This window comes from Elephas maximus, chromosome 9 (assembly GCF_024166365.1).
Source record: "Elephas maximus indicus isolate mEleMax1 chromosome 9, mEleMax1 primary haplotype, whole genome shotgun sequence".
NCBI classification, from domain to species: Eukaryota; Metazoa; Chordata; class Mammalia; order Proboscidea; family Elephantidae; genus Elephas; species Elephas maximus.
The window spans coordinates 104,479,735-104,551,823 of record NC_064827.1 but is presented as its reverse complement, the minus strand read 5'-3'; the positions used below and the strand labels follow the sequence as shown (position 1 = coordinate 104,551,823).

The window sequence follows — 72,089 nt, the reverse complement described above, 5'->3', positions numbered from 1 at the left end:
AGGAGGTATACACTACACTCCAAAAGCACTGCTTGACTTTTCTAATATGTACAAACAGAAACCTGGGGAATACGTATGGAAATGGCTATTAAGGGTGTGGGATAATGGTACAAAGAACATAAAGTTGGATCAGTCTGAGTTTATTGATACGGGCAACTAAGCACAGATCCTTCATTCAGTGTTTCAGCTCAAGAAGTTAGAAAAGGAACTAATGGTTTATTTAGTTGGTTCTCTGAAGCATGTATTAAGCAGCGGCCTACACTAAATCAAGCTGAAGTACCAGACATGCCTTTGTTATTTGGTGAGAAGAAAGCAACCAAAGGCTAAGGGAGATTGGTATGTTAGAGTGGATTTATCAGGCTAAACCCACAGACTCACATATGGAGTGCCCAGGGAACACATCTTTTACCACAATGGTGAGGAACAAATTTGTGAAGGGAGTCCCAGCATCCTTGAAGACTTCTGTGGCTGCTGTTTTATGTAAATCAGATTTGACAATGGGAACTGCCCTAACTGAAATAAGACACCTAATTACAATGGGGCTGATTAGAACCCACGGTGGTAGGGGCCAAGTGGTGGCACTTAATTGACAAAGACAAAGTGGGAGTGGTTAACTTCATGGACAGCAAAATCAAAGCAGTAATCAGAATATTCTGACTCTTATGGACTTGTAGGATGGCTACTTACTCATGGTGTAATTAGGAGTGAAATAGATGGGAAATCTACTAAATATTTACTTGATCTGTACAAATAGAAAAATCTTAGGTCAAGGGAACAGCAGTCTAACTCAAATCACCAGAATAGAGTCATGGCCCCATGATCAATTCCCAGACATGAGCCAGTTTACAGACCCACAACCCCTTGAATGAAGAGGAGGCCCACTCCTTTTGAGGGTCCCAATACCCTGCCAAAATCTTATACTGTAGATCTTACTCCCAGCCTTCCCCAAAGGGATCTACAACCTTTTTTGAGAGTGATTGTTCATTGGGGAAAAGGAAATATTCATACCTTGCAGGGATTACTGGACACTGGTTCTGAACTGACGCTAATTCGTCAGTAACCCAAAATGTCACTGTGGCCCAACAGTCAAAGTAGGGGCAGATGGAGGTCAGGTTATTAATGGAGCCTTAGCTCAGGTTAATCTCACAGTGGGTTCAGTGGATTCCTGAACCTATCCTGTAGTGATTTCCCCATTTCCAGAATGCGTATTTGGAATAGACACTCAGCAACTGGCAGAACCCCCACATTGGATCCCTGACATGTTGAATGAAGGCTATCATGGTAGGAAACACCAAGTGAAGCCATTAGAACTGCACCTACCTAGAAAAATAGTGAACCAAAAACAATACCACATTCCTGGAGGGATTGCAGAGATTACTGCCACCATCAAGGACTCAAAGGATGCAGCGGTGGTGATTCCCACCACATCCCCATTTAACTCGTCTATTTGGCCTATGCAAAAAACAGATGAATCTTGGAGAATGATAGGAGATAAACTTAAACAGGTGATGACTCCAATTGCGGCTGCTGTTCCAGATGTGGTTTATTGCTTGAGCAAATTAATACATCTCCTGCTACCTGATATGCAGCCATTGAGCTGGCCAATGACTTTTTCTTGATTCTAGTTTCAAAGGATCACCAAAATCAGTTTGCCTTCAGCTGGCAAAGCCAGCAAAACACCTTTGCTGTCCTACCCCAGGGGTATATCAACTCTTCAGCCCTGCACATAATTTCGTCCACAGGGACCTTGATCACATTTCCCTTCCACAAGATGTCACACTGGTCCATTACATTGATGACATGCTGATTGGACCTAGTAAGGAAGAAGTGTCAATGACTCCAGACTTATTGGTAAGATATTTGTGTGCTACAGGATGGGAAATTAACCCAACAAAAATTCAGGCACCTTCCACCTCTGTGAAATTTCTAGGGATCCACTGGTATGGGGCATGTGGACATGTTCCCTCTAAAATGAAAAAAAAAAAGGATAAGTTATTACATCTGATACCTCCTACCTACAAATAAAAAAGAGGCACAATGCCTGCTAGGCCTCTTTGGATTTTGGAGACAACACATTCCTCATTTAGGTATGTTACTATGGCCTATTTATCAAATGACTCAAAAAGATGCTAGCTTTGGATGGGACTCAGAACAAGAGAAGGCTCTACAACAGGTTCAGACTGCTGTGCAAGCCACCCTGTCACTTGGGCCAAATGATCCAGCTGATTCAATGGTACTTGAAGTGTCAATGGCAGATAGAGATGCTGTTTGGAATCTTTGGCAAGCCTCTATTGATGAATCACAGCATTTTGGAGTAAAGCCCTGCCATCCTCTGCAGATAACTACTCTCCATTTGAGAAAGAGCTTTTGGCTTGCTACTGGGCCTAGTAGAGACTGAACGTCAAACCATGGGCCACCAAGTCACAAGGTGGCCTGAGCTGCCTATCATGAACTTGGTGTCATCTAACCCATGGAGTCATAAAGTTGGACGTGCATGGCAGCACTCCATCATACAATGGAAGTAGTATATATGAAATCAGGCTCAAGCAAGGCCTGAAGGCACAAGTAAGTTGCATGAGGAAGTCGCCCAAGTGCCCATGATCTCCACTCCTGTCACATTAGCTTCCCCTTCCCCGTCTGCACCTATGGCCTCATGGGGAGTTCCTTATGATCAGTTGACCGAGGAAGAGAAAACTCATGCCTGGTTTACAGACGGTTCTGCAAGATATGCAGGCACCACTTGAAAGTGGACAGTATCAGCACTGCAGCCCCTTCTGGGACCTCCCTGGAGGACAGTGGTAAGGGGAAATCCTTTGAGCACTGCACTTGGTCGTTCACTTTGCTTGGAAGAAGAAATGGCCAGATGTGCGACTGTATACTGACTCATGGGCTGTGGCCAATGGTTGGGCTGGATGGTTAGGGACTTGGAAGGGACATGATTACAAAATTGGAGACATGGAATTGTGGAGAAGAGGTGTGTGGATAGAACTCTCTGAATGGGCCAAAGAAATGAAAACATTCATGTCTCATGTGAGTACTTACCAAAAGATGACACAGCAGAGGAGGATTTTAAGAATCAAATTGATAGGATGACGTGATCTGTGGAAACCAGTCATCCTCTTAGCTCAGCCACTCCTGTCATTGCCCAATGGGCTTATGAACAAAGTTGCCATGGTGGCAGGGATGGAGATTATGCATGGGCTCAGTGGCATGGACTTCCACTCACCAAGGTCAATTTGGATACAGCCTCTGCTGAATGCCCAATCTGCCAGCAGCAGAGACCAACACTGAGTCCTCAATATGACACTATTCCTCGAAGTGATCACCCAGCAAACTGGTGGCATGTTGATTACACTGGACCACTTCTATTATGGAAAGGGCAGGGATAGACACTCTATATACGGATTTGTCTTCCCTACACACAATGCTTCTGTCCAAACTACCATCCGTGGACTCACAAAATGCTTTATCCACCATCATGGTATCCCACACAGTGTTGCCTCAGATCAAGGAGCTCACTTCACAGCAAATGAAGAATGGTAATGGGACCATGTTCATGGAACTCACTGGTCCTACCATGCTCCCCATCATCCTGAAATAGCTGGCTTGATAGAAAGATGGAATGCCCTTCTAAATACTCATTTATGGAACTACCCAGGTGGAAACACTTAAAGTGTTGGACAGTGTTCCCCAGCAGGCTGCATATGCTCTAAACCACTGTTCAATATATGGTGCTGTTTTTCTCTTAGCCAGAAATCACAGGTCCAGGAAGCAAGAGGTGGAAATAGGAGTATCACTACTTGCTGTTACCTCTAGTGACCCACTCAAAAGATTTTTGCTTCCAGTCCCCACAACTCTGTGCTCTGTGGGTCTAGAGGCCTTAGTTCCAAAGGGAAGAATGCACCCATCTGAAGACACAACACTGATTTCACTGAATTGGAAGTAAGAAATCCATCTGGCCACTTTGGGCTTCTCATGCCTCTGGGTCAATGGGTAAAGAAGGGAGTTACCTTACTGGCTGGTGTGATTGATTCAGATTATCATGGGGAAAATGATTGGTATTACATAATGGATTTAAAGAAGTGTGTGTCCAGAATACAGGAGATTCCTTAGGGTATCTCTTCGTACTACCATGCCCTGTGATTAAAGTCAATGGAAAACTACAGCAGCCCAATTCTGACATGACTACTAATTGTCATTCCACGTCTTAGTCATGTAGTTCGGCTATAACAGAAATACCACAAGTGAATGGCTTTAACAAAGAGAAATTTATTTTCTCACAGTCTTGTAGGTTACAAGTCCAAACTCTGGGTATCAGCTCCAGAGAATGGTGTTCTCTCTCTGTCGGCTCTGGAGGAAGATTCGTTGTCATCAGTCTTCCCCTGGTTGAGGAGCTTCTCAGGCACAGGGACCCCAGGTCCATAGAATGCACTCTGCTCCCCACCCCAGGTCCAAAGAATGCGCTCTGCTCCCGGTGCTGCTTTCTTGATGGTATGAGGTCTGCAACTGTCTGCTTGCTTCTCTTTTCTTTTTCTCTGGAGAGATAAAAGGCAGTGCGGGCCACATCCCAGGGAGACTCTCTTAAAGTTGGATCAGGAATGTAACCTGGGTAAGGGTGTTACAATCCCACCATAATCTTCTTTAACATAAAATTACAATCACAAAATGGAGGACAACCACGCAAAACCAGAAGTCATGGCCCAGCCAAATTGATACACACATTTTTGGAAGGACATAATTCAATCTATGACACTTGACTAGGAAAAGATCTACAACCAGCTGAGGTACTTGTTGTGGGCAAAGGGAACACGGAATGGTTGGTGGAAGAAGGTAGTTCTAAATACCAGTTATGACCATGTGAGTAGTTGCAGGACCAAAGACTGTAATTGTTATAAGTATTTCTTTCTTGTTTTAGTATACGTGATGTGTGCATATATATATAAAACCGGTTGCTGTTGAGTCAATTCTAACTCATAGTGACTTTATAGGACAGAGTAGAACTGTCCCATAAGGTTTCTAAGATGCACCTGGTGGCTTCAAATTGCCAATCTTTTGGTTGGCAGCTGAACTCTTAATCACTACACCACCAGGGTATATATATATGTAAAACTTGTTGCTGTCGAGTCAATTTCAACTCATAGTGACCTATAGGACAGAGTAGAACTGCCCCACAGGGTCTCCTAGGAGTGGCTGGTGGATTTGAACTGTTAACCTTTTGGTAGCTCTTAACCACTGTACCATCAGGGCTCCAATCTATCTAACCACCTACCTATCTATATACATGTATAGCAAATATTTTTGTTTTCTTCCATCCCTTATTCCATCAGTTAAAAAATATAAATGGGGTTATTGCATTTTCAGTTGTGCACAAGTTATTTGAATCATGCAGATGCAAGTATGAGCTTATAATTGCCTTTGTTTAAAGATTATGTATCATTTAAGAAGATGTGTAAAGGTGCCAAGTTGACAGGGGTGGAACGTGATGGTTAATATTGTGTGTCAACTTGGCTAGGCCATGATTCTCACTATTATATAATTATCCTCTATTTTGGGATCTGATGTAATTATCCTCCATTTTGTGATCTCCCATAAGTAATACAATGTAATTACCTTCATAATGTGATCCGATGTGATCGGCCATTTAGTTGTAATGGGAGTTTCCTCAGGGGTGTGGCCTGTACCCAACGTATATATGGATGTTCTGGCAAAGCACACGTGATTGCTCTAGATCCTGTTTCTGGCTCATCAACATCTGACCCCAGTTCTTAGGATATGAGCCAGCAGCTTGCCGACTAACCTGCCAACTTTGGTATTTGCCCGTTCTGCAGCCCTGTGAGCCAGCAGTCTGCTGACTGACCTACTGATTCTGAGTTCGTCAGCCCCTGCAACCATGCGAGTCATGAGAAACCTAAGGCTGATGCCTGATCCATGAACTTTGGAACTTGTCTGACTCTACAACCATGTGAGCCATTTCATTGAGATAAATCTCTCTCTACATATATATGCATATATATATATAAATAAATAACCAAACCCATTTCCATCAAGTCAATTCTGACTAATATCGGCCCTATAGGACAGAGTAGAACTGCCCAGAGGTTTTCCAAAGGAGAAGCTGTTGGGTTCGAACTGCTGACCTTTGCCACCAGGGCTTATATATGTATTAAAAAAAAACACACATATATACACACACATACACACACACACATGCTTCGCTAGTTTTGCTTCTCTGGAGAACGCAGCCTAAGACAAGCCCCTTCAAAGGCATTCCAGAAAGGGTCAATAAATATGTAGGAAGTCATTGGCAATACCCTTTCCACTTGCTTGACTTCAATCTTATTGAAAAACTACTACCTACTACCAGTTGCCATCAGATCAATTCCAACTCAAGGTGACCACGTGTGTCAGAGTAGAACTGTGTTCCACAGGGTTTTCAAAGGCTGATTTTTCAGAAGTAGATCACCAGATCTTCTGAGATGCCTCTGGGTAGACTCGAACCTCCAATCTTTTGGTTAGCAGCCAAATGCTTTAACCAGTTGAGAAAAACCAGCTGTAAATATTTTTCTCTTTGAGTGTGTAGATTGTACTTCACTGGCTCTAAATGACATTTGAGCACTAATATTTGCAGTAGTAAAAATTTGGGGACTCTGACTTTCAAAAGAGGTTAACATTTATGAATGCAACACTTTCTGTCTCTTAATTCTAAATATTGCCTTCCTCTGGCTCTCTTTAGCTTCGCTGCCCTTCTTACTATTGCTCTTTCTTCCCCTGTGCGTTCATTCAAATGCTTTCTCTGCTCATCATGAAACTAGACTCATTTAATTATTTGCAGCAAAGCATTCTACGGGCCATCTAAAAAATGTGATATGTATCCAAGTCATTATTTTAAGGGTTTGTTATTTCAAAATTGGAGAAATCTGCACCAAGAAGAGCTCAAAAACTAGGCAACTGCCTTTCTTTCAAGGGGTATGTTGACATATTCAGCAAATAATTTCCAAAACACTATGCGATGTTTGAAGTTATTTTTCTATCGAGACAATGTGTGTGGCTTGAAAATTCATATTGGTGCAGTATGTTTTCTTAGTTTGGCTTGCCAGGTGACCAGAAATAAAAGCATGCCCTTACATATCACCTCCTCCAATGCCTGCCTCCCCTAATAAGGGGGTTCAGTGCATCCCAGCTTTCTTTCTTTCTTTTTTTTTTTTTTTACTTTAACGCCCTGTGTGGCCTTGCTCAGTTTAGATTTGAACCCAGTTCAAAAAAGCAGAAGTCCAGGAAAGGATTGTGCAAGGGCTGTGTGTTTACGCTGCACTGTACATTCTTAACAATACTTGCCATCTGATCCATAAACATCAATCTAAATTTTAAGAGATTATAATCAACTTTTCAGCAAATATTACAAATTTAAGGTAAAAATGGAAAAAAATACTAAGGAAAGCAATGTTTTCCCCAAAGAAAAAAAAAAGTTTGTATAAGACAATGAATACAAGCACATTTATCAAATCGGTTCAGCAAACATTTATAGAGGCTCTGCACTGAGCATCATGTCGTTGCTAGGTGCTCCAAGGAACACCAAAGTGAGCAAGAACTGACGTTAGGCCCTCATTCAGAAAGCATGCTGTAGCGCTGTCTTGCTTTTGTAGGCTGCTTTGCTTTTCCTAGCTTTCAAGTTATCATTCAGTAAGGAAATCATGGTACAGGAATATACACAAGTCTCTGTCCAAGGGGGTAACAAAATTGATCTGAAGGAATACAATACAATTTATGAACTGGTGAATTCAGTTACAAATTACCATATTAAGTTTTAAGGGTGGGTAAGAGAAGAATAGGAACCTTGGTGGTGCAATGGTTAAGCACCCAGCTGCTAACCCAAGGTTGGCAGCTCCAACCCACCAGCTGCTCCACAGAAGAAAGATGTGCCAGGTTGCTTCCGTAGAGATTACAGCCTTGGAAACCCTATGCGGCAGTTCTTCTCTGTCCTATAGCATCACTATGAGTCAGAATAGGCTGGATGGCAGTAGGGTTAAGGGAAGAATAATACCTAGGTGGTGCAAACTGTTAACACATTTAGCTGCTAACTGAAAGGTTAGCAGTTCAAGTCCACCCAGAAGTGCCTCGGGAGAAAGGCCTGGTGATCTGCTTCCAAAAGGTCACAGCCTTGAAAACTCTATGGCGTATTTCTACTTGTGACGATGAGGTCACCATGAGTCAGAATCAACTCCACAGCAACTGGGTTTTTTAACTGGGTAAGAGAAGGGTATTTTTATTAAATAATTCCTCAAATTTCCTTATATTTATTAGTGGAACTTTTATGACATTTATCAGCAATGTGATAAAAGTTAACACTTATTGAGTATTTACCATGTGCCTGGTACTGGCATGGTTCCAAGGATTTTACATGTAAGTTTTCAGAACAGCCCTATGAGATGGAGCTCCGGCAGGAATGGATGACCCAGTAAGTAAGGGAAGCACGTGCTTAGGGCATCAACAACACGGGGGTACCAGTTGTCCAAAGCAAAGACCTGTAGATGCCAGCAGACAGGACACCAAGAAAAGCAAGCACACAACAATGATTCAAGAAAGACTAGATTCCTTATACTTATTACGTATGGAAGTACGTATTGTTCAGCAGCTGAATTGTGATGAAATCGTAGAAGAATTTGTAAGAGCAAAGAATAGAAAGAAGTGTTTTTAATTATAACATTCTAGAAATGAAAGATCTACCTAAAAATAAAATAATTTGCTGTAATATTTGTTTTCTGACCCTTAAATTTCTTTTATGACATTTTTTCATTTGTTCATTCGTAATTATAGCATTTATTACAAAACAAGCATCAAAACTGAAGTATGAGCCATTTAAAACAAAATTGGTGAAAGTCAGTTTTTCATTGTGGGAGATCAACAGAATTTTACAACGATTGTTGAAACAACTAAGGTCACTGACTCATTTCCTTTGTTGTAGAATATGTGGAAGATTCTTTTGTAGAAAATGTGGTATATATTAAAAACCTTAATACCCCACATCCACTAAAAATTTTATAATCCAGTTCATCTCATTCCTCTAAAATGGCATATGCCAGTTTTGTGTTTAATCTTTAATATTATAGTCACATTTAAAAAGAAGATGCATGATGGATAGCTAACACACACACACGTATATATCTAACTGGCATACCCGGTTGGAATACGTGAGTAAGCAGAGGAGCGGCACCACAGATTATCAGCGTTTAGGGCCCTCACATGCCTTAATCTGGCCCTGGGCTCCAATTATCTACTGCTGCATAACTAAGTAGCTTGAGCTTAGTGGCATAAAAGAAAGCCATTGTATTATTCTCATGGATTCTGTGAATTAGGAAATCAGACGAGCTACAGGAAATCATATAGGATGACATGTTTCTATTCCACAAGTTTGGAAGCCTAAACTGGAAGTGACGTGACCAACTGGTCTGGGGCTGGAATCATTTGGTTGCTCCTTTGCACACATCTGACACCTGGCCTGGAGTGATTGGAAGGCTGAACTCAGTTGGAACGCTAGATTGGAGCACCTACCCATGATGTCTTCATGGAGCTTGGGATTCCTCACAGCTTGGCAGCCTCAAAGTACTTGGACTTCTTACATTGCTGCTCCAGGCCCCAAGAACAAATGTTCCAGGAAGCAAGGTAGAAGCTATATCACTTGGATGCCCTAGCCTTAGAAACATTGCTTCCACAAAAGCAGCCACAAGCCTGTTCCAAGTCAAGGGAAGGGGAGACAGACCTTCCTCTTGATGGAAGGAGCGCAAAGCATTTATGGTCACACTTTACAATTACTACAGATGATTCTTATTATTACTTGCATTTCATAACCAGAAAATGTAGGCACAGAAATGTAAAATAACTTGTCCAAGATTAGGTGTTGAGTGAGAGGCAGAGGCAAGATATGAATTCCTTCCACCCACCTGGATCAGCAGTCCATATTATTTACCAGTAAGTTACATAGCAGTGGAGCTCATTCCAACTCATGGCAACCCCATGAGTTTTCAGAGTAGAACTGCTCCCTAGGATTTTCAAAGCTATGACCTTATGGAAGCAGGTCACCATTCCTGTCTTTAGCAGCATCTCTGGGGAGGTTCAAACCACCAACCTTTTGGCTAGTAGTTGAGCACTTAAGCATTTGTGTGACCCAGGGACTCCCTAAATGAACTATTATAGAAAAAAAAAAAAAACTGAGCCCATGGCTGACGAGTCGGTGTTGATTCACAGCAACCCTGTAGGACAGGGCAGAACTGTCCATAGGGTTTCCAAGGAGCAACTGGTGGATTCAAACTGCCTGCCTTTCTGTTAGCAGCTGAGCTCTTAACCACTGCGCTACTAGGGTTTTGATGCTGCCTCTAAACTCAGCTGCCTTCCAATTCATTCAACGAATGTTCGGGAGAGTTAAATATGTGCCAGTCTCTGTCTTAAGGCACTGGGAATACAGCTTTCAGCAAAGTAGACAAATGTTAATTCTACTTGTGGGAGACAGATAATAGACAAATAAACATGCAATATGTCAAACAATAAGGGTTACTAAAAAAAAAAAAGTTAAGCGTGGCAAGGAGGATAAAGAGTAGCGATTACGTTACTTCATGCAGGGAGGCCGCTGTGATGATGTGACAGCTGACCTGATTGAAATAAGAGAGAACACCACGTGGATTTCTGGAGGAAGCGCCTTTAAGGCAAGGTTGCTCTGCACCGTAAAGGCAAACCAAAACAAGGCAGCTGCCCGAAAATGGACACGTTTCCTTTTCAGGAGCACCTATGACTTCCCGTGGCACCTGGTGCATGCTGGTAGATATTAGATAAATCAATCTTCATCCCTGTCATTGACTTCATCTAGTCAGTAGGCTTACAATGGTAGAAGCCCAGGCTCTTTGGTTAATAATTTCATGCTCTGAACCCCCACTTCCCAATGTGCACTTCTCAGTGGGGCGACTGTGTTCCTTGACAGGCTGGCTGGTGAAACCCATGCAGAGGTCAGAGCTGTTTTTCAGGCAGGTGTGGAGGAAATCACTTAGTTTCTGCCCATTCCCCTTTCTACTGTAATATTTCTATCAAATTAAATTTAGTTAACTATTTTTTAATGTCTCTCTCTCTTTTTTTTTTTAACTTAGCACTACTTACAAGTCACAGTGTTAGATATTTAATGTTCCGCAAACTCTATATGGGAGCCCTGATGGCACAGTGGTTAACAGCTTGGCTGATAACCAAAAAGTTGCCAGTTCAAATCCACCGATGCTCCTTGGACATCCTATGGGGCAGTTCTACTCTGTCCTATAGGGTCGTTATGAATCAGAAGTGACCTGACAACAACGGGTAATGGAAACTCTGTATGAGGTGCCTTGGGTGGCATAAACAGTCAAGCACTTGGCTACTAACCAAAAGATTGGTGTTCTAATCCACCCAGAGGCACCTTGGAAGAAAGACCTAGTGCTCTACCATTGAAAACCCTGTGTAGCACAGTTTTACTCTGCACACATGGGATCTCCATGAGTTGGAATTGACTAGACAGCTATTGGTTTGGTTTGGTTTTTTTAAACTCTGTATTAGGTAATATTCATTATCTATATTTTATAGATTAAGAAACTTGAGTCTCAGAGAAGTTAATTAGCTTGTGTAAGGTCATATAAGGAAACCCTGGTGGTATAGTGGTTAAGAGCTACAGTGGCTAACCAAAAGGTCAGCAGTTTAAGTCCACCAGGTGCTCCTTGGAAACCCTATGGGGCAGTTCTACTCTGTCATATAGGGTCACTATGAGTAGGAATCGACTTGATGGCAATGAGTTTGTTTGTTTTTGTTTGTTTGTTTGTTTTAAGGTCATATAAAGAGCCCTAGTGGTGCAGTGGTCAAAAATGCTCAGCTGCTAACTGAAAGGTCAGTAGTTTGATCCCACCAGCCACTGCCGTGCAGGAGAAAGATGTGGCAGTCTGCTTTCATAAGGATTTACAGCCTTGGAAACTATGTGGCAGATCTACTCTGTCCTACAGGTTTGCTATGAGCTGGAATTGACTCAATGGCAGTGGGTTTGGTTTTGTTTTTTTCAGTAAGATCATATAATGAATCAGCAGAAATGCTGGAATTCAAACCCTGTCTGCCACCAGCACCTGTGCTGATAACCTTTGTATGTTCGCCTGAGGAAGTACAGACATGGTCAAGAGCAAGATCAGGTTTGAATCAGAAGAGAAGGCAGAACACAGCGTTGAGTAATCCAAAGGCAATGGGAGAGGGAAGAGGTTTAGGTTCACCAACATCATACTTTGCTGTGGACGAGGCATGACATGAACTGATGAGGCATAAATGGAACTGTAAGCATTTGTGAGGAGTCACTCCCACTAAGCACAAGTTCTCATCAAGCTTGTCATATTTTGCCCAGAAGACTTCTGTACACATAAGATGGATATTTTATTCAAAAGCATCTTTTTGAAACTGATTTCTTTGTCCTTATCATGCTCAGAAAAAAAAAAAAAAAAGGTAGGAATTGAAGAAAGGGAGGTGTCTTAGTTATCTACTGCTACTATAACAGAAATACTGCAGGTGGATGGCTTTAACAAACAGAAATTTATTCTTTCACAGGTTAGGAGGCTAGAAGTCCGAATTCGGGGCTCTGGCTCCAGGGGAAGGCTTTCTCTCTCTGTTGGCTCTAGAGGAAAATCCTTGTCATCAATCTCCCTTTGGGTCTAGGAACTTCTCAGCGCAGGGACCCCTGGTCCAAAGGACATGCTATTCTCCTGGCTTTTCTTTCTCGGTGGTGTAAAGTCCCTCTCTCTTTCTCTCTCCCCGCTTGATTCTTTTACATCTCAAAAGAGATTGACTCAAGATACAACCTAATCCTGTAGGTTGAGTCCTGCCTCATTAACATGGCTGCCTCTAATCCTGCCTCATTAACATTGTAGAGGCAGGATTTACAACACATAGGATAATCACATCAGATCACAAAATAGAGGACAGCCACACAATGCTGGTAATCATGGCCTAGCCAAGTTGACACACATTTTGAGGGGACACGATTCAACCCATAAAAGGCAAGATAACCCAGCTAAGTGAGCGCAGAGCCTGGTCTCGCCCTATTATCCACTGACACCTGGAATATGAGGAGAGAGCTTGAATCTCATGGACTTAGCAACTGAAATAGAGACAAGCCTCACAGGAAATAGAATGGGATCACCAACAGGAAGTGAAGACCCTCTCTCCTTCCCTCAGGGAAGTGTAGGGTTACCCCTGGCTGCACTTCTGGCTTCTGTGGACCGTGTGGTCTTCCTCAGCTCTGCTTCTTTCTACTCCTTTCTTCAGGTAAGTGTTCTCTATTTTTACATGGCTCTCCTATCAGCCAGCCTGCTTTCATTTAAGTCTAGTCTCTGTGTCTCTTGATTCAAATCCCAAAAAGAACAATCTGATGGGTCCCTAGACACCATGGATTGGCTGGCCCTGAGGCAGATGTCCGTGCTGAGTCTGGTCAGCTGTGGCCAGTGAGAGTGGGGCCATGTTTCTCAAACTTGGACATCTAGGCTAGCAAGATCCGTGAGCAGGGGCATTTCCCACTGGCAGAGGCTACCTTATAGTACGCTTGGACCGATTGTAGATATGCAATTGCAATTTAAAGAAAATTTCATATTTTTCTGATAAACGCTGCATGGGAATAAACTTTATAAGTAATGATTAGTGAACAATTAGGGAAAAAGGAATCAAATGCACTGGAAAGAAAGAAGTAGGGCAAAAAAGAAGAAATTCAGAGGAGGAATTAAATGAAAAGGAATAAGAGGAAAAAAAAGGTGAAAATCAAGAGGAAACGAACAGAGTCCATTAAATGAAACGTCTTCCTAAGTTTGTGCCTGTACATGAGACCAGTGGATCAGTAAAGAATGAATTGGCATTTTAGAGAAACGTAAATGCAAAAAGAAGGGGAAAAAAAAAAGGAAAATATTGGCTGGATTGTGGCCAGTTTTCCAGCTCCAGACATCTGGAGCCAAGACAAGGAAGGGAAAGGTGAGGAATGTCATTTGCTGCTGTGTTTTCCTCCTCCAGAGGCTGGTTACTCAGGATATTTACACTCAATTAACATGGCTGGCTATGGCTGTGTTCAGCACTTGGATACGCGGTTAAATAATCACTGTGGTTTGGCTGCTGGTTTCTTTACTGTGGTTAAATAATTGGTGTTGTCTTGGTTGCTGCTACTTTAGAAATGTATATGTGCACTTGTTTCTCCCTCTTTTTTCTCTCTCTTGAGAAATTTTGGCAAGTCCTTGGCAGAAAAGTGGCTGACCAACTCTGTGCTTTCTTTTCTCATCATTTATGTCCCACACCCCACCCCCACCCCCATGCTTTTCAAGGAATTGAGGCTCTTAGAGCCTTTTCTTCCAGGGACCTAGACCAAAGCCCTCTGTATTAGGAAGGAATTCAGTTCACTTTTGTTCATAAAGAGTGAACCTAAAGGTGTTTGTTGTTTTCCAGAAATGGGCTCCATTTTTCTAATGATGGAAACACTGGCAGTGTAGTGGTTAAGAGCTATGGCTGCTAACCAAATGGTTGGCATTTCCAATCCCAGGCACTCCTTGGAAACTCTATGGGGCAGTTCTACTCTGACCTGTAGGGTCACTATGAGTCGGAATCTACTGAATGGCAATGGAATGTGTTTTTTCTAACGATGAGTTGCTATGTTCTCAGATTCATCATGACAACGGGGAAGGTAAATTATGATGATCACTGGATAAAACACCCATAATGTGCAAGCATTTCCCCTCTTTTATTCATTACGGGACCTTTACAACCTAAAAGACACCCTAACACATAGTACCAAACCCAACCAAACCCACTGCCTTCAAGCTGATTCCAACCCATAGCGACCCCGGATTTCCTAGGCTGTAAATCTTCATGGAAGCAGACTGCCACATCTTTCTCCTGCAGGGCCACTTGTGGTTTAAAACCACAGACCTTTCCGTTAGTGGTCGATCGCTTTATCCACTGCCCCACCAGGGCTCCTTACACATAGTGCCAGTTCCCGTCTAACCCATTCCTACTTATGGCGACCCCATGTATGTCAGAGTAGAACTGTGCTCCACAGGATTTTCAATGGCTGATTTTTCGGAAGCAGATCACCAGGCTTTTCTTCTGAGATGCCTCTGGGTGGACTTAAACTGCCAGCATTTTGGTTAGCAGCCAAGCACGTTAACCATCTGCACCATGCAGGAATTCTTTAACGCATAGTAGGTGCTCAATATTTGTTGAATAAATAACAAATAATAACAGCAAAGATTCTTAATTTAGGATTGACAGGGCTTCTATTCCAGAAAGCTCTTTCATTTAGTCATTTTATTTGTTTGTTTAATAATCATCATATGACCACAAACTGTTTTGCCCTGAAACCATAGGAAACCCTCTCCTCTCCAGACTGCTCTAGCTCTTTGCACATGCCCAAATCCATTCCCCACCCAGAAAAAATTATAATCAGGCCAATTCATTCTTTCTCAGCAGCAAACTAACGGGGATGGTTAAGACAACAGACCACACAAGGTCCAGGGACAACCCTCAATTCCACCTATGGAACAAATGTGAATTACCTATGTGTACAAAGTATGAATGAAGGCAAATCTTCAACTGCTTCCCAGAAATCTCAATGTTCTCAGAGTTCCATAGGGTACAGGAACCCAATGCCTAAGTTTGAAGGTGGTTACAGGGAGGAAACTGGTGTTTCAGAATGGAAACCAAAACCAGCTGCTTCCAAGTTGACTTTGACTCATGGTGACCCCATGTGTGTCAGTGCTCCATAGGGTTGACTTTTTGGAAGTAGATCTCCAGGTCTTTCTTCTGGGGCACTTCCAGGTGGACTTGAACCTCCAACCTTTCAGTTAGCAGCCAAGCATGCTAACCATTTGTACCACCCAGGCACTCCTCAGAATAGGAAGCTGGTGAGAAAACAGCCAAGTTTTGTTTCTCAAATATGTCCCCTCAATAGCAGGATAACTTCCCTTCTAACAGAAGCCCACAACATACATTTCATATGAATCATTTCAGTGGTTACACAGATAAAGACTTTTGAGATGTTTTCCTGGTATATCTTTCTGCGTTTTCTTTCCTATGACCTTAAAGGGAATTTGGGAGGATTCTTCAGAACTGACTGTGCCATTTTAGTAAGAAATTTTATGTCCCTTATAAAATATCTTCAAATAACAAATTTTTGATAATTACTAATCAAGTGAACGAAGACTGGAGGGAAAGACAAACCTTTAACCAATCATCTCTGTTCTATGCTGGGTGCTATGGAAGGCAACATGGGTGACAGAGAAGAACAAGGAATTTGAGCTACCATTTGTTAGGTGCTCTCCCTCATTTTCCCTCATTAGGTGGGTGATGTTGTATCACTTTACCTCCCTGAACTTAAATGTCTTCATCTTTACCTTATTAATTTTCCAAAGACTTAAATAGTGATGTATGTCTTACACATAATAAGAGAAGTTACAACTAAAGCTACGGTGAGGTATAATTTTCACCAGATTGGCAAAAATCCAGACTTAATAACATGTTACATTGGTGATGATGTGAGGAAAGAAGCACTCCCGTATCTTGACACAACTCAACAGTGAACAACCAGCCTATCATAGATAGATGGAAGAAATGATCTACCAACATTTAAAATGTACCTGCTCTTTGATTCAATCATTCCACTTCTACAAGGGTATCCTCTAGCTATATTAAAACCCTTGTGAAATGACAAGTGTCCAAGTGTATTCATTGCTGCATTATCATAACCAAAGATCAGAGCTTAAATGTTCACCAGTAAGGGGCTAGTTAAACAATTTATGGAACATCTAAAAAATGGAATACTATGTGCTCATCCAAAAGGATAAACAAGTAATATGTGAACTATTTTTTTACAGAGCAAACTAGTTGCTCATTAAAAAATTAATACACATATTGTTTTGTGACATTGGTTGCCAACCCTACGAATATATTAACTTTTTGAAGTAATAGGGAACAATGCCCAAGATATGTTGTTAAGTGAAAAAAACAAAGATGCTTGTTTAAAAAAGATATTTGTATTTGTATGTACATAGAATATTCTAGAAGCCCATATAAGAAATTGACAACAATCGTTGTTTTTATGGAGAGGAAGTGAATGTCAGGTGTTAGGGGTGAGTGGAGGCTTTCTGGATACTATACACTTTTTTGTACCTTTTTGTCATTTTGCAGTGTATGCATATATCACCTATTCGAAAGTAAATAAATTTAAAATAAAATAAACTGGAAAGCAAGAAATTATGTCGAAGAGGCTTTGGGAACTAAACGTAAATCCATGCATGAGGCAAGGGTGTACAGCATAAAACCACAGATAGCAAGCTTCCCTAACCGGAAGAACAATGGAAGAGCGTGCATGGCACAGGGTAGACGCTCAATAAATATTTCTGGGATGGATAACAGAATCCCATGAATGATCATATCAACACATGCAGTATAATCATTTAGGAAAAGGGGTACAACGACAGGAGCAACTTTTGGGCTCGAATGGCACATACGGCCTCACTTTATTTTTTTAAGATAAAAAACAAATGCTAAATATGGTAGCTTTAAGCGATGTTGCTGTGAATTAGAAGATTGGATTTATTGTCCCTTAAAGGTTAAAACAGAATTCAGCTTCCTGGCACATATACAGTAAAACCTGCAAAAGCTGGAAGCTGTGTAAGGTGGACATCTGATTTTCCACTAAAATGAAGGACAGAAAAGTGGTAAGGGTCACCCTGTCAAAGGTGGAAAACTTGCGAGACTCGGAAAAACCAGGCCGTCCCGTCGACTTCCGGGTTTCACTGTAGTAGGAATTCAGTGAATATCTGTTGGTGTCAACTGAATCAAATTCAGCGAAAAATGAGCAAGTCAGTGTGAAAGCAATTTAAAATGTGTGGAGTATGAAATCACTAGTGATGTGTTTGGTAAGGTCGCTATACAGTTCTGGGATACACATCTCATTAAAAAGAATTACCTGGGTTGTAATCTTTATATGTCAATAAGATCATAGATCTTTTTCCAAGAGACTTTATAATTCTAGATCTTCAGCAATGAAGATGTAAGCAAGTCTAACGTATTTGCCCCCAAATTGTTTAAGAAGCATTAATCATTCACCAATTTTATATTAGCTTAATAGATTTTTGTTGTTGTTGTTGTTACTGATAGTTTTTCTTCTTTTTTTTAAAGCATATTCTTTTTATAGGCCCCTAGGTGTGCAAACAGTTTGTACTCGACTATTAACCTGGAGGTTGGCGGTTCAAACCCACCCAGCAGTACCACAGAAGAAAGGACTGGTGATCTGCTTTTGTAAAAATTATAGCCAAAAAACATCCTATGGAGCAGTTCTGCTCTGTAACACATGGGGTCTCCATTAGTCAGAATTGACTCAACTCCAACGGGTTTGGTTTTTGGTTTGTTTTTAACCATGACTAAGGAGTTGCTATAAGTCAGAATCCACTTGGCAGCACAGAACAACAACAACAAGGAATCCCTGGGTGGTGTAAACAGTTAAGCGCTTGGCTACTAACCAAAAGGTTGGTGGTTTGAATCCACCCAGAGGCACCTCAGGAAAAAGGCCTGGTGATCTGTGTCAAAAGATCACAGCCATTAAAAACCCCATGGAGCACAGTTCTCTGACACACATGGGGCTGCCACGAGTCATAATCCATTCGATGGCAGCTGGTAGTGGTGATGGTGGTTCTCTTTATAAAGATTCCTATATGATAAAAAAAAAAAGTATATGTTTAAGGAAATTGATAACTTCTCTTACAAAGTTTATTAATTTAGAGAACGGTTTGATTAGATTTATGAAATAGTTATTACAAAATTTCTTCTGTTAATAGCCTTGATTTTAGTAATGAGAAACTAGATTTTAAAACAAGGCCTACAGATCTATCAGATATGTGCTATTTAAAATATTCGATAACCCTTGTTGCAGAAGTGACCCTGGATATTGGAGAATTTAAAGTGTAATGTTCAAATGTTTACAAATTTTCATACAGGATAATTGCTCTTCGAAGAAAACTATACTGTTCACTGCAAGCCACTGTGGTTGAAACATGTTGTACTTCAAATGTTGTTCATTAAATCTCGCTACTGAGCTTTCAATCACCTTTTGGTTAATATCTTTTTCAGAAAATACAAAAGCAAAGTTTCCTGAGAATCAGCGCTTCCACTGATTTTGTGAGAGTTTTGTCTTTTTATTAGATGTTGAATTTAGAGTCCCAAAGTAATGGTATGAGGAGCTCATCTTATACTCCTTAGAGAGCAGGAGGTTGACCGTGATACACAGCTGCTCTGCCTGCATTTATGACTGTTATGGATCGAATAGTGTTGCCCAAAAATATGTGTTGAAATCTTAATCCCTGTACCTGTAAAGGAAACCCTGGTGGTGTAGTGGTTAAGTACTATGGCTGCTAACCAAGAGGTAGGCAGTTCAAATCTATCAGGTGCTCCTTGGAAACTCCATGGGGCAGTTCTACTCTGTCCTATAGGGTCACTATGAGTTGAAATCGACTTGATGGCAGTGGGTTTTTTGTTTTTTGTGGTACCTGTAAATGTGACCCAGCTTGGAAATAAGGGGGACTCTTCTGTTATGTTAATGAGGTTATTCCAGTGTAGGGTGGATCCTAAACCTTATCACTTCTGAGTTCTAAAAAGAGCAGATTAGACACAGAGACACACACGGGAAAGACACACACTTCAAGAATTGGACCCCAAGAATTGCTGGCCACTGGAAACTGATATACACAAAGAAAGGCCTCTGCTAGAACCACACCTTGCATTCAGGCTTCAGGCCTCCTGAACCATGAGGCAATAAATTTCTGTTCTTTAAAGCCACTGACTTACGGTATTTATGTTATGGCTTCCCTAGGAAACTAGGACAGTGAGCCTGTCAGTAAAAACATGATTGTACTGTCATTTTGCCTCCTGGAGATACTAATGACATTCTTTGAAGATTTAGGTGTTTTTTTCTTACATTTTTATTCATCTTCACACAGTGGGGAATCCTTAACCGCCTACACCCAACTATGTCTTTGCTCTTAAAACCAAAAAAGAAAAACCCACTAGTGTTGGTTTCTTTCTTGTTTTTGCTTCTCAGATTATCTGTGGTGACAGAACAGGGTTGTTTTGTTTTTTCCCATCTATCACAGATAGGTACTTTTGTAAAACAAAATAAAAAAGAAATTAGTAGAAAAATAAAATACAACATTTTCATGATCAGATCCAACAGACGTAAAATTACTCTTTCAAAATGCCATGGAAGTATCTAAGTACACACTCTCAATTCTCTACTCACTTCTTCTTCAGGGGCCGCTAAGAAACAGCTCATGGAACAGCACCAATCTGCAGACTGTTTGTGGAGTCTTGGTGTGGTGTTGTTGTCATTAGGTGCTGTCCAGTTGATTTCGATTCATAGTGACCCCACGTACTACAGAGTGGAACTGCTCCATAGGGTTTTCTTGGCTGTAATCTTTATGGAAGCAGATCTCCAGGTCTTTCTCCCCTGGAGCCACCAAGTGGTTTGAACTGCTAACTTTTCAATTAGCACTTAACTGTTGTGCCACCAGGGCTCCTTGGAGTCCTGGAGTAGTGAACACCTTTTTATCTGACTGGTTTTTCCCTAGGGGCTATCCCTTTACTCATTCACTAAGGTACTTGGGCACATGACCCAGACCTGCTAAATAAGACCAACCCACCTTTCAGGCCACGTTGACTGGTTCAGGGATAAGCAGATGCCCTAAACCAAAACAGTGGGGTTCCAGGACTTTTTTGCAACTTTTGGAAAAGAACATAATTGTTTTTAAGGGGATTGCTAGAATATATATAGTGTCTTTTCTTATCATTATTGTTATTATTGCTATTATTATTATTGAAAAGATTCCCAGGAGTGAGCTGAGCAAAATCGTACATGTACTTTACATTTTAAAGGAGTTGCTTGATCACCTTCCAAAAAGAATTTAACACAGCACATTTCCACCAGCAATGTTTGAAGGCACCCTTACAATAACTAACTGTTACGATGCTTTCACACCACCCCTCTGTCTGTTGCATTGTGCTGACTTGTGTGTTGTTGTGATGCTGGAAGCTATGTCATCAGTATTTCAGATACCAGCAGGGTTACTGGCGGCGGACCGGTTTCAGCAGAGCATCCACACTAAGACAGACTAGGAAGAAAGGCCTGGCAATCTACTTCTGAAAACCAGCCTATGAAAATCCTGTGAATCACAAAATATTGTCCAAGACTTTGACTTGTTTACTTTGAAGGTGTCATCAAGAGGGACCAATCACGAGAGAAAGACATGATGTTTGGTAAAGCAGAGAGCCAGCAAAGGCAAGGGGACCTTTGACACAATAGCTACAACAATGGACTCAAACATACCAAACATCATGAAGATGGTGCAGGACTAGGCAACGTTCTGTCCTGTTACACTCGGGGTTGCTGTGAGTCAGAGCCCACGCTAAGGCAACTAACAACGACACAGAGCTTTCAACTTTTTACCAGTCTAGTGAGTATTAGGAGCCCTGGTGGCACAGTGGTTAAGAGCTCGGCTACTAACCGAAAGATTAGCAGTTCAAATCCACCAGCCACTCCTCGGAAACCTTACCGGGCAGTTCCACTCTGTCCTCTAGGGTCACTGTGAGTTAGAATCTACTCGGAACCACGCAGCAACAACACTGACTGTTAAAATGATATCTTGTTGTTGTCTAATTTCCTTTCATATGACTGTTAGTGAATTTAAACATCTTTTTGGAGCCCTGGTGGGCAGTGGTTGAGGTGACTGACTGCTAACTGAGAAGTCAGCAGTTCGAAACCGTGAGTGGCTCCGCAGGAGAAAGACGGGGCAGTCTGCTCCGTAAAGATTCACAGCTTTAGGAACCCTAGGGCGTTGCTATGAGTCAGTGTTAAAATGACAGCTCGTTGTTATCTACTTTTCTTTCATATGACTACTCAAACAGCTTGTTACCTGTTTGTTTACTATTTGGATTTGCTCTTCTGTGAATTATTTACATCTTTTCTTCATTTTCTCTTAGACTGTCTTCTTTTGTTTATAAGAACTCTTTACTTACCAGAGGAATTCATCTTTTATCATCCATTTCATAAATATTCTTTTCTGATCGGTGATTTAGCTATTAGTGGCTCATAGCGTACTCATATACATATAGTCAAGTACGTATAGTTTCCATCCATAGCTTCTGATTTTCCTGGCTATAAGGGTTTTCCCAAATTCTAGGTTATATGTCATAGCTTAGATTTTCTTACCTGAATTTTATTATTGTATTATTTCAATTTTTAACTGGAATTTATTTTTACATTTCCTTCAAAATAGATGGTCAGTTTTGCCAGTATCGTTTATTTAAGAGACCACTTTCCTCACAGACTAAACCGTCACCTTTGTGAAGGTTATAGTTTATGTCATATAGGTCATACCTATATGACAAAGGTTATGGTTACATTGGTATCATATTGATTTAATAACTAAGACTGCATAGGATGTTCTGATACCTCATATTTCTGTTCCAAGTTTTTTTTTAATGTATTTTTAGTCATTAGTTTTTCCATATGAACTTGAATATAATTTCAAGAAAAATCCTGTTAGGATTTGAATTAGAATTGCTTTAAATTCATATATTAGTTGGAAGAATTAACATCATATTTTTTTAATATTTACCCCTTTCTGTGTATTCAGATCTTATTTTAGCTCTTATAATAATATTTTATAGTTTTACTCATATGGGTCCAAAATTCTTCCTTGTAAAGTTTATTCCCAAATACTTTATACCTTTTTTCACAATTATGCATGAAATATTTCTCCAAATTTCCTTTCTAGGTGCTTATATTATAGCTGAAGTATAGAAAAGGCTATTTTTTTGTATTCACCTAGCATTTGGGCATTTTACCAAATTTTCTCATTAAATCTAGAATTTTTTTTTATTAAATACCCCTTGGGTTTTCTAAGCATGCACCATTAGCAGTTTCAGCTGAGGATAGGCCAGGTTATGCTGTTGTAACAAATAGCACCAATATCTCAGTGGCTTATCACTGAGTAGAAGTTTGTTTTTACCTCTTGTAAAACTGCTGCAGGTCTGGGGCAGCTGTCCTCCAAGTGTTAAATTTGCATTGCAGATTGTTTTGACCTTAGGGCACGTCCATAACAACTCAACTCTTCTAGGTTCAGTGGAGCAGGGAAAGAGAGTCCTGGAAGATATTAACGCCAGCCATTAAACGCCTCACATCAGAAGTGATGAGTGTCACTTCCAATCCCAGCCCATTGGCTAGAACTGGTAATATTATCCCCCATACGTCTGTCAGTTTGTCATACTGTGGGGGCTTGTGTGTTGCTGTAATGCTGGAAGCTATGCCACCAGTATTCAAATACCAGCAAGGTCACCCATAGCGGACAGATTTCAGCTGAGCTTCCAGACTAAGACAGACTAGGAAGAAGAATCCAGTGGTCTACCTCTGAAAAAAATTAGAAAGTGAAAACCTTATGAATAGCAGCAGAACCTTGTCTGATATACTGCAGGAAGATAAGCCCCTCAGGTTGGAAGCCACTCAAACTTCGATCAGGGAAGAGATACCCCTTAGAGTCAACCTTAATGACGTGGATGGAGTCAAGCTTTGGGGACCCTCTCCGATAATTACTGGTGACTGGAATTCGAAAGTTGGAAACAAAGAAGAAGGATTGGTAGTTGGAAAATATGGCCTTGGCAATAGAAACGATGCCAGAAATAGAAAGACAGAATTTTGCAATACCAACGACTGCTTCATTGCAAATACCTTTTTCACTAACATAAACGGTGACTATACACATGGACCTCACCAGATGGAATGCACAGGAATCAAATCTATACATCTGTAGGAAGAGATAATGCAGAAGCTCAGTATCATCAGCCAGAAAAAGGCCAGGGTCTGACCGCTGATTAGACCATCAATTACTCATATGCAAATTCCAGTCAAAACTGAAGAAAATTAGAACAAGCCCATGAGAGCCAAAGTATGACCTTAAGTATATCCCACCTGAATTTAGAGACCATCTCAAGAATAGATTTGATGTGTTGAAAACTAATGACCGAAGACCAGACAATTTGTGGAATGACAACAAGGACATCATACAGGAAGAAAGCAAGAGGTCACTAAAAACACAAGAAATAAAGAAAAGACAAAAATGGGTGTCAGAAGAGACTCTTAAACTTGCTCCTGAACATTGAGCAGCTAAAGCAAAAGGAAAAAATGATGAAGTAAAGGAGCTGAACAGAAGATTTCAAAGGACAGCTCGAGAAGACAATATAAAATATTATGATGACATGTGCAAAGACCTGGAGATGGAAAACCAAACACATTCAGCATTTCTCAAGCTAAAAGAACTGAAGAAAAACTTCAAGCCTCAAGTTGCAATACTGAAGGATTCTATGGGGAATATATTAAACAACCCAGGAAGCATCAAAAGAAGATGGGAGAAATACACAGTCACTATACCAAAAAGAATTGGTTGACGTTCAACCATTTCAGGGGGTAACATATGTTCAGGAACCGATGGTACTTACGGAAGAAGTCCAAGTTGCACTGAAGGCATTGGAAAAAACAAGGCTCCAGGAATTGATAGAATACCCATTGAGATGTTTCAACAAATGGATGCAGCACTGGAACTATTCACTCGTCTATGCCAAGAAATTTGGAAGACAGATACCAGGCCAATTGACTGGAAGAGATCCATATTTATACTTATTCCCAATAAAGGTGATCCAACCGAATGCGGAAATTATCAAACAATATCTTTAATATCACATGCAAGCAAAATTTTGCTGAAGGTCATTCAAAAATGGCTGCAGTAGTATATCAACAAGGAACTGCCAGAAATTCAAGCCGGATTTAGAAAAGAACGTGGAACCAGGGATATCATTGCTGATGTCAGATGAATTCTGGCTGAAAGCAGAGAATACCAGAAAGAGGTTTGCCTGTGTTTTATTTATTATGTGAAGGCATTCAACTGTGTGGATCATAACGAATTACAGACAACATTGGGAAGAATGGGAATTCTGGAACACTTAATTGTGCTCATGAGGAATCTGTACCTGGATCAAGAGGCAGTCATTTAAACAGAATAAGGGGATACTGCATGGTTTAAAGTCAGGAAAGGTGTGTGTCAGGGCTGTATCATTTCACCATACTTATTCAATCTGTATACTGAGCAAATAATCCTAGAAGCTGGACTATAAGAAGAAGAATGGAGCATCAGGATTGGCGGAAGACTCATTAACAACCTGCATTATGCAGATAACACAACCTTGATTGCTGAAAGTGAAGAGGACTTGAAGCACTTACTAATGAAGATCAAAGACCACAGCATTCAGTATGGATTACACCTCAGCATAAAGAAAACAAAAATCCTCACAACTGGACCAAAAAGCAACATCATGATAAATGTTAAAAAGATTGAGGTTGTCAAAGATTTCATTTTACTTGGATCCACAATCAACACTCACGGAAGCAGCAGTCAAGAAATCAAAAGACGCATTGCATTGGGCAAATCTGCTGCAAAAGACATGTTTAAAGTGTTGAAAAGCAAAGATTTCACCTTGAAGTGCACCTGAGCCAAGCCATGATTTTTTTCAATCGTCTCATATGTATGCGAAAGCTGGACAATGAATAAGGAAGACAGAAGAATTGTCGCCTTTGAATTGTGGTGTTGACGCAGAACATTGAATACATCATGGACTGCCAAAAGAACAAAAAAATCTGTCTCAGAAGTACAACCAGAATGCTCCTTAGAAGCAAGGATGGCAAGACTATGTCTCATATACTTTGGACATGTTATCAGGGGGGATCAGTCCCTGGAGAAAAACATCATGCTTGGTAAAGTAGAGGGTCAGCAAAAAAGAAGAAGACCCTCAGTGACATGGATTGACACAGTGGCTGCAACGATGGCCTCAAGCATGGCAACAGTTGTGAGGATGGTGAAGGACCGGGCAGTGTTTTGTTCTGTTGTGCATAGGGTCACTATGAGTCGGAACCAACTCAACGGCACCTAACAACAACAACAGTCATATTATTGTTGTTAGCTGCCGTGAAGTCAGCTCCCGCCTCATGGCAATCCCATGCACAAAGGAACCAAACACTGACCAATCTCCATGACTGGTTTTGGATTGAACCATTTCGATCCATAGTTTTCAATAGCTGATTTTCAGAAGTAGATCACCAGGTCTCTCTTCCTAGTCTTAGTCTGGAAGCTCTGCTGGAACCTGTTCATTATCATAGCAACATGCAAGCCTCCCCTGAGAGACAGCATAAGGTGCACTAGCCGGGAACCAAACCTAGGTCTCTCATATGGAAAGTGAGGACTCTACCATCGAACCACCAATGCTCCCTTTGGGGGCCTAGTGGTCATTAATCAAAACTTACAGGTCCTGGTCAGAGGTGTGGACTTTATTCTGAGACGATGTAAAATCTTTGGAAGTTTCAAATAGAACTTGATCATCTATAGTTAGGAGAGAAACGATGGTAGCTTGGATCAAGGTGGTAGCAATGAAGGTGATGAGATTTGGGCTATATTTTACAGGCAGCACCCAATAGCACTAACTGATGAATTATATGTGGGACCAATGAAAACCCTAGGGACCACAATGGTCCAATTTGCCACTGAACATTTGAATGGCGCAGGACTGGGCAGTGTTATGTTCTACTGTGCATGGGGTTGCCATAAGTCAGAGACCAACTCAACAACAGCTAATAACAACAAACCAAAACCAAACCCATGGCCGTTGAGTTGATTCTGACCAGTAATGACCCTATAGGACGGAGTAGAACTGCCCCATAGGCTTTCCAAGGCTGTAAATCCTTATGGAAGCAGACTGCATATCTTTCCGCACGGAGCGGCTGGTGGACAACAACAGACCTCCAAACCATTCCTCATCACCCAGGCACTAATCCCCATATCACGCTGTACGTCTCTTAAACTGGCTTAATTCCCATCGCAACCTCTCCCTTCCGCTGTGTACCCTGTAGCTCCCAATCTGTTCTCAGAAAACTCTCCTCTACCCTCAGCCTCCTTTCTGAATTGTATCTTCACCTTCTTACTCTAACTAAAACCTAGCTGATCCTTGAAGGCATGACTTCCACTTTAGCCCTCTCAAGTCCTGGCTGTTTTTTCTCCCATGGCCCACATCCCATCAGACCTTAACGTAGGGGTTGGGTAGGTAGGCTTGTTGGCCCTTGTCTTAGTCATCTAGTGCTTCTATAACAGAAATACCACAAGTGGATGGCTTTTACAAAGAGAAGTCTATTCTCTCACAGTCTAGTAGGCTAGAAGTCCAAATTCAGGCCACCATCTCCAAGGAAGGCTTTCTAGAAAAAGGTCCTTGTCATCAGTCTTCCTTTTGTCTGGGAGCATCTCAGTGCAGGAACCTCAGGCCCAAAGGACATGCTCTGCTCCCAGCACTGCATTCTTGGTGGTACGAGGTTCCTGTCTCTCTGCTCGCTTCTCTCTTCTATATCTCAAAGTGATTGGCTTAAGACACTATCTAATCTTGTAGATCTCATCAAAATAACTGCAACTAGCCCATCTCATTTCATCATAGTGATAGAATTTACAACACAGAGGGAAATTACATAAAATGGTGGACAATCACGCAATACTGGAACTCACAGCCCAGCTAAGTTGACAGGTATTTTGGTGGGTAGGGGGGAGGGGGACACAATTCAATTCATGACCGCCCTCTTTTGTTTCACCTCCTCCTGCCTGCAAGTGTCTAGCTTCCTTGAATGGCTTGCTATCAGCTACTCCAACAGCACCTACTGACTTCCAGCCTTCCACCTACAGTGTTCTCAGTCAGGCTTGCTCATCTGAACCACCGAAGACAGAAAATGAATGACTATGTTCTTAATCCTCCCAAATCTGGTACATAATAGGTCACATTCTAGACACTTAGGAGAGAAGTTAATCCGTGACATACAGAGGATGCTGTATCAGTCAGAGCGGGATAGAAGAATTCTGTGAACACCACTGAATGATTTAATATAAAAACCCAAGACTTTCCACGGTTGTGGGATCTGGTATAGCAGTCCAGGCAGTCTGTTGATTCTTGTGTTGAGCTTGAATTCCATATAGGTCAGGCACACCAGCAGTTACAAAGTGAATCTGGATATAGACAAAACCAAGAACAAACGGACCTGTGAGAAAACTGGGACCAGCAAGGGCAAATTGGCCACAGTGTCTGCCTCACCAGTTCCAACTTCAATGTCATGGACCCACGGGACAATCCCAAGCCCTCTCCGTGGAACTGAACATGAACTTTGTCCAGGATTTACCGAGACTGAAGTAGGATTGCTGAAGGGCGCTGGTTGAAGAGCTGCCCATAACCAACCAAGGTGACTATGAGTGCAAGGTGTCATGGTGCTTGGGATCTGCATCTATCTTCAAAGAGTAAAAATAACATGGCTGCTACTTCACTTCCTCCTTTCAAATCAAGAGCAAACTTTGCTTTGTGGCCAACACTAACATGGAACCACATAGGGAAGGGAATTCTGGGAAACATCATTTCTGCTTAGGTTAAACTGACATTGCACAGAGTCACCACATAGTCTTTAGGGCATCCAGGCTTAGTTCTCTTAGGTGTTCATTTCTTCGCAGTTTTATCATCTGACTTGCTGTTTTTCTCTTCAGGCTACTCTTACCATTCATGACAATTCAAGTCTCTTAGTTTCTTGACTTCCGTACTTTGAACAATCTTTCCATCCTGCTCCCTCAGACACCACTCTCTATCTTATCCTAGACCTGGGCATTACCAATAACTACGCAGTCTCTAAAATCTTTAATTCGGAACCTCTAATTGGAAGGTCCCACTCACTGACAAATGCCTCCTTTCTTTCCAGCTCACCTGTTCTGGGTGCCATCACCTCTGCCCTACTCAGACTTTGCTTTTGTTTGCTTTCATGCCTGTCTCTGCTGCCTCATCCCCTTTTCTACTGTATCGTTCCTACTGGCCTATTAGGCTATAATTTCTCCAATCTAAAAAAAAAAAAAACTTCCTATACTACAAATCTCCACTCAGAAACTGTCCCATTTCTATGAAAACTCCATGAAAAAGTTACGTTTACTGGCCTTTCCCACTCTCCGTCATGTTCTCTCCTCAATCCACTATAATCAGGCCTTCATCCTGCCATTTTTCTTGCCGAGGTTACTGCTGATGGGAATCTTGCTCTATTCCATGGTTACTTCTCAGTCCTCATCTTATTTGACTTTTCAGCAGTATTGGACACAACTGATCACCCTCTTCTTTTCAAAGCACTTTTTTATTGGACTTCTGGGACTCCATACTCTCCTGTCTTCCGTATTACTTGTTGGCTACCCCCTTCTCTCTCCAAACTCACTCCTTCAGTGATCTCATCCAGTTCCCTGATTTTAAATTCCATTGCCTATTTTTATATTTTCAACCCCAATCTTTCTCCGATTTCCATTTTATATATATATATATATATAATTGACTCGTCAGCAACAGGTTTGGTTTAAGGAAACCCTGGTGGCGTCGTGACTAAGAGCTACAGCTGCTAACAAAAAGGTTGGCCATTCAAATCCATCAGGCACTTCTTGGAAACCCTATGGGGCAGTTCTACTCTGTCCTATAAGGTTGCTGTGAGCTAGAATCGACTTGACAGCAATGGATTTTTTGGTTTTGGAGCTATATATATATATACACACATATGGGTTTCTCAAAGATCTGAAACTCCACTTGCAGCAAAAGCATTTATGATTTCCCACCACCAAAACCTGTTTGTTGTCTGGTCTTTTTGTGGTAGTGTCCAAAATTTAAAAAAATATGTCCAAAATTAGCCGCCATCAATTCCCTCCCTCCCTTTACATCCATGATGCTCACATGAAGTGGTCGAGTCTAATTCTCCTCCCCTTGAATACTGGCTAGGCCTTATTGACCTTGACCAGTAGAATACAGTGGAAGTGACGTTTTGGGGCTTTCAAGGCCAGGTCACCAGAAGCCTTGCAGCTTCCACCTGGGTCTCTTAGAACCCTTGCACTTGGGAAGCCAGCCACCGTGTAAGAAGTATGTCCATCTTGAGACTATCATTCTATGAGGGAGCTCAAGCTAGCCACGTGGAGGGGATACATGGAGAGAGAAAGAGGGGCCTAGCAAGCTCCCAGCTGTTTTAACCATGTGAGTGAAGAAGGCACAGACTTGTGAGTGAAGAAGTTATCTTTAATGTCAAGCCCACTTTAACCTTCAGATGACTCTAGCTTCAGCAGCCATCTAACTGGAAGCACATGAAAGAGATCCCAAGCCACCAAAGTGGAAAATTTCGGAAGGCACGTACTCTCATAGGGGTGTTGCAGAGACCCCAAGGGTGAGCGCCTCTTTGAATTTTTACCCTAAGCGCTGCACTCACCTTATCCTAGTCCAACCCTGCCCCAAGCAAGAACAGCACAGCTCAGGCCAGTCAACTCAAAGAACTCTGAGACATAACTGAGAACGTTGTTTTAAGTCACTAAGTTTTGAGGTGGTTTGTTATGCAGCAACAGATAATCAGAACACATCCATCATAGCGTTTCTTAGGTCAAAGACACAAGTATCCACCTGGATGCTTCCCTTCTCTTCATGGTTTTTGGAAGTAGATCACCAGGCCTTTCTTCCTTGTCTTAGTCTGAAAGCTCCACTGAAACCTGCTCGACATCATAGCAACACGCAAGCCTCCACTGAACAGATGGGTGACTTTGTAGGAGGTGCATTAGCAGGGAACCAAACCCGGGCCTTTCATGGGGAAGGTAAGAATTCTACTACTGAACCACCACTGACCCTTTCGGAGGTCTAGGGTTCACTGATGAAAATCTAGACGTTAGGTACGATGAGATCGGTTCTCGTGGTCTCCTGGGCTTATGGGGGAGGGGTGATTAGTTCTCATATCTCCTTAGAGCCCCCTTTTCAGGCCTGGCCTATTAGGTCATTTACAGGCCCTCTGGCCTGCAATGACCTGAGCCTGGGGGTGGAGGCGTCCGCAGAGCATACAGAGTTCCTGGACCTCCCTCAAATCCCACTGAAAGCTATATCAAGGCCAGGGTGGGGTAAATTAAACACACACACACACGGCACCCTAGGGCAGCGATTCTAAAAGTGCAGCCCCCAGATATGAAGCAGCAGCAGCATCCCTTGAGAACATGCTAGAAACCCAGATTCTCAGGACCCCACTAGTCCTATTGAATCAGAAACTCCAGGGGCGGAGTCCAGCAACCTGGGTTTTAACAAGCCTCTCAGATGATTCTGATGGACACTAATGTTTGAGGCCCACTAGTACAAAGGAACTTAACAAACGTTTACTTCGAGATGAGAACGAACACTCACCTTGGTTCTTATGAGAACATGAGCATGGAGCTTTAAGATGAAAGGGACTTTGTCAAATATCTAATGTGGACCTAAGGTCCCTAGGTGGCACAAACGGTTTGCACTCCAGCACTAACCTAAAGGTGGTCAGTTTAAACCCACCCAGCAGTGCCACAGAAGGCCTGATAATCTGCTTCTATAAAGATCACAGCCAAGAAAACCCCACGGAGCACAGCTCTACTCTAACGTGTGAGGTCTCCAGGAGTCAGAATCCACTCCACCACAAAGGGTTTAGTTGTTGTTGTTTTAATCTGGCCATGAACTTTATACGTAAGGGACCCAAGTCGTAGAGAAGGCAAGTGACTTGTCTAAGCCCTCCTGGCAGAATGGAGATTACAACTCCAAATAACGCAAATAGTGTTGCTGCTGTTGTCATTGCTGCATGTCCTCCAGTGCATTCCAACTCCGAGTGACTCCATGGGACAGAGTACAACTGCACCATAGGGTTTTCTTGGCTGTAATCTTATAGGAAGCAGGTTGCCAGGACTTTCTTCCTGGGAATGCTGGGTGGGTTCCAACTGCCAACCACTCAACCGTTTGCACCACCAGACACGACACCTCAAATAATCATACTTGAAAAGCAAGGAAAACGGTTGTTTTGATGTGCCACGAAGATGAAGCCTTTCTGATTCTTTTAATATAACTTCATATTGCTGTTAGTGGGATTTCTACTACTCAAGCCACAGCAAGACAGCCTGCCTTACCCCCCACCCCCTCATTGTTCGTTTAAGGTTTGTTATTTGTTTTGTTTTGTTTTTAGGGTTGCAGAGGTGTAGCTTCTCAAGGCAGACCCAGTGCGTCTGAGGAATGCAGCAACCTCAGCATAAACAGGAGACATTTCTGCAGCCTGATAAATGTACATGTGCCGAGGCACTGCTCTGGCTGTTGCCATTTCAGCTCCACTTTGCCTCTGGGGAGAGGCAGACAGCCGAACTGCGCGCGCTGGAGCCCCAGCTCCCTCTGCTTCTGGAAAGGAGATTTAGCCTTAATTTTTGTGACAGATGGAGTTGATAGTCTCTCCACGAAAAGGGGAGGGAAAAAAAGCGCCAGTTTTTGACAGGCAGCAGACACCCGATGCCTCTGGTGGCCGAAGGCTGTGTTGCGCCACAGTTAAGGTAGCTCGTAAAACTCCCGCGTCAGGATTACAGCGGCTCTCTCCGGGCGCCTTCCCAAGGTTTCCTCTCGCAAAAACCTCAGCAGTTTAAAGTGTGTGAGGCATGGAAACGTACACTTTAACATAAACCTTAGCGCATGCCAATTTATCTCCCTCCTGTATGTTGTGACTGCGGCCAGATGGTACCGCTCAACGACCCTCGAGATTCGTAAAATCTACTATTATTTCTCATTACCGTCCGTGTTATAAATTTATATCCCTAAGAAATTAATTCAGTTGGTGGGATTTCTGGCTAGCAGTTGAGAACGATGCCTGGCACAAGTGCCCTACCTGCCAGCTCTGCGAGTTGGAATCGAGGGCTCGTGATATCAACATCTAACTAAAGCGTGCGCCTCTTTCTTGTGCGCTGTTTTGTTTTGTTTTTGAAGTTGCAGAAGTCCCACATTCGATTTTCTGAGTCCTCTTCCCCCTTCCAGGAAAGCTAAAACACAAACTAAACTCCGAACCCAGTCGAAGAAACAGATGGGGGCCAGGGAGAATTCATAAAACCATCAACAGGAAAGGAAAAAATAAAAGAAGGAAAGAAGAGAGAAAAAAAGAACAAAACAAAAAGCTCCGTGGCTGAGCCGGATGCAAACAGCCGCCGCTAAGCCCTGCACGCTGGTTCTGGGCGTGAGTTGGGGCTCCCACCCCGAGCCTCCTTAAGAGTGGGAGGAGCTCCCGGGCCTCAGTCACACTCCGTTCCTTTCAAGCCCTGAAAGCTTGAATGTGAGCTGCCCACCACCCTCCCGGCCCTCCCCCACTCCGCAACCCCACTCCAGCGGCTCGTAAAAAAAAAAAAAAAAAAGTTTCAACAACAACGGGCAGGACCAATAGTATCTCGAAAAGCCGGGCAAGGGGGCCGAGCAAAGGCGAAAGAGAGTGGAGAAAGGAGAAAGCGGGCAGGCTCGGAGCGCGCGGGGCCGGAGCCGGCGAGCCGGAGGAGCGTTGCTAATGTTTTTGTTTGTTTGCTTTTCCATGCATGCATAATGAGGGGGCACCGCGGCACCACGCGGGGGCTCCCGGCCCACTTTTGTATTTAAAGCCTCGCTGCGAGCAAGTCCGCAGCCGGGCTCAGCGGATCCGCTCCCCGGGCTCCTTGTCACCCGGGAAGCCGCAGCGGCCGCTGCCGAGGGAAACCCGGGAGCCGCTCTCCGGCCGCGCCGAGCTCGTTGTTCTCCCCGCGCCTCCCGGAAAAGGCTCCCCGGAGCCGGCCCAGGCCGGGGTCGCAGCGAGCGGAGGGGGAGGGGAGCGGCCGGGCCGCGGGAAGGCGGGCAGCGCACAGACGCCGGGCCAGGAAGCGGCGCGATGCGAGAGCCCGCGGCGGCGGCGGCGCGGCGCTGAGCCGGGAGGAAGGAGCCGCGGCGGCCGCAGCACGAGCAGCCGGCCCGGGCGCGTCGGCCGCACAACGGATCTGCAGGCGCGGAGCAAGATGCCCCCGCGGCGCCGCGCGGTCCTGCATCCCCGCCGCGGCCCCGCGCCCCGCAGCCCCCCGGCGCGGCTGTGAGCGCCTCCCGCCAGCGCCGGGGCCGAGTCGGAGGGTTCCCGGGTGGAGAGCAGAGCCCCTGGTAGCCGTGCATTTCTAGCAAGAGCTCGCAGGACTCGAGCCGACCTTCTGCAACCAGCGGGACACCAGGCAGCGGCGCGCATGGATTTATGAAGACACTCATGCAAGAAGTTAGCAGAACTTGGGCAAACTTTTCCACCGGCTCCACGTCCGCGGCTCCCCGCGCCTCGTCTCCTTTCCGCTCCTCGCCCGGCGGCCGCCGCTGCCCGCGATGGTGGCAGGGCTGCTGGGCGGCGGCGGCGGGGCCCGCGGGGGGACTGTGCCGGGCGCCTGGCTGTGCCTGATGGCGCTGCTGCAGCTGCTGGGCTCGGCGCCGCGGGGCTCGGGACTGGCGCACGGCCGCCGCCTCATCTGCTGGCAGGCGCTGCTGCAGTGCCAGGGGGAGCCGGAGTGCAGCTACGCCTACAACCAGTACGCCGAGGCGTGCGCGCCGGTGCTGGCGCAGCGCGGCGGGGGCGACGCGCCGGCAGCCGCCGCCGCCGCCTTCCCGGCCTCGGCCGCGTCCTTCTCGTCGCGCTGGCGCTGCCCGAGCCACTGCATCTCGGCCCTCATTCAGCTCAACCACACGCGCCGCGGGCCCGCCCTGGAAGACTGTGACTGCGCTCAGGACGAGAACTGCAAGTCCACCAAGCGCGCCATTGAGCCGTGCTTGCCCCGGACGAGCAGCGGCGGCGCGGGCGGCCCGGGCGCGGGCGGGGTCATGGGCTGTACCGAGGCCCGGCGGCGCTGCGACCGCGACAGCCGCTGCCACCTGGCGCTCAGCCGCTACCTGACCTACTGTGGCAAACTCTTCAACGGGCTGCGCTGCACCGACGAGTGCCGCAGCGTCATCGAGGACATGCTGGCCGTGCCCAAGGCGGCGCTTCTCAACGACTGCGTGTGCGACGGCCTCGAGCGGCCCATCTGCGAGTCGGTCAAGGAGAACATGGCCCGCCTGTGCTTCGGCACCGAGATGGGCAACGGCCAGGGCAGCAGCGGCTCGGACGGGGGCCTGGACGACTACTACGACGAGGACTACGACGACGAGCAGCGCGCCGGGGGCGCGGGCGGCGAGCAGCCGCTGGACGACGACGACGGTGTCCCGCATCCGCCGCGCCCAGGCGGCGGCGCTGTTGCGGCGGGTGGCCACGGCGACCTGCCCTACGGGCCCGGGCGCAGGAGCGGCGGCGGCGGCCGCTCGGCGCCCCGAGGCGCCTGGACACTGCTCGCCTCCATCTTGCTGCTGCTGCTGCTGCTCCGGCCGCTCTTCTAGCCCTCGCGCCCCTCGCAGTTGACTGCGGGAGGGCCCGGGCCATCCTGCCGCGCGCGCGCTCTAGCTCGCTCCCGCGCCCGGTCACCTGTGGTCGCTGCTCGCCACACGGCTTGGAAACAGATAGAGGGAACGGTTGAGAATAGCTTCAGGAACTTTTTCAAAGTAAACTCTGACCGGCTGGTTTCCCTGCCACGAATCTTGGCACTTCTCTCGTCTCCTTTGCCCAGCAGGGTTTCATGGATAGCCTCCCCGCCCCCATTGCAGGCTCCAGAAACTCCCAACGATTCTGTCCTGCAGAAACGGGTCTAGCTGTAGGTTTCAGGACGCCCGCGGTGAAGGGGGCGGAGGCGGGGAAGCGGAGAACCGTAGCCTTGAACTCAGAAGAGGGGGTGCTGACCATTGGGACCTTGAGAATTTCAGTTCTCAAGGGACTGGGCTTGGAACAGGGGATTTGAAGGAAGATTCATTTTGCAAAAGGGCTGTCTTATTAGCATTTTTCCTATGAGGAGGAAAAAAAAATGCCGGTATCAATTTTTATTATTGATTGACCAGAGGTGACCAGTGAGGACATTGCAATCGTAAGTAAACAGATACAAGTCCCACTTACGATTCTTTCGTAAATCTCAGTGACATTGGAGGGAGAGGGTGGTGCTTGCCTTAAGGGTGGGTGGCGAGGGGTTAATATTCCTGAATTAGTTTTGGGTAACTTTGAGCCCTTGACCTGAATTGCATTCCTACCACTCTGATCTCTTAGGACATTTTTTAGGATAAGGGTCAAAAAATGCTGACCTAAAGAGTTGAACAATGCAACTTTCTTATTTAAAAGAGCTCTGCACTGCCATCTATGAAAGCCTCTTTATGATGTTTGTTTTGTCATTTTTGTTCTCTACATCAAGAAATTGTAGGTACAAAATATGCAGAGAAATGAAGATGCCTCTGCTGCTATCAGGGTACTCAACCCTGGTAAATCGTATATAAAGCGTATTTAAAGCTGGGATTTATTACCAGTTGCTGTACTTTGTATATAGAATTTTTATAAATTGTATGCTTCAGAAATAATTTATTTTTAAAAAGACATTAAAAGTTTTAAATCCACATCCATGTTATACCTTCCCCCTCCCCCGCCCCAAAATGTATAGAATCCATTTGCCACCAGGGACCCGAACCACGGTCCATTTGAAGTGTGCCCTATCTCGAACAGTCTAAGTGTACAGTGTATTTTATAGATTTGAAGTTAACATTCTTATTTTTGAGAGAATTTATGGACATTGTAGAAATGTATGAATGCATTTCCAAACTGCCTTAAACATTGTATTTTTATAGACATCTTTTAAAAAAAAAAAAGTCCTATGTTTTAAATAACTATGGTTTTGTGTATTCTTTGGTTATTTGTTTTATTAAAATGTGTACATCAGTAAAGAGTTTTAAATAATGAATATGGTGTAGTTACTTCCCAGGCTTAACATTGTGGTTAACCCAATAATATGTGAGGAGGGGGGTGGAGGAGGCACTGGGAATCTATCAACCATCAACCGAAGTTAAAACACGGTACAAGACAAGAAATAAGGGCTATTATTTCTGCCTTTAATTTAATGAACAATTAGACATCTGTAAATGAGGCAGTTAAAAAGATATAATTGACTGGCCTCCATTGGCTTTTATATTTGTTGAGAGAAGTCACATAACTAGCGTCTCCTCTGCATAATTTGGATAACCCAGACATCTCACTTTCCCCTCCTGCTTCTCCAGGGTACCCTTACCACCCACACCCTCCACCCCGGGAGTGTCCTCTGTGGCTACTAGACATTCTCATAACAATCAAACATGCCAATAACATCTGTTACCAATAGGGCTTAGGAAACCTACAAGACTTAAGACTTCAAAGTCATTTTCACACTTTTGGTGAAAAAGTACAAAATTTTGTTACAAAACATTCAGGCGGGCAAAAGTAAACACGCTGGGGAGAGGCACAATTACCAGGACTTGTAATATTGTTGTGAGGCGTTGTTTAGCAGTGGGCTGAAGGCTGGGTCCCTGCCAGAGCTACTGATCTACACTCAAACGCCCTTAGATAAATAATTACACTCTTAAGCTGTGTCGAGTGCTGATACACTTGACCTTGTAAATAGAAATGTTTGCAGTAGGAATAAACTCCGGCATTGGAAAATCTTTTAAACATTAACACAAAAGAGAGCGCTCTGTCCTCTGGGGATTTGAGCTTGAACCTCGCCAAGCTAGGCACTTGCAAAGGGGAAAAAAAGTTTATTTATCTTCTATTCCTGGTGTTTATTTAAAGCTTTTCGTTTTAAACGCGGTGATTGGAAGGCAAGTCAGGAGTTTAAAAGTCACCACAAATAAACTTTGTCTGAGGGGTCGACAGATTAGCAAGATCTCTGTCTCTTTATTTGATATTAACATGTGCTGAGAAAACATAACCAGATTTCTCTGCTGCCTAAAGTAATTAACAAAGCTATGCCCCCTTCAACTTCCTCCACCCACTGGCACCCCCTACTCTCTAGGTTTCTTTAGCCTTTAACTCGCTCTTTCCCCAGCTTCTCTGGAGGGATTTGGAGGCACTTCGTCACGGACTTACAACCAAGATTGATATACGCATAACATCAGAAAGTCTAAGATAGTTGTAGTATCAAACAAGTGCTTACGAGGCTGGTGTGTGGCTGTAGTCTCCAGTCACCTGAATGGTTGAGTAAACATATTGTTAAAACAAAGCTGAAAGCGTTGTTTCTTTGAGAGGAGAACAAAGCCTATTGGGAGAGACTTGTAAATGAAATCAGCTTTCTTTACAAAATGACGAGTTAGCAATCCATCTGGCTTCATCCTTAAATATATTTAAATCATCTCCATCTCCTGTTATTTTAACACGTTCTTGACCGAAAGTTAAATCTTTGTCCCAGCGAAAGGCCCAGTTTTTCCCCAGTAAGAAGTGAAGGGCATTAGCACTCGAAAAGGCTTGATAATTAACTGCTACAATAAACTCACGACTTGATTTTACAGGGCCCTGTCAAAAGCATCTGCCTGGAATAAATCAACACGGCTCACTCTTGGGGAGAGAGGACATGAGGCTTTATGCTTGCTTCCTTGAACAACCTGAACATTGATCGGTGGTTCGTTTTAATTTAAACAATTATACACGGGACCCCGGGACCCCCCTCGCCCCACTATGAACCTAGTGGATTCTAGAATAGTAGGTTGGGATGTTAGGGCCAAAGGCTGTTGGTTATGGGATTGTATGTTGCCATCTGCTCCTAGGCGGAAAGGATTGTTGCAGATGTTGGCATCTGCAATATCTCACGCTCTCTGGAGAGCCTTTTGGAATTTGGAGCATTTGGTGGCCTCAAATGTCTCATGGAGAATGCCCGGAAGTACCATTAATGAGAGGAAAGGTATCTCTGGCTTCTCCCGGGGAATCTCAGAAAGTAGCCACCTTCTAACAGGAGTCTTACAGGGCAAAAGGAACTCCTTTTGGGTTTCAAGTAAAACCGTGTGTGCCTGCAGCCTTTTTCATTTCCCCAGTTAGCAGGTTTGAATTCTCAGTGACAGTTTATTTGTCTTTGGAGGCACTTCGGTGACAAATGTTTAAGGGAGTGTGGGACAATGGTCGAGAACAAGGAGGCAGTTCATTGAACTGACAGTGACCATACAGTAAATAGAAGGAGGTTCAAGCTTCACTGCCCGCCCGAGCACACAGCAAAGCTTTTGTATACAATCACAATGGACATAACATAAGGTCTCTGTTTATTTTTAACAATATATAGCCATGTATGTGAGCGATACACGTATGTGAAGTGGAAAAATAGCATAGGGAAGGAAATCCCTGCGCTAGGTAGCAGGCCCTCCCTGTGCTTGGGCAGAGCTCTTACACATGCCCGTAGGGAAGGAAGGAGCTCTTGGTCCAAGCACCACAAACTTCAGGAGTGACCACACTCTCGCACATCTGGGGCATGCTGGGGTCCATCCACGTGGGTGAAGACCCAGGTCTCTACCTTCAGGATTCAAGAGGAATCACATGGTTTCCTTTTTTCACCACCCTTCCACACCCTCAGCCATTCCATCCCAGAATGTTATGTTGTTATTGTTGGTAGGTGCCATCAAGTCAGTTCCTCGTGGAGATCCCATGTGATGGCGTAGAACTGCCCCATAGGGTTTTCTTGGCTATAATCTTTAGGGAAGCAGATCACCAGGTCTTTCTCCCGTGGAGCTGCTGGGTGGGTTTGAACTTCCAACCTTTCAGTTAGCAGCTGAGCGCCTGTTTGTGCCACCAGGACCCCTTTCAATGTTATGTCATATAGTCTGGAACTCATGGTGACTCATTGTATGCAGAGTGGAAATATTCCACAGGATTTTCAAGTTTGTGATCTTTCGGAAGCATATTGCCTGGCATCTCTGGTTGAAATCAAATCACCAACCAACCTTTTGGCTAGTACTTGAGTGCTTAACTCTTTGTGCCACCCAGAGTTGGAATCAACTCAATGGCAAGGTACAACATAGACTAAAAGGAAAAGATCGCCATAAGAACGTTCAGAAACATCAAATACTACATTTGAAACCTTCCTACTTCCAAGTTTTGGCTTTGCATCGTTGGCCTTTCAGTTCACTGAGGAAGTTCTCTAACCAAACTTCATGGATCCCTTCTGGAACCTGTAAAAGCGCACATCATTTGCTTTCAAAGCTCACACCAGGGAACATCAGAAACTTTGTCAATTGACTGTGTTTCCTCCAGCTACCCAAAGCAAGGTCGTTGGGGAACATCTTATTCCAAAATGCCTTATGACCAAAGAGGACTTCTAGCACGGTTGGGTTCCCAGTGGTTCTCACTGCCTCGTGCGTTAAGGAACGTGGGCTGTTACAGTATCTGGCTTGAGGGATTGCCTCTGGTAGACAGTTGAAAAGGGCCACCCTTGACTATCTGAATGACATAAGTAATGTGGTATTAGCATAAATACCTTCTAAGGCACCCATTTAATCAATTTCTTAAATAACAGAATGATCTACTACAAAATAGTGGACTGTATACACTATATTTTGGCACAAAGATGGTCATTCTCCCACTAGTAACCAGGGGCTCTAAATAAATGATTTCAACAATGTTTTATTAAAGGACGACAAGAGCCCTCGAGCTGCATTAATCGGGGAGAAGTCGAGTGGCACTTTTGTCATGGAAATGTTAAGCACATAATAGCACAGGCCAAACAATGTGCGGCCACTTCATTCTTTCAGCCATGCTGACACCTCTTGAAGAGGAACTGCAGGGAAGGATGTGGGAAAGATTTGCTTACGGAGGAAGCTTTCAGCTAATATTTTGGAGGGCTACCTCCAAACCCTGTGCAATATGCACTAAAGGAAGCTAGAAGGGCTGCTGAGGACCAGAGAATGTTTACTCCCCTTGTTTCGGAAGCATGAGATCCATGATAATATTAAATACATTTTTTGACATGACATTTGTCAAAATGATGTCCTGATGATTTTCTAGGGCCAAGAGCTCAACTTTATAAAGTTGTTTGGAGACATATTTACTCTCAACGGTGTTGGTATGTAGTATGGTAGCTAGGCCATGTTCTCCTTAAGCAAACGGGATGCTCCTTAAGGTCTACAAACAGGTGACTATAGACAACGTCACAGAGGACATCTTCAACCAGTAACAAAAAAATAAAATAATACCCTCTGTTTCCAGACTTTATGGATATCCTTCTGTGCTCTAGTTATAAGTATGCATTCTTACAAGCTTATTTCTATACTTAAATTTTAGAAGTTCTGTTTGATATTTGTGGGTTCTTGGGAAGAAAAGTGAGGCCATAATCGCAACTAAATCCTATTGTGTATTTAGTTACTGAGCGGATGTTAGTGAGCTCCAAAATGAGGAGCTTTTCACTCCATGAGGACTGAGGCATTTGCAGACATCTCTTTTTTGGGAAAATACCAGCCATCCAACTTTCAGTTTTAACCCACTTCATTTTCTTACCTGCCGGGTAGAAATTTGATGGGTATCAAACCTATTTGGAGGGTCCTTCTGTAACAAACATGGTGATAAGCTTTTATGATGATTATAACTTATGTCTGTAATCCTGAAAGTGGGGAAAGAGGCATAGGAAGAGTTCATTCTGGTTCCACAGCATTGACTGAGGGTCTAGTATGTGCAAGGGGTACAAATGTGAATATGACACGTTTGTCCCTTCATGAGTTTTGAGTCAGTCCTGTCTGGGCGATAGACACACTTAGACACTTTTAACATACACGGTGAGCACAGAAGATGACTTTGTTCAACCTTGAGTTTAAGAACAGATGCTTGGAGAAAGTGACAAGGAAGCTAAGTCTACAAACGAGAGTGGAAGTTAGCCAGGAGAAAGGTGAGAAAACATTGCCATTATAGGGAACAACATGTTCAAAGGCATAGTGTGTATGTGTGTGCTTGTATGTGTGTGTGTGCAAGTGTGTGTGTGTTACTGGCTGAACAATTGTTACCACCATCGTTTAAGGTAGGAAGTAGCAGGGATAGGCTGAAAGAAGGGTTAATACCAAGTCAGAGGTGTCTTGAATGTCATACACAGCATTGGCTTTACCCTGCGTGGCGGTGTTGATGGGCATGAGTTCCCAGCAGAAAGCTTCCACCTGAGGTTCCTCATCTTGAACAGAACACATGATGATGACCAGAGCCAGGGAGACCAGTTAGGAGACTACTACTGGGGACCAGTGGACAAGCCCCAGGGCCTGGGCTAGGAAGTGACAGAAGAGAGGAAGAAGTCAGACTCAAGGCACCGTGGCTCTTCAAATATAGGGTGTTCAGGGATGACAGAGGCCAATATGACTCAGAAAACTGGGTAGATGGTGTTATCTTTGGTCTGAGAGGAAGAGAAATGTTGGAGGGCAAATGGTGTTTGAGAACCTACAGGACATCCACGTGCTGGAGAACTAAAGGAAACCAACTATAAGACTGAAGCTCAGGGAGAAGTCAGACTGGTATAGTGGGCGCAGTTAAAACTCCAAGAGTGACATGCCAAGGGAGTGTGCAGAGAGAAAGAAGCACTGTGAACAGAAGAGCCCAGAAAAGCAATCCATGAAGGGAAGACACAAGGTCAGGGGGCCTGAGGAGAACAAGGAGCAAGGAATAACAAAGTTTTGGTGTGGACTACTACATATTAAATACTTAAGAGACCAATACTATGACTATCTTAAAAACCAAGATAAATTCACTGAATTTCTAGGAAACTATAAATGACCGAAATATCCTTCATTATAAGAATAGTCCTAATAATCATAACAATAATAATCACAGTGATAACTGACACTAGGAAAATAAAAATCACCAAAATTGCTCCATTACATTAAAGGAATAATAATTATAATAATCGTGGTAATAATAAATCATAGTTGCTAACTTTATGGAGTGGTTATTTTTATGCCAGGCACAGTGTTGAGCATGTAATGTGTATTCCATCATGTAATCACCACAACTGTATGAATAATGGTAATTATTATTATTATTATCACCATTTTACAGAAGAAAGAAATAACTGATGCATAAATAACTTGACCATGGTTATTCATTGATGAAGTTGGTGAATGCTCAGTCTAGGTCTCTCCGTGTCAAGAGATTGAGATCATCGGTGTGTGCCATATTCATTCTCAAAATGTAGAAAACCTGAATGGTCCAAGAACTTTTGAAATATTGAGCAAAATGCAAATGATTTTTTTTGAACTAGTCTTTTTTTTAATTGTTGTAAAAATATATATATTGCAACATTTGCCAGTGTTGTACACAACATTCAGGTATACAATTGAGCACAAACTCAGATGATTTTATCTAACCATCTCTTGATGGGAGGAAACGTGCCAACATGCTAGCAGTGGTGGTATTATGGGTAGTTATTATTTTCTTCCTTATATTTTCCTAAGTTTTCCATATTTTATCAAGGGATACATATGACTCTACTTTCATAATTAAAATGTTTTTTTCTTCAATAATGTTATGCAGAACCGTAAAGAAGAAACAAGATGGCATAGGGTTAGTACCTTGTGGCCCCAGTTACTTGTACTTCAGAGGGATGTGCCTTCCTTTCCCTTATTTGCTCATTATACTTCAAATTTTCCTGAGAAAAAAGTAATAATTTTTTGAAGCCTGATGAAAATTCGAGAAGTGTTCCATATTTTCTTGGAACCCTGGTGGCACAGTGGTTGAGAGCTATGGCTGCTAACAAAACGTTGGCAGTTAAAATCCACCAGCCACTCCTTAGAAACTCTGTGGTGCAGTTCTACTCTTTCCTATAGGGTCACTATGAGTCAGAAGTGACTCAATGTCAATGTCTTCTTTTTTTTTTTTTTTTAAATATGTTTTTAAAATAATATAAACTGTAAGATCCTGTTATTTGAAAAAGTATATGATTTAAAAAAGTAAATCATAACATAAATATGTTTGAGCTACAAGGGTCTTAGGAGAACTTTCATTTATTCATTCATTAGTTCATTTGTTAAGGAAATCTTTATTGAGTACTTTCTATAGGTCAAACACCATGCTAGTCACTAGGAATACAGCAATGAACTAAATAGTAAACCCTGCTGCCTGCAAGGGTGTGGGCCAATACTAGAAGCCCAGTTTGCTGAATCCCATTCCCCTAGGTTCTGTAACAAGACCGTACTTTCTCCATTAAAGAATGCTGCTGTTAGCTGCTGCTGAGTTGGCTCTGATTCATGGTGACCATGTGCCCAACAGATAGAAACGTTGCCTGATCCTATGCCTTCAGGACTGGTGATAAGCTTGAGTCCACTGTTTCAGTCACTGTGTATTTTGAGTGCCTTCCAGTCTAGGAGATTTAGCTTCTAGCAGCATATCAGACAGTATTCTGTTGTGATTCATAGGGTTTTCACTGGTTCATTTTCAGAAATAGATCACCAGGCCTGTCTTCCTAGTCTGTCTTAGTTTGGAAGGTCTACTGAATCTTGTCCACTATGCGTGACCCTGGTGGTATTTGAAATGCTGGTAGCATAGCTTCCAATATCATAGCAACACACCAATCACCCCAGTATGACAAACTGACAGACAGGTGGTGGATTTAAAAATGACCACGACTTTTTCTTTCTATCTGCTCTTTAAGGGTTTTGTTTATCTTTCCTGTCTCAAAATATGCTCATGCCTCAGGGATACGTGGAGGCAAATATAGGTGTTCATATACATGACTAATAATTTTGCTTTTCTATGTATTTCAGAAGTAGAAGAATTAAATTCCATAATTTTTCAGTTCATTATACAGTTGTCTAATTCTAGTGAAGTTCTGATAGAAAGGGTGAACCAAAAGTTGTTACGGCATTTTCAAGAGCTAAAATATGCCTGGAATCTTGATGTGTGCTAAAATGAAAAGGTATTTCATTCTGGAAGTCATTTTTGTTATGTACTTTAATTCAAAGAACAAATTATCTATAATGAATAAATTAACCATAAAATTGCATCAGGCGTACTACTTTTTAAGTAACCATCAGTAAGCTTGGAAATAAACAATGGACTCATGTTTCATTTGGATTGTCAAATATAGTCTTTGCTCACTATCACCTGATCTTTGTTTTGCAAAATTCAATTTATCGTAACCCATAGAATTTAAGAAAAACAAAAGAACTGCCAGTGTTTAGGGTAGAGGGGGGAAATTAATTCGTGACTTTATTATTTGGGCTCTGTTGCATAACAGGAGCCTGATGGTGCAGTGTTTAAGCATTTGGCTGCTAACCAAAGGTTCAGTTTGAATCTACCAGCCACTCCTTGGAAACCCTATGAGGCAGTTCTACTTTGACCTGTAGGATCACTATGAGTTGGAATTGACTCAACAGCAGCGGGTTTCAGTCTTTTTTTTTTTTTTTTGGTTCGTTGCATAGCAGACCATCCCAAAATTTACTGGTTTAAAAAAAAAAAATCCTTTATTAGCTCACAAGTCTGTGGACCAGGAATTTGGGTTGGGCTCAGCTGGGCAATTCTTCTGCTGGCATTTCCTGGGCTCACTTGGCTATAGTCAGCTGGCAGGTCAGGTAGGGGAGAGTTGATTCTGGATGGCCTCATTAGCATGACTGGCAGTTTGCTGGAGTGACAGGGGCAACTGGGCCATATGTCTCCAACATGCAGTAGGCTAGCCCAGGCTTCTCATGGCAGCTGGACTCCAAAAGCAGCAAGAGCAGAGAAGCCCCAATATGCAAGCACTTTTTAAGATTCTGCTTGCATCACATTTGCTAATGTCCCATAGGCCAAAGCAAGTGGAATGATCAAGCCCAGGGGTACAGAAATAGACTTCACTTTTTGATGGAAAGAGAGGCTAAGTCACATTGCAAAGTGATGTTCAGTCAGGGACAGGAAGAATTATGGCAGCCATGTTGCAAACAATTTTTCACAGTAATAAGTCACTTTCCTGGATTCTTGTCCCATTTTTCCTGCTGGCATGTTGGAGAGTATGTTTGTTTTCTAGTGCTGCTATAACAGAAATACCACAAGTGGATGGTTTTAACAATGAGAGATTTATTTCCTCACAGTAAAGTAGGCTAAAATTCCAAATTCAGGGTTTCAACTCCAGGGGAAGGCTTTCTCTCTCTATCGGCCTTCTCGTCAATGTTCCCCGGACTAGGAGCTTCTCCACACATGGACCCCGGTTCCAAAGGACACACTCTGCTCCTGGCACTACTTTCTTTGTAGTATGAGGTCCCTCTGTCTCTGCTCACTTCTCTCTTTTATATCTCAAGAGATTTCCTCAAGACACAACCCAATCTTGTAGATTGAGACCTGCCTCACTAACACAACTGCCACCCATCCTCCCTCATTAACATCATATAGGCAGGATTTACAACATACAGGAAAATCACACAATACTGGGAATTATGGCCCAGCCAAACTGATACACACATTTTTGGGGGGGACATAATTCAATCCATGACAGAGAGAAAGAAATTTAAGAGAATAGTTTACAGTTTTAGTTTTCAGAATTTATAAAATGCTAGAGCCTAAAAATCAGAAAGGACCTGAATTATTGTTATACTGTTTTATTTACTAAAGACACGAAATGTGATTGGATATCTAGTAGGACAATTTCCAAACTTTTTCTGCTTCAAATGTTTTACCTTACATAGTATTATAGTTTTTCTCTTGCAGAAGAATTTAGAATCAGTCCGTGAAGTTTTTTAAAAAGTTTTTTTCTGGGATTTTTATTGGTATTAGATGTAATTCATAAATTAATTTGGAGATAACTGTCAGCTTTCCAATTGTGAATCTTTCCATCTTTCCAGTTAGATAACTGCTGTATCAATGAATAAACAGGTCTTACTGAAAGTTTTCTTTCTTTTTTTTTTTTTTTCATTTAGGTCTTGCATATTTCTTAGGTTTATTCCAAAGTATTTTATAGTTTCTCTTGGTTTATTATCATTGTTGCTATTATCATTATTGTTATTACATTGACTATTTCATTGTTGCTGGTGTATAAGAAACTATTGCTCTTTGTACATTGATCTTGTATCCAAACACCTTGCTGAACTTTTATGGGGTCTAATTATGACTCATTAATTATTAACCAGTAGATTCTCTTTGATTTTCTAAGCAAAAAAAAAAATCATACAAGAGACATATTAAAGTTTCTCAAAAGTTTTGGTCTCAGAAACCTTGAAATTTTGTTTGCATGGCTTATGTATATCCATATTTACCATATTAGAAATTAAAGCAGAGTTTTTAAAAATATACTAATTAATTTAAAATAATAATAAATTCATTACACATTACACAAATATTTTACGAAATATATTTTCAAAAAAACAAAAAAAATAGTGAGAAGACTGTCATTGTTTTACTTTTTTGCAAAACTTTCGTGTCACAGAAATGCCACATACATTCTTCCCATTTCATCATATAGAATGATAAAAAAAAGTATACTCAAGGGTTGTGATGAAATAAAATGTTTACAGCTTCATTAAGGACATTCGTAGGTGAAACTGTCAAAAAAATTTAGCTCAAGTTCATAGCATTGAAGAATATGACAACTGGTACAGGGTAGTGCCGCTGCCTTGATTTGGACTGAATTGCCATCAGTTTTGCCTACCACTGCTTTTGCCCTGACGGTGCAAATGTCAACACAGTGCAAAAGGAAAATAATGTTCAGGGTTTATTCTGAAAATGGTTTTAACCTCAAGGCCTCCCTGAAAGAGCCTTGGAGATTTTCCAGGATATCTATACCACACTTTGAAAACTGCTCATATACTGTCTTAGGCTAGGTTCTCTAGAGAAGCAAAACCACTGAAGCACATAAATAGAGAGAGAGACAGAGATTTATCTCAAGAAAATTGCTTACACTGTTTTAGAGGCTGGCAAGTTCCAAGTCTGTAGGTCAGGCATCAGGCTGGAGGCTTCTCCTCACTCAAGCAGGGGCTGACAAACTCAAGGTGAGCAGGTCAGATGGCAGGCCACTGGTTCACGGGTTGCAGAGGCTGACAAATTCAAGTTAGGCAGGTAAGATGGCAAACCCCTGGTTGACAGGCTGTGGAGCCTGACAAACCCAACAACAGCAGGCTACTAGCTGAAGTCTCAAAAACTAGAGGTTGGATGATGATAAGCCAGATGCAGAATACAGAGCAAGCAAGCAGAATTTGCCAGCAAATCCATACACATATATTGCATACAAGCCACATTCCCAAGGAAACTCCCCTTACAACTGATTAGCTGATCACATCAGATCACATCATGGAGGATGACTACATCATTACATAACTGCTAAATTACATTACATAACTTCCAAACTACATCATTACATAACTGCCAAAACACTGAGAATCATGGCACAGCCAAGTTGATACACAACTCTAACCATGATAGTCCAGCTATGGCACCTGTGCACTTATCTAAATAAAGACAATTACAAAGTCACACTTGTGTCATACATGATACAACTAACGTGTGTACAATGGAGAACACATTAGCATCATTTACATCTTATACTTATGGGCTCAAACAGCTGACACAAGACTGGGCAGTTCTTTCTGTTGCACATAGGGCCACTATGAGTCTGAAGTGACTCGATGGCACCTAACAACAACATTTTATAAATTAAGGGAAAAAAATATTTGATGCACACATACAAGAAAGAAATACTCAAAACAATTACAGTCCTCACTTCTGCAACTGGCCACGTGGTCATAACTGGCATTTAGAACTACATCCTTCCACCACTTATTCTGTATTCCCTTTGCCCTCACAAGCACCTCAGCTGGTCGTGGTTCTTTGCCTGGTGGAGTTACCCAAACCTTCATTCCTGAAATTTCTAGGCCATTAGTAATAATGTCGGTATTGGTTGATGTAGTTTTGCATTGACTTTCATCACAGGGGTTAGTAGTATTAAGAGACATCTGAAGGGATCACCTGTATTCCAGATGTACTCTTTATTTACTTCCATTATATTACATCAATCCAATTTCTCCTTGGTAGTCAGGGTCAATCACACCAGGAAGTATGGTAACTTCATTCTTTGCCTATTGATCCAGAGGCATGAGAAGCTCAAAGTGGCCAGATGGCATTCTTAACTTCCAGTTCAATGGAATTACTGTTTTGTTTCCAGGTTGGGAACATTCCTCCCTTTGGAACAAAGACCTCTAGACCTGAGGAGCATAGGGTCATGGGGACAGGAAACCAAACTTTTTCAAGTGGATCACTATGGATAATAGTGAGTGGTGCCACTCCCATCTCTACCTCTTGACTCCTGGAACTGTGAATCCTGTTTATGGGAGAAATAGCCATACATTGGAAGCCAGTTTAGAGCATATATAGCCTCCTGGAGAACATTGCCCCAACCCTACAAAGCATTGTCATCTAGCTGGCACCATAATTGTGTCTTTAGAAGACCATCCCATCATTCTCTCAAGCCAGCTGCTTCAGGATAATGGGGAACATGGTAAGATCAGTGAATTCAATGAGATGGACTCGTTGCTGCACTTTATTTGCTGTGAAGTGTGTCCCTTGATCCAAGGCAATACTGTGTGGGATACCATTATGGTAGGTAAAGCATTCTGTGAGACGACAGGTGGCAGTTTTGGCAGAAGCATTACGTGAATGGAAGGCAAGCCATATCCAGAGTGTCTATCCCAGTAAGAATGAAACACAGCCCTTTCCATGATGGAAGCTGTCCAATGTAATCAACATGCCACCAAGTTGCTGGCTAATCCACCAGAGGAATGGTGCCATACTGGGGACTCAGTGTTGATCTCCGCTCTTGACAGATTGAGCATTCAGCAGTGGCTGTAGCCAAGTCAACCTTGGTGAGTGGAAATCCATGTTTCTGAGCCCATGCACAACCTCCATTCCTGACACTATGGTCACTTTGTTCATGAGCCCATTCGGCAATGACAGGAGTGGTTGGGCTAAGAGGATGACTTGTTTCCCAGGACGCGTCATCCTATCCACTTGATCGTTAATATCTTCCTCTGCTGAGATTGCCATTTGCTGAACATTCACATGAGACACAACTATCTTCACTTCTTTGGCCCATTCAGAGAGGCCTACCCACATACCTCTTCCCCATGCCTCCTTGTCACCAATTTTCCAATCATATTCCTTTCAAGTCCCTGGCCATCCAGCCAAAACATTGACCACAGCCCATGAATCAAAATACAACCACACATTTGTCCATTTCTCCTTCCAAGCAAAGTGAACAACGAAGTGCACTACTCAAACTTCTGCCCATTGGAAAGATTTTCCTTCACCACTATCTTTCATGGAGGTCCCAGGAAGAGGCTGCAGTACTGCCGCTGTCCACATGTGAGTGGTGCCTGCATATCATGCAGAACCGTCTGTAAACCAGGCACAAGTTTCTCTTCCTCACTCAACTGATCATAAGAAACTCCCCATGAGCCCATAGGTACAGACTGGGAGATGGCAGATAATAAGACACAAGTGGAGCTCATAGGCATTTAAGTCACTTCCTCATGCAACTTACTTGTGTCTTCAGGGCTTGCTTGACCCAGTTTCATATATCACTTCTATTTAATGATGGAGTGCTGCTGTGCACGTCTTAATTTATGACTCTGTGAGTCAGACAATACCCAGTTCGTGACAGGCAGCTGAAGCCACATGGTAACTTATTGGCCCATAGTTAAGTGTTCGGTCTCTACTAAGGACCAGTAACAAGCCAAAATCTGTTTCTCAAATGGAGAGTAGTTATCTGCAGAGGATAGCAGGGCTTTACTCCAAAATCCTAAGGGTCTACACTGTGATTTATCAATATGGGCCTCCCAAAGACTCCAAACACCATCTCTATCTGCCAGTATACTTCAAGCACCTTTGGAACAACTGGACTATACAGCCCAGGAGGCAAAGCAGCTTGCACAAGTCTGAATCTATTGCAGAGCCTTCTCTTGTTCTGGGCCCCACTAACTAACAGTTTTTTGAGTCACTTGATGTGATGGTTAAGCTTGTGTGTCAACTTGGCTGGGCCATGATTCTCAGTGTTTCAGCAGTTGTATAATGTTGTGATCATTTCCCTGTTGAAATTTGATATGTGATCACCCCCATGATGGAATCTGTTGAGTGGTACCGGTGCGGGTGGGGCCTGTGGTGGCTCACTACCCCCTCAGCCTTCAATTCTCTACCTTCAGCAGCCTACTTCCTTCCCACTCACCTTGCAAATATTGGTTTGTTCTGGATCCAGCAGATGTCTCTTGTTTGACCTCTGGTGTTTGGTACTTGGGCTAGCAGCTTACATGTCCATCTTGGGATTTGTCAGTCTTCATGGCCTGTGAGCAAGAGCCCTGCTACCTAATCTACCAATCTTGGGTTCACCAGCCCCCGCAGCTACGTGAATCAGGAGAAACCTTGCAGTCTTGTCTGCTGACCTTGGGGATACTTCAACCTTCACAGGCTGTGAGCAGAAGCCCAGATCTCCTACCTGCTCATCTTGGGTTTACCAGCTTCTGCGGCTCCATGAATTGGGAAAGGCCTCTATCTTGATCCAAGAACTCGGGATGCTTCAACCCCTAAAATTGCATGAGCAGTTTCCTTGATATAAATCCATATATATGTATTTATACACTCTAATGTTTTTTATTCTCTAGAGAACACAGCCTAAGACACTTGATAAACAGGCCAGAATAATACCTCTAAATGAGGGATATGTTTCTTCCAAAATCCAAAGAGGCCACAAGGCATTCTGCCACCTTTTTAGTTGTAAGATGGACCAAATGTAATAACTTATCCTTCACTTCAGAAGGAATATCTTGACATGTCCCATGTCACTGGACTCCTGGAAATTTCAGTGAGATAGACAGTGCCTGAACTTTTGTGTGATTAATTTCCCATCCTCTAGCACACAAATATTTTAATAAGTCTAGAGCCATTGACACTTCTTCCTTACCAGATTCAATCAACATAAAGTCACCAGTGTAATAGACCAGTGTGACTTCCTGTGGAAGGGAAAAGCGATCAAAGCCCCTGCAGACTAAATTATGACATAGGGCTGGAGGATTGATATACTGCTGAAGTAGGACACTGAAGATGTATTGCTGACCTTGCCAACTGAAGGCAAACTGCTTCTGGTGTTTCTTTGAAACAGAAATCAAGAAAAAAGCATTGGTCAGATCAGTAGATGCATATCAAGTACCAGAACCTTTATTAATTTGCTCAAGCAATTAAACCACATCTGGAACAGCAGATGCAATCAGAGTCACCACCTGGTTAAGTTTATAATTCACTGTCGTTCTCCAAGATCCATCTGTGTTTTTTTTTTGCACAGGCCAAATACACAAGTTGAATGGAGATGTGATGAAAATCACCATCCCTCTATCCTTCAAGTCCTTGACGGTAACAGCAATCTCTGCAATCCCTCCAGGAATGTGGTATTGTTTTTTGTTTACTATTTTCCTAGGTAGGGGAAGTTCCAATGGCTCCACTTGGCTTTTTCTGACTTCCATACACCCCTACTCTGACTGGTGGACCACAGTGATGTTTTGAGTTCCTGAAATTAGTGTCAGTTCAGAACCTGTTTCCAGTAATCCATGAAAAGTCTGATTATTTCCTTTTCTCCAGTGAACACTCACTTTTGTAAAAGGCCGTAGATTCCTTTGAGGAAGGCTTGGAGAGAGATTAACAGTATAAAAATCTGGCAGTGTTATGGGGCCCAAGGGGACTCTTTATTCAAGGGATTGTGGGTCTGTAAACTGGCTGAAGCCTGAGAATTGTTTGAGGGGCCATGACTTTCTTTTGGTGATTCAAGTTACACTGTCATACACTTGACCAAAAATTCTTCCACTTTTACAGGTCAAATAAAACTTTAGAAATATTTAGAATATTTCTCAACTATTTGGTTAATAGGGACACAGTGACAATGTAGCCATAAGTCCACATGAGTCAACTATTCTCATTACTGCTTTGACTCTGTTGTCCATTATGGTAACCACTCCCACTTTGTCTTTGTCAATTGAGTGACGTCACTAGGCCCCTACCACTAGGGGTCCAATCAGCCCCATTGCAGTTAGGAGGTTTAATTCAGCTAGGGCAGTTCTCACTGTCAATTCTGACTTACATAAAATAACAATCACAGCAGTCTTCAAGGCTGTTGGGGCTCCCTTCACAAATTTGCTCCACTCTGTTGTGGTAAAAGATGTGTCCTCTGGGCACTCCATGTGTGGGTCTGTGGGTCTAACCTGAAAAATCCACTCTAATATGCCAATTTCCCTAAGCCTTTGGATACCTTCTTCTACAGTATGCTAAGGCATATCTGGTGCTTCAACTTCATTTAGCGTAGACCGCAGCATAAGCCATGCTTCAGCGAACCAACCAAATAAACAATTAGGTTCTTTCCTAACCTCTCAAGCTGAAACATTGAATGAAGAATCTGTGCTTAGTGGGTTCATATCAATAAGCTCAGACTGATCCAACTTTGTGTTTCTGGCATCATCATCCCACACCCTTAATAGCCATTCCCATGTATATTCCCCAGGTCTCTGTTTGTACATATTAGAAAAGTCAAGGAGTTATTTTGGAATGCAGTGTACTTCTCCTGGGTCACACTTTGTACTTCACCTTTTGGGGCTCACTGCAACTGAAGTCTAGTTATAGGTATAAAAGTAAAAATGGGTGGTAGGCATGAGTCCTGGGACCATTCAGCAAGGCATTGTAAGGCATCTACCCCAGATAATGCCCCAGGTGCCACTTTAGGCAATATCTCAGACAAAGACTTATCAGGCATGGATATGGGTGGAAGGGATAATGGTTTTACTGGGAAGAGTGGCTTAACAGACAAAGATGGAGTGACTGCCTCAGATGGGAGTAAGCAGGCAGGTTCTGTTGGCAGGAGTGATTCAATGAAATTTAGGGGCTCAGTATCCCCAGCTTCCTGATTATCTGTTCTTATGTCCCCATCTCAAGCTTCAGGACCCCATTTCTTCCCAAACAGTTACCTCACTTTGACTTCAGATAGCATTCAAGGTCGGGAATTTCCACTCTTTGCAATGTTATCCGTAATTTGTTATGATCCACACAGTCGAATGGCTTTGCATAGTCTTTAAAACACAGGTAAGCACCTTTATGGTATTTTATGCTTTCAGCCAAGATCCATCTGATATCAACAATGTTGTCTTTCATTCCATGTCCTCTTCTGAATCATACAGATTTTCAAAATATTAGAATTACATTGCAAAACAAAAAGTTATCTTTTAGTTTTTAATCTCTAAATTCTGTATTTATGTCTTCATTCTTTCTTTACCTTTTATATTCATTCTCTTTTTTGAAATTTTACTTATTGGTCTTCTTAAACAACCAGTTATGAGTTTTACCTACCACCTCTACACTGGGATTATTCCCTCTGTTTTTAATTTCTGTTTTACTATTATTGATTTTATTCTTTTACTCTCCCTCCCCCCCGCCCCCCAGTTTTCCTGAGGTAAATGCTTAGCTCACTTAATTTCATCTTTTTTCTTGTGTTCTATTATGTTTATTTCTGGATACTACTTTTTCTCTGTTTCAAATGTTAACACTCACATGTCTGTCAGTTTTCCATATTGTGGGGGCTTGTGTGTTTCTGTGATGCTGGAAGCTATGCCACCGGCATTCAAATACCAGCAGGGTCACCCATGGAGGACAGGTTTCAGCTGAGCTTCCAGACTAAGACAGATTAGGAAGAAGGGCCTGGTAGTCTACTTCTGAAATGATTTAGCCAGTGAAAACCTTATGAATAGCAGTAGAACATTGTTTGATATAATGCCAGAAGACGAGCCCCTCAGTTTGGAAGGCACTCAAAAGATGACTGGGGAAGAGCTGCCTCCTCAAAGTAGAGTCAGCCTTAAAGATGTGAATGGAGTCAAGCTTTCAGAACACTCATTTGCTGATGTGGCATGACTCAAAATGAGAAGAAACAGTGCAAACACCCATTAATAATCAGAATGTGGAATGTACAAAGTATGAATCTAACAAAATTGGAAGCCGTCAAAATGAAATGGAACCCATAAGCATTGGTATCCTGGGCTTCAGTAAGCTGAAATGGACTGGTATTGACCATTTTGATTTAGACAATCATATGGTCTACTATGCCAGGAATGAGAGCTTGAAGAGGAACGGTGTTGCATTAATCGTCAAAAAGAACATATCAAGATCTATCCTGAAGTACAATGCTGTCAGTAATAGGATAATATCCATATGCCTACAAGGAAGACCAGTTAATATGACTATTGTTCAAAGTTACACACCAACCCCTAAGGCTAAAAATGAAGAAACTGAAGACTTTTACCAACTTCTTAAGTCTGAAATTGATCAAACATGCAATCAGGATGCATTGATAATTACTGGAGATTGGAATGAGAAAGTTGGAAACAAAGAAGAAGGATCGGTAATTGGAAAAACTGGCCTTGGTGATAGAAATGATGCTGGAGGTCACATGATAGAAATTTGCAAGACCAAAGACTTCTTCATTGCAAATATCTTTTTTCACCAACACATAATGGCGACTATACATGTGGACCTCACCAGATGGAATACACAGGAATCAAATCGACTACACCTGTGGGAAGAGACAATGGAAAAACTCAATATCATCACTTAGAACAAGTCCAGGGGGCAACTGTGGAACAGACTATCAATAGCTCATACGCAAGTTCAAGTTGAAACTGAAAAAAATTAAACCAAGTCCATGAGAGTCAAAGTATGACCTTGAGTATATCCCACTTGAATTCAGAGACCATCTTAAGAATAGAATTGAATCCAGCAATCCCACTTCTTGGAATATATCCTAGAGGAATAAGAGCCTTTACACGAACAGATATATGCACACCCATGTTCATTGCAGCGCTGTTTACGATAGCAAAAAGTTGGAAGCAACCGAGGTGCCCATCAAAGGATGAATGGATAAATAAATTATGGTATATTCACATAATGGAATATGCATTGATAAAGAACAATGATGAACCCATGAAACATTTCATAACATGGAGGGATCTGGAAGGCATTATGCTGAGTGAAGTTAGTCAGCTGCAAAAGGACAAATATTGTATGAGATTACTATTATAAGAACTCGAAAAATAGTTTAAACAGAGAAAAAAGTATTCTTTGATGGTTACAAGAGTGGGGAGGGAGGGAAGAAGGGAGAGGGATTTTAACTAATTAGATAGTAGATAAGAACTATCTTCGGTGAAGGGAAAGACAACACACAATACAGGAGAGGTCAGCACAACAGGACTAAACCAAAAGCAAAGAAGTTTCCAGAAGTTGATGGAATACCATTTGAGATGTTTCGACAAATGGATGCAGTGCTGAAAGTACTCACTCATCTATGCCAAGAAATTTGGAAGACAGCTACCTGGCCAATCCCCTGGAAGAGATCAAATTTATGCCTATTCCCCAGAAAGGTGATCCCTCCAAATGAGGAAATTATCCAACAATATCATTAATATCACACTCAAGTAAAATTTTGCTGAAGGTCATTCAAAACTGCCTGCCGCAGTATATCGACAGGGAATTGCCAGAAATTCAGGCCAGATTCAGAAGAGGACATGGAACCATCGCTGACGTCAGATGGATTCTGGCTGAAAGCAGAGAATACCAGAAAGATGTTTCCTGTGGTTTGACTATGTGGATCATAACAAATTATGTATAACATTGCGAAAAATGGGAATTCCTGAACAGAATTTCTCATTATGCTCATGAGGAACCTGTATGTAGATCAAGAGGCAGTCGTTTGAACAGAACAAGGGGATATTGCATGGTTTAAAGTCAGGAAAGGTGTGCATCAGGGTTGTATCCTTTCACCATACGTATTCAATGTGTACATTGAGCAAATAATCTGAAACCTGGACTATATGAAGAAGAATGGGGCATCAGGACTGGAGGAAGACTTATTAACAACCTGTGTTATGCAGATGACTCAACCTTGCTTGCTGAAAGTGAAGAGGACTTGAAGCACTTACTGGTGAAAATCAATGACCACAGCCTTCAGTATGGATTACATCTCAAAATAAAGAAAAAACAAAACCTTCACAACTGAGCCAATAAGCAACATCATGATAAATGGGGAAAAAATTGATGTTGTGAAGGATTTCATTTTACTTGGTTCCACAATCAACACCCACTGAAGCAGCAGTCGAGAAATCAAAAGACGCATTGCATTGGGTAAATCTGTTGCAAAAGACCTCTTTAAAGTGTTGAAAAACAAAGTTGTCATCTTGAAGACTTAAGGTTCACCTGACCCAAGCCGTGATGTCTTCAATTGCCTCCTATGCCCATGCGAAAGCTGAAAGATGAATAAAGAAGACTGAAGAAGAATTGAGGCCTTTGAATTGTGGTGTTGGAGAAGAATACTCAATAAACCATGGACTGCCGAAAGAAATGAACAAATCAGTCTTGGAAGAAGTACAACCAGGATGCTTCTTAGGAGCAAGGATGGAGACACTACGTCTCACATACTTTGGACACATTATCAGAAGGGATCAGTCCCTGGAGAAGGACATCAGGCTTGGTAGAGTGGAGAGTCAGGGAAAAAGAGGAAGACCCTCAGTGAGATGGATTAACACCAGTTAATCCATTTCACTGGTTGCAGCAATGGGTTTAAGCATAACAAAGATTGCGAGGATGGCTCAGGACAGGGCACTGTTTCGTTCTGTTGTACTGTACGTAGGGTCACTATGAGTCAGAACCAATTCAACTGCACGTAACATCGACTTTTTCTCTGTGCAAACTTTAGGTCACGTATTACAGGCTTTGATGTGTTAATCTCTTGTGATTCATTTCCAAAAAGTACATAATTCCTATTTTGACTGGCTCTTTAATGTTAGGATTATTTAGATTAAGTTTTTAAGTTTTTAGTTGTTATTTTCTCATTTTACAGCATTTTGGTCAACTAACACGGCCTAATAATTTCTGTTTATTGGGGAATTACCTCTGTTTTATTGATGACTATTAACATGGCCCAATTTTGTATATACTTTAGGTACATATAAACAGAATGTGTAGTCTGATTTTGTTAGTATTCATCTTTACAACTGTATACCAATTTAGTTATCCTAATTCTCTATATCTGCTTTTCTGTTGTTGTCTTAAAGAGATGTTAAAGTCTCCCACCATACTACGGATTCCTCAATTTATCCTTTTATTTCTATCAGATTTTGTGTATATATCCTGAAGATATAATGTTAAATGCACTTAAGTACATGACCTTTATGGCAGAGTATGCATCGTAACAATATGAAACATTCCTCATTTCCCTTTTAATTATTTTTTGCCTTTAATTCTACCTTGTTTAACAATAACATTGTTGTTCCTACTTTTATTTTCTTATTTTACACCATTTATGTTGTTGTTGTTGTTAAACTAAAATTCACTTTGCTTTTTCTTATTTCATAATAATACACAGACATGGTTGAAATTTAGAAGATATAGTTAGACAAAAAGAAGAAAATAAAAGCGCCCGTAATAATAACACCTAGAGATAGTCTGTGTTCACTTGTACATAACCTTTCAACGTTTTCTATATATGTAAATGGAATCAAATTATACATATTATTTTATAACTTGTTTTATCATACTCACATATCCTTTAATTCTATTTCAGGAGGTGATATAGCTTCTTAAATCTATTAAGTTTCAACCTTTTTAGGTTCTTTTAATTTAGCTCTTTTTTTTTTTTTTTTTAAATGCTAAGAGCACAGAGTTGGTTAGGGTGAGTTTTGTCTGCTATTTCAGTTGACTGGTAGAATTTTTAAAAATCCAATGTAATTTTAATCTTTTCATAGGCAATTTTAATCAGTTTATATTTATTGTGATTACTGGTTTGTTTTGATTCATTGTTACTATCTTGCTGTTTGCTTTAAATTTACTGCCCTTTTTTGTTTTTGTTTTTAATGCCACTTTGATTGCCTTTGTTGGATTGATCACATCTTTTTGTCGTTTTGTTGCATTTTCCTTCTAATTGTTTGGAAGTTATAAATTACATTTCAATTTTTTCTAGTGTTTATCTTAGAATTTTAGCTCATATATTTAACTTTATTTTCTATCAGTATCTAAAGGTAATCAATTTCTCTGCCTTCGTCCTAAAAAAAACAATAACTTTTACTGAAGCACTCTCTCCTCCTACCCAATCCCTTCACTTTCCATGTTGTATCACACAAATTGTTTGTTCTAGTTTGCTATTAATACTTTTCATTTGCAATTAATCTTTACTTTGAATTAGCAATATATTTTACTGGTTTCTTTCCTAAGAACAGCAAAATAGGGATAATCAATTATATCTACCTAAGAAATAAGAGAAATTCTCATTTTACCAGCTGGAGCCAGGTCCTCTTACGGAAGAAATAGTTGACTTAGGTAGAACTTAAATAAATTATTGGAAAGGGGCATGAAGGGAGGTCCCATAGGGAAAAGGTTGAATGAAGAACACAAAAAGATAATTAAACTTTTTTTTTTTGAGAAGTGAGTGATAATTTGTTGTGGGCAAATCAGAAGTGAGAGAAGAGAGTGAGAAAAAGAGGAGCAAGATAAGATAGCAACATGGCAAGAGACCAGACCCTGGTGTTACAGAAATCATGGATGAATTTACAGAGAACGGGAGCAAGTTGCCACTGAGTTGATTCTGACTCATGGTGACCCCAAGAACTGTGCTCTGTAGGGTTTTTTAATGACTGATTTTTCAGTAAATCACCAGGTCTTTCTTCCAAGGCACTTCTGGGTGGACAGGAACCACCAGCCTTTTAGTTAGCAGCTGAGCACATTAACAGTTTTCACCACCCAGGTACCCTACAGAGAACAGAGAATATCTAATATTCACTGTAATTTACCTGCTGTATAGAATGCCCATGTGTATCCTTAACCATTACCTATGAAACTATAATAAAAACATCATACATTGCTACCCCTCATTGGATGTTCTTGATATTTGTAAATGATGGGAAAGCATGGCTTAAGAAGAAAGGCCTTTGTCTCACTTTGGGTTGGTGCTGGAGTGGACAGGAAGAAACAGGCCCAGGATATAGAGCTAAGAATGAGAGCATAGGGAAAAAGCAGGACACTAGATTCAGAGGTGACTAGAAAAAAAATTAGTACCCTGAAAATTCAGTGGACTCTTGGGGAGAAAACAGGACTTCCTAAGGTACCAGGAATGGAGGTTTAAGCTGCTCTTATCTATATCTTAATGTGCAGTGGCATGAGACCAACGTTCAATAAATGGCAGCTGTTATTATCACTAGGAAATGGAGATGATGAGATATCCTCCCTCTGTCAGAAGGTAAAAATGCAGACCAATTTAAACTCATCCTAGAAGGTTCTCTGTGCTCTCTGCCCCATAAAAAAAAAAAAAAAAAAAAAAAAGAGTCCCATTAAATGTGCTGTGCCATTGGGATTATTGAACCATCAATCATGCTACCCCAATCTCAGGGGCAGTCACCCCAATATCATCAGATCCTCAGTTCTCTTCTCCAGCTTCTGATAAAAACATTTACCACTGGGAAGGGGTAGAAAAGATGGCTTTCGTTAGGGATAAAGTCTAACAAGTCTTTTTTTAGTAATTTTTATTGTGCTTTTTTTAAGTGAAAGTTTACAAATCAAGTCAGTCTCTCACACAAAAGCCCATATACACTTTGCTACACACTCCCAATTACTCTCCCCTAATGAGACAGCCTGCTCTCTCCCTCCACTCTCTCTTTTCGTGTCCTTTTTGCCAGCTTCTAACCCCCTCCACCCTTTCATCTCATCTCCCCTCCAGGCAGGAGATGCCAACATAATCTCAAGTGTCCACCTGATCCAAGAAACTCACTCCTCACTAGCATCCCTCTCCAATGCATTGTTCAGTCCAATCCATGTCTGAAGAGTTGGCTTCGGGAATGGTTCCTGTCCTGGGCCAACAGAAGGTCTGGGAGCCATGACCACCAGGGTCCTTCTAGTCTCAGTCAGACCATTAAGTCTGGTCTTATGAGAATTTGGGGTCTGCATCCCACTGCTCTCCTGCTCCCTCAGGGGTTCTCTGTTGTGCTCCCTGTCAGGGCAGTCATCGGTTGTAGCCTGGCACCATCTAGTCCTTCTGGTCTCAGGATGATGTAGTCACTGGTTCATGTGGCCCTTTCTGTCTCTTGGGCTCGTAATCACCTTGTGTCCTTGCTGTTCTTCATTCTCCTCTGATCCAGGTGGGTTGAGGCAATTGATGCATCTTAGATGGCTGCTTGCTAACGTTTAAGACCCCAGACGCCACTCTTCAAAGTGGGATGCAGAATGTTTTGTTAATAGATTTTATCATGCCAATTAACTTAGATGTCCCCTGAAATCATGGTCCCCAGACCCCTGCCGCTGCTACGCTGGGCTTTGAAGCATTCAGTTTATTCAGGAAACTTCTTTGCTTTTGGTTTAGTCCAATTGTGCTGACCTCCCCTGTACTGTGTGCTGTCTTTCCCTTCACCTAAAGTAGTTCTTATCTACTATCTAATTAGTGAATGTCCCTCTCCTACCCTCCCTCCCTCCCCCTTCTCGTAACCACAAAAGAATGTTTTCTTCTCAGTTTAAACTATTTCTCAAGTTCTTATAATAGTGGTCTTATACAACATTTGTCCTTTTGCAACTAATTTCACTCAGCATAATGCCCTCCAGGTTCCTCCATGTAATGAAATGTTTCACTGATTCCTCACTGTTTATCGATGAGTAGTATTCCACTGTGTGAATATACCATAATTTATTTATCCATTCATCCGCTGATGGGCACCTTGGTTGCTTCCATGTTTTTGCTATTGTAAACAGTGCTGCAATAAACATGGGTGTACATATATCTGTTCATGTAAAGGCTCTTATTTCTCTAGGATATATTCCAAGGAGTGGGATTGCTGGATCATATGGTAGTTCTATTTCTAGCTTTTTAAGGAAGCACCAAACAGATTTCCAAAGTGGTTGTACCATTTGACATTCCCACAGCAGTGTAGAAGTGTTCCAATCTCTCCACAGCCTCTCCAACATTTCTTACTTTGTGTTTTTTGGGTTAATGCCAGCCTTGCTGAAGTGAAATGAAATCTCATTGTAGTTTTGATCTGCATTTCTCTAATGGCTAATGATCGTGAACATTTCCTCATATATCTGTTAGCTACCTGAATGTCTTTAATGAAGTGTCTATTCATATCTTTTACCCATTTCTTAATTGGGTTATTTGTCTTTTTGCAGTTGAGTTTTTGCAGTATCTTGTAGATTTTAGAGATCAGGCGCTGATCAGAAATGTCATAGCTAAAACTTTTTCTCAGTCTGTAGGTGGTCTTTTTACTCTTTTGGTGAAGTCTTTGGATGAGCATAGGTGTTTGATTTTTAGGAGCTCCCAGTTAGCTAGTTTTTCTTCTACATTCTTTATAATGTTTTGTATACTATTTATGCCATGTACCAGTACCAGGCTGTTTTGACCACTGTGGCAGTATAATAGGTTCTAAAATCAGGTAAAGTAAGGCCTCCCACTTTGTTCTTCTTTTTCACTAATGACTTATTTATCCGGAGCCTCTTTCCCTTCCATATGAAATTGGTGATTTGTTTCTCCATCTCGATAAAGAATGTCCTTTGGATTTGGATCGGAATTGCATTAAATGTATAGATCACTTTTGGTAGAATAGACATTTTTATAATGTTAAGTCTTCCTATCCATGAGCAAGGCATGTTCTTCCACTTATGTAAGTCTCTTTTGGTTTCTTGCGGAAGTGTACTGTAGTTTTCTTTGTATAAGTCTTTTACATCTCTGATAAGATTTATTCCTAAGTATTTTATCTTCTTGGGGGCAACTGTAAATGGCATTCATTTGGTGATTTCCTCTTCGATGTTCTTTTTGTTGGTGTAGAGGAATCCAACTGGTTTTTGTATGTTTATCTTGTATCCCGATACTCTGTTGAACTCTTCTATTAGTTTCAGTAGTTTTCTGGAGGATTCCTTAGGGTTTTCTGTGTATAAGATCATATCGTCTGCAAATAGAGATACTTTTACTTCTTCTTTGCCAATCTGGATGCCCTTTAGTTCTTTATCTAGCCTAATTGCTCTGGCTAGGACTTCCAGCGCAATGTTGAATAAGAGTGGTGATAAAGGGCATCCTTGTCTGGTTCCCGATCTCAGTGGGAATGTTTTCAGGCTCTCTCCATTTAGGGTGAGGTTGGCTGTTGGCTTTGTATAAATGCCCTTTATTATGTTGAGAAATTTTCCTTCTATTCCTATTTTGCTGAGAGTTTTTATCATGAATGAGTGTTGAACTTTGTCAAATGCCTTTTCTGCATCAATTGATAAAATCATGTGATTCTTGCTTTTGTTTTATTTATGTGGTGGATTACATTAATTGTTTTTCTAATGTTGAACCATCCCTGCATACCTGGTATGAATCTCACTTGGTCATGGCGAATTATTTTTTTGATATGTTGTTGAATTCTGTTGGCTAGAATTTTGATGAGGATTTTTGCATCTACATTCATGAGGGACATAGGTCTATAATTTTCTTTTCTTATGGTGTCTTTACCTGGTTTTGGTAACAGGGATATGGTGGCTTCATAGAATGAGTTTGGTAGTATTCCACCCTTTTCTATGCTCTGAAATACCTTTAGTAGTAGTGTTGTTAACTCTTCTCTGAAAGTTTGGTAGAACTCTACAGTGAAGCCATCAGGACCAGGGTTTTTTTTGTGTGTTGGGAGTTTTTTGATTACTTTTTCAATCTCTTCTTTTGTTATGGGTCTATTTAGTTGTTCTACCTCTGTTTGTGTTAGTTTAGGTAGGTAGTGTGTTTCTAGGAATTCATCCATTTCTTCTAGGTTTTCAAATTTGTTTGAGTATAGTTTTTCATAGTAATCTGATATGATTCTTTTAATTTCAGTTGGGTCTGTTGTAATATCGCCCCTCTCATTTCTTATTCAGGTTATTTGCCTCCTTTCCTGTTTTGCTTTTGTCGGTTTGGCCAGTGGTTTATCAATTTTGTTGATTTTTTCAAAAAGCCAGCTTTTGGTCTTGTTAATTCTTTCAATGTTTTTTTTGTTTTCTATTTCATTTAGTTCAGCTCTAATTTTTATTATTTGTTTTCTTCTGGTGCCTGTGGGTTTCTTTTGTTGCTCTCTTTCTTTTTGTTCAAGTTTGTAGGGATAATTCTTTGATTTTGGCCCTTTCTTCTTTTTGGATGTGTGCATTTTTTGATATAAATTGGCCTCTGAGCACCACTTTTGCTGTGTCCCAAAGGTTCTGATAGAAGTGTTTTCATTCTCATTGGATTCTATGAATTTCTTTATTCCATCCTTAATGTCTTCTCTAATCCAGTCTTTTTTGAGCAGGGTATTGTTCAGTTTCCAAGTGTTTCATAAGTCTAAGAATTCTTTATATGTTACTCCTACATTCAGCCTCCTTTGCTGAGTCTCATTTTAAGCATTCATTTTTCATTTTAGGTTATAGAAAACAGCCCGGAGCCAAGCCAAATCTTTTGGAATAAATTCTATTTGTCAACTAGACACATTCCAGGCATGTCATCTGACTTTAATTTGTGACATCACCAGTGAGAATATTCCTCCCAGGAAGAAAACACGCTTGGTCTTAAGTAAATTCTTAACTCTTTTGAGCCATTCATGTAACTGATATTTATTGTCTTGTATCTGCCAGGAGCAGTGTTATTATTACCATCGTCATCAGCACTGTCATCATGACTTGTTAGCGACCAATAGCAGGGTGTAGGGACCACTTGGGGGAGGGTTGTTTCAGCCACCACCACAATTTTGTCAACCTTGTCCCAGCCACCCAGATGAGTATTGATATGAGCTATGTAAAAAAAAAAATGACATGCATGCTAAGCCAGCACAATTTCAAGACAAGATTCCCAATCTTCTTTGTCAACAGTATTGCTACCCCTAAGCTCCTGGATGAAAACATTTTTGAAATGTCATTGGCAGCAGCAATTTCTCCAGTTTCCTCTTTAGTTCCTCTACTACAGCCCTCAATCCCCCGGTCTCCCCAGGAGCTCAGCTCCAGCCCCCAATTACACCCTCATCTCACCAGCTCGGGCTATGACTCCACTGGGGCAGTTCACTCCACTCTTGGCATGGTTGCTTTCTCAGGGATCCTCCCTTCCATGCACCCCAGCCACAGAGAGTGACACACTGGCCTGAGCCTGACGTGGGCCTCTCCAAGCTTGAGCATCCTTGCTGCCTGCTTCTCCAGGATGGGGGATTAGAAAAGAAGTTGGATTTAGAGGGGTGACAGAGTTGTGGTTAAATTTTTAGTTTCTTTTATTTAGAATTCTGGTACCGTTGATGTACTTTTACACTTTGTTTGAAAGAAAGCTCATTCACTCCCCCAAAGTAAGTACTACACAAAAACGCCATTGCCGTTGAGTAGATTCCGGCTCATAGCGACCCTATAGGACAAAGTGGAACTGCCCCCTAGGGTTTCTGAGGACTGGCTCGTAGATTCAAACTGCCAACCTCGCAGTTAGCAGCGGTAGCTCTTAACCACTGTGCCACCAAGGCTCCATGCACGTATTAGTTCCTGTACAAACAGTTAACATGTACAGCTGCTTACTGAAAGATTGGAGGTTTGAGTCCACCCAGAGGCACCCTAGAAGAAAGTCCTGGAGATCTACTTCTGAAATATCAGTGATTGCAAATCCTGTGGAGCACAGTCCTGCTCTGACACACATGGAGTCACCATAAGTTGGAGTTGACTCAATAACAACTGGTATATATGTATATGTAAACCCACTGCCGTCGAGTTAATTCTGACTCATAGTGACCCTATAGAGCAGAGTAAAACTGCCCCATAGGGTTTCCAAGGCTGTAATCTTTACGGAAGCAGCCTGCCGTATCTTTCTCTCACTCAGTGGCTGGTGTGTTTGAACCGCCAATCTTTAGGTTAACAGCTGAGCACTTAACCACTGCATTGCTAGGGCTTTCTCTCTGTCTATATTTATATATATAAAAACAACTTCTAAGGTTGCTTTCATTTTAGCAGGGGTGAAAATTTATCCAATGTTTCCCACACTTTAGTGTGCTAAATGATAATAAGAAAGCTGGTACCAAGTGCAGATTCCTGGCCCTCACTTTTCTAGCTACTGAGTCAGAATCTCTGAGAGGTGAGGCTTGAGAACTTGTGTTATTCACAAGCATCTCAGGAGATTCTCTGATCACCCTTTGAGGAACACTGACATGAGCTAAAGGAATTAAGAGATTTTGTGCAAAATATATTGGATGGAGGGATGGAGGGGAGGCACCTTTTTGGACTGAGTTATGAAAAGTCCTGAAATCACACTACAGAAGTGGTGTTTCTAGCTAACATCTAAGAGAATCTCCCTAAATTATTTTATGTATGTTAAGGTAAAATGATCTTATTATACAACTGCTCTCCACAGAAACCACACCATTAGAGCTCAATGAAGTAGAAAATTACTTCTAACTGGGTTTGTTCCCCTGAATAAAGGCAAGAGTCAAAAAAGAGTCAGAGAATTCATCCCTTGATTCAGTAAATGTTTAGTACCCTTCCAGGCATGGGAGAATAGAGGAAGGATTTAGCGGGCCCTGCCCTCGCTGAACTTATACTCTTGCTGAACTTATACTCTAAAAGGGAAGGCAGACAAGAAACCAATAAAACCTCTAACCAAACCTGCGGCTATCAAGTCAATTTCAACTCACAGTAACCCTATAGGACAGAATAGAACTGCCTTGTAGGGCTTCCAAGGCTGTAATCTTTACAAGCAGACTGCCACATCTTCCTCCTATGGAGGTTCGAACCACCAACCTTTCGGTTAGCAGCCAGGCACTTAACTACTGTGCCACCAGGGCTCCTTAAGAAATCAATAACAAAAAAAAAAAAATAGCAGGTGAGAATTCCAGCCATTACTGTTAATTACCCCCTTACTCAGTTTTCCCTATGTAGAAAATGAATATGCGGTGGTTTGGAAAATACATAGATGAGAATGGCAAGAGTTCGGCTTTTTTACTTTGGTCACTTCATCAGGAAAGACCAATCACTAGAAAAGGACATCATGTTTGGTAAAATAGAGGGTCAGCAACAACGGGGGAAACTCTCAATGAGCTAGATCAACACAAATGCCGCCACAGTGGACTCATACATACCACTGATATTGAAGATGGCTCAGGCCTGGGCAATGTTTCCTTCTGTTATATATATGGTCACCATGAGCTGGAGGTGACTCAACGGCAAATAATTATGTGTGTGTATCCTCTTGCATTTTAGACAGAAAAAAGAAGATGATACAGTTGTTGAATGACTTAAATGTCCTATTAGAGATTTAAAGCTATTGTACCACTCTGAAAAAATAATCCTCTGTGTATGAATTACCGTTTTCTTCATCCACTCTTTGTCTGTGAAATCCTAGCTATAAGAAGAAAAGATCTGAAGTATGCATAGTCTTAGTTGTTCCCTTTAACAGACAACACCCAGGATGGGGCTGGGTTTTTTATTTGCTTGACTATTCTAATATTTCTACAAGAACGCTAGGGAAATTACATTTCAAGGAAAGACTTGATTATAGGTTTCCAAGAAAAATGGAAAAGTGTTAATAAAAGAACTAACATTCCAAACCATATTAAAAAGTAATGAAAATAAGAACGCCTGTGCACCGTGACTGCTAAATATTAGTTTGCCACCTGATTTAATAAAGTTTAGGAGACAGTCAAAAAGCATGCAGCGGACAAACTAGGCTGAATTTTAAATTTAAGGCTAATTGAATTTTGATACATGGTGTCAAAATAGAAGTTCCCAGAGAGCCCTATCTTAAAACCTCACACAATTATATAAATTGTGTGCCAGGGTTTGTGTCCATTTTCTTTTAATACCCAAAGGTCTCTATTTCTCAAAACTCAGTGTTAGATTTGAAAATAGAGATTTTGGGAAAAGACAGGGATTGTCTACTATCACGCGTCCACTACAAACAGGAAGAGACACACAATATAATTTAGCAGCAAAAGCTGGTTTTTCTTCTAAGTTCCTAGTCTCGGATTTCAGGGTTTTGTGTGGAGTTTTAGAAAGCACGCCAAAGACACGGTCCCTAAACCCACGGCCACTTTAAGAGGATACAACATGCCTATTAATAATTGTATGACTTCTCTATTATTGCTAAGAATAATGACGTGCTGGAAGCGTTGGCCCCCAAGCCGAATTTATCCTGAAATGTTTTCAATTAACTTTTGGCACTGGCGGGAAAGCATCAAACCTTTCCCAGGCTGAAACATGGAAAATCCGCAGGGAACATCTCAGCAGGGGAGGCATTTCATTAAAACGAGCCCGTCATAATCCAACGACTTCTGCTCTCCCCTTAAGCCTCCCTATTGATAAGGAGTCCAAGGCGATTTTTCTGGGTTTGCAAAGAGAAATGATTTCATAAGATCTTTTCAGAAAGGTTGCTTTAGCCTGGGCTTTCGAATTATTAGCAGCTGGCTGATGAAAAAATGGTCAGACATTTGGCTTAACTGTGACTGCTCGATCAGAGATCGGACTGAAGGGAGTTTAGGCGCGGCTGCATTCCCAGGACAGCTGCTTTCTGTGGTCGCTGCAGGATCTGACATCAGGACAGTTTTCCCTGGTCTCTGTAAACTGACATACTGTTACCACTGGTGTGTTCGAATGACCTGTTTAGAGAGGTGAGAAGCAGCCTTCTGAAGAGATCAGCAACCATGCCACCTAACAAGTTTCAAAGGCGTGAATCCATTTTGGAAAAAATTTAATTGCTCTCGTGGGAGGGCTGGGAGTTGGAAGCCATGAGGACAGCAATGCAGAAAAATAAAAGTTTCTATGAATGTTTAACAGCTTTTTTTTTTTTATGAATGTTTAACAGCTATAGCTCTATCTTAAACCTCCTACCCTAAGTCAAACTTTGCATACTATAGTTAAATGTATCATGGAAAAATAAAAGAAAACCTCAGTTTCTCTATTTGCAAAATGATAATAATAGTAAAAGCACGCAGTCAGGAAGTATGATGAATACTAAAAGAGATACTATGCATGGGGGAAAAACACACCAACTCATTGCTGTTGAGCAGCTTCTGACTCATGGCTACCTCAGCAATCCTGAGCTCCATAGGGGTTTCTTGGCTGTAATCTTTATCCAAGCAGACCATCAGGCCTTCCTTCTGGGGGACCCTGGGTGAGTTTCAACTGCCAACCTTTAGGTTAATAGCTGAGTTCAAACCATAGGCACCACCCAAAAAATCAAACCAAACCCATTGCCAACGAGTCAATTCTGACTATCACAGCCCTACAGGACAGAGTAGAACTGCCCCACAGGGTTTCCAAGGAGCTCCTGGTGGATTCGAATTGCCAGCCTTTTGGTTAGCAGCCAACCTCTTAACTACTACGCCGCCAGGCCTCCCTGTACTACCCAGGAACCTACAATATATGAAGTGCTCAGTTATGTGTAGGGACTTTTCCCATGATTCGTGCCCCTTCACCAGCCCTACTAAATTCAAATCTACTGAGTCAGAATTTCCAGAGCTGGGGTCAAAGAGGCTAGGTTTTTATAAATCCCCTGAGCCTGTAGGTAGGGTATGAGAACTGGTCTACGCCCACTCAAGTTACTTTCTCAGCCTCTGCTGAGTTCTTAACTCCTTGAAATCTGGCTTCTACCCCACCACTATATTGAACTAGTTTTCTTGAAGGTTATGATTCTCTAATGAATAAAGCCAGTGGTTTTGCCTATTGATGATTACAGGTCCCTCCGTATTGCTTCCTCCTCCCTTGGTTTCCCTGGCAGAGAAGGTTCTTTGTGTCTCCCTTAGATGGCTATCTATTCTGACTCTTCTCCATCCTCCCAAGCTGTAATAACATTGCCAAGTTAAACACCGCCTTTAGCCTTCCTTTTCACTCTCTCTCTCTAAATATATTCTCCTCCAAACTTAACATTTTTTTTAATTAAAACTTTTATAAAAATCTATCCTCCCATAAGCTAAAATAACTAATTCAAATAGTTTCAGACTGTAAGCTGAGCTTAAGGGGATGATTAAATACCATACATACCAGGTCATTATGTGAAAATCGGAGTTATGTGAAAAGGGAAGAGTTTTTTTTTTTTTCTGTTTTCAGACCATCCATTTGTCCGGTTTTTCTTTTTTTTATTTAGAAAATATGATCATAGAAAAAATAACAGCTAAGATTTACTGATGTGCTCATCACTGTGGTGAGTCCAGGTATGGATTTTTCTTCTTCAGAGAAGCAGACTTGGAGGAGACAAAACTGGATAAAACTGGGCTGTGTGACTGGAGGGCCTCCAGCTTAACAACTGCACCTTTCTCCTGTGCTGGGTCAGAGCTGCCCTCACAGAGCCTCCAGGGCTCCACTCCCACCCCAGCAAGCCCTGTGTTCACCATCCCGGAGCCTGCTCTGCCTTCTAGGCCTGGCGAGTCACAGAGGTTCCGGGCTTCCTAAAAAGGTAGTAGGAGCCTGAACAGCATGCCAGGTCTCACCGAAGCAGAGGCTCCAGGCTCAGTTCATTTTGAGACGTCACTAAGCTCAACATGCATTTCGTCCAAACTCCCTCTCTGATGCATCGTTCTTTCCTCCCTTCCCACCCCACGCAACTTTGAGCTTCAGTGCTTCAGGCCACGTAAGAACAAGGAATCTAGAAGAGGCCCCCGCTGGCTTGGCGCCGCCTGCATGTCCTTCCGGAGGAGGGCATGGCCATGGAGGAGGCCAGACCTGTGCCGCAGCTGGACGCGGCCCCACTGCCAGCAGGAGGAAATAGACGGGGCTGGGCAGCAGGGCCCAGCTTCCTGAAGGCTGCCCAGAAACTCTCCTTGAGGAAGGGGAAGCTCCACAGCCTTTGCTGCCATGCCCACTGCCTCATTAATGCATAAGATAGTAGGATGCTAGATTTTTTACTATTGTTTATAATACTAAATGTTGGATAACATGACAGTTGATAAATTGAGGGGTAAATGCCCTCACCTCATTTATTAATACGGTTAGATTCCAAAGACCAGTTCATTTTGTAAAAATGGAGGATGATCACATCAGATCACAAAATGGAGGATGACTACATCATTATGTAAGTGCCAAATTATATCATTATATACGTGCGAAACTGCATCATTATACAACTGCCAAACTACTGAGAATCATGGCCCAACCAAGTTGACACTTAACGTTAAATGCCACTGCCAGCGTTACTCTTGCCTAGCACCTCAGTGTTCCTTGTGTATGTCATTAATGCTCAAAATAGTTGAATATTAGATTTTTTACTGTTGTTGTAAATTCAAAATGTCAGATAAGGAAATAGTTGGTAAGTGAGAAGTGGGTGTATATTCCTTCTCCTCTGCTAGAAATGTCAATAAGCTGATTAATGGATGATATGAATGTTACTGAGGCCACTCCTCACTGTCACGAATGACCTGGTTTAATTTGTTTCATAATTTCAAAGGATGGCAAATTAAAATGATGCACTGGCTTTCTGTCTCATTCCAAAACTGATCATTTCTGCATTCTAACCAGAAATGCTATCTCCTTCCTTCCTTCCTTCCTTCCTTCCTTCCTTCCTTCCTTCCTTCCTTCCTTCCTTCCTTCCTTCCTTCCTTCCTTCCTTCCTTCCTTCCTTCCTTCCTTCCTTCCTTCCTTCCTTCCTTCCTTCCTTCCTTCCTTCCTTCCTTCCTTCCTTCCTTCCTTCCTTCCTTCCTTCCTTCCTCCCTCCCTCCCTCCCTCCCTCCCTCCCTCCCTCCCTCCCTCCCTCCCTCCCTCCCTCCCTCCCTCCCTCCCTCCCTCCCTCCCTCCCTTCCTTCCTTCTAGCATTCAGAGAGGACATTTCAGCCTCAGAGTCCATTGAACTTTTTTTTTTTAAGTTCTTTATGTATTTTATTAACTAGTACATTCTTCTGACAACCTGTTGGAAGCAGTAGTGCTGGGATTCCATTTTACAGGGTGACCACGCATATAGAAAGGTGAAGACACTTGCATTAGGTCACAGAGCTAGTCAGTGGTGGAGCTGGATTTGAGCTCAGGCTGTCTGGCCCTACAGTCGGTGCTGTTAACCATGACACTCTATAGCCTAAGTTTTACCTAAACATAGCACCTGGTGCCCAACAATTAACCCTACCATCCCCACCACCCCAGCCCTAGGGAACCACTAATCTACTTTCTGTGTCTATTCACTCACCTATTCTGTATTTATATAAATGGAACTATACAATATGAGATCTTTTGTGACTGACTTTTTTCATTTAGCATAATGTTTTCAAGGTTCATCCATACTGTAGCATGGATCAGGACTTCATTCCTTTTTTATTGCCAAATAATAGCCTATTATATTCACATACCA

The 72,089-nt window shown here is 42.1% G+C and overlaps 1 protein-coding gene and 1 long non-coding RNA gene across 2 annotated transcripts; one reads left to right on the top strand and one right to left on the bottom strand.

The window, feature by feature from the left end:
* Positions 1–17,590: 17,590 nt before the first annotated feature.
* On the bottom strand, positions 17,591–33,298 carry LOC126082616 (uncharacterized). Its single transcript, XR_007518588.1, has 3 exons — positions 26,417–33,298; positions 23,079–23,212; positions 17,591–18,727 (listed from the first exon to the last, which is right to left on the bottom strand). It is a non-coding gene; the product is annotated as an uncharacterized LOC126082616 (long non-coding RNA).
* Positions 33,299–34,321: 1,023 nt separating this feature from the next.
* Positions 34,322–35,457, top strand: GAS1 (growth arrest specific 1). The gene has a single exon (XM_049895265.1). It carries the CDS (start codon positions 34,330–34,332, stop codon positions 35,368–35,370), a length of 1,041 nt encoding a protein of 346 aa, XP_049751222.1. The 5' UTR covers positions 34,322–34,329; the 3' UTR covers positions 35,371–35,457.
* Positions 35,458–72,089: the final 36,632 nt, after the last annotated feature.

Coding starts and splice junctions, on each gene's coding strand:
- GAS1 (XM_049895265.1), top strand. CDS start 34,330: ATGGTGGCAGGGCTGCTGGGCGGCGGCGGCGGGGCCCGCGGGGGGACT.